At 37.1% G+C, this 72,089-nt stretch overlaps 2 protein-coding genes across 3 annotated transcripts in view; both read left to right on the forward strand.

The window, feature by feature from the left end:
* Nucleotides 1-940, forward strand: part of LOC139137906 (uncharacterized) — a 25,797-nt gene extending 24,857 nt beyond the window's left edge. Inside the window, exon 16 of the mRNA XM_070706161.1 lies at nucleotides 555-940. The gene's annotated coding sequence lies outside the window, so the exon portion shown is untranslated. The remainder of the gene's footprint in view (nucleotides 1-554) is intronic.
* A 2,455-nt stretch (nucleotides 941-3,395) lies between these two features.
* On the forward strand, nucleotides 3,396-43,822 carry LOC139138727 (receptor-type tyrosine-protein phosphatase S-like). 2 transcript variants are annotated; one of them, XM_070707238.1, is made up of 29 exons: nucleotides 3,396-3,544; nucleotides 6,060-6,366; nucleotides 7,156-7,407; nucleotides 8,106-8,238; nucleotides 20,848-21,018; nucleotides 21,814-21,910; nucleotides 23,276-23,431; nucleotides 24,370-24,644; nucleotides 26,020-26,352; nucleotides 27,797-27,867; nucleotides 28,274-28,514; nucleotides 28,904-29,130; nucleotides 29,326-29,395; nucleotides 29,835-29,941; nucleotides 30,577-30,772; nucleotides 31,615-31,744; nucleotides 32,039-32,291; nucleotides 34,702-34,747; nucleotides 35,186-35,300; nucleotides 35,680-35,783; nucleotides 36,729-36,910; nucleotides 37,598-37,741; nucleotides 38,178-38,277; nucleotides 38,471-38,550; nucleotides 38,865-38,999; nucleotides 39,311-39,430; nucleotides 40,364-40,518; nucleotides 40,629-40,764; nucleotides 41,842-43,822. In XM_070707238.1, exons 11-29 carry the CDS (start codon nucleotides 28,418-28,420, stop codon nucleotides 41,920-41,922), a joined length of 2,478 nt encoding a protein of 825 aa, XP_070563339.1. In that variant the 5' UTR covers nucleotides 3,396-3,544; nucleotides 6,060-6,366; nucleotides 7,156-7,407; nucleotides 8,106-8,238; nucleotides 20,848-21,018; nucleotides 21,814-21,910; nucleotides 23,276-23,431; nucleotides 24,370-24,644; nucleotides 26,020-26,352; nucleotides 27,797-27,867; nucleotides 28,274-28,417; the 3' UTR covers nucleotides 41,923-43,822. The 2 variants fall into 2 exon arrangements, with proteins under 2 accessions (XP_070563339.1, XP_070563341.1); XM_070707240.1 differs by lacking the exon at nucleotides 21,814-21,910 and adding an exon at nucleotides 21,590-21,718 and having other exon boundaries at nucleotides 20,848-20,994.
* The last annotated feature ends 28,267 nt before the right edge of the window (nucleotides 43,823-72,089 follow it).

The raw sequence follows: 72,089 nt of genomic DNA on the forward strand, positions 1-72,089 counted from the left end.
AGCTACTCTAACATAAGCAAGCGATATAATCTTTGTATATCAAAAAGTTGCACATTGTCAGTGCTGACAAATGTACACTATTAAACAAACGCTCTGAGTTGGTTTCAACATGTCGCCACCAAAACAAATATCATTTATCGAATTTTAACATCACCTATAAATAGAATGGTACATATATAAGAGTGTCGAGCTAGGAATCCTTTCACTTCTGTTTGAAGATTGCAGGATGCATGAAATTTAAGTAACAGGTTTCATTACTTTGTACTTAAAGTAATTTGTGTCATTATATACAAAACATGCCCGTTGAAGGGTAACTCTCAAGTCAAAGGCGTGGTTTACAAGGCCAAAGTATCAGCGGAGGACAACAGAGAGAACGTCTCACTGATGACACTTTCAAGACGCGCTTCACTAACCGTAAGCAATCGTTCCGCAACGAGAAATATAAAAATAGTACAAAACCGTCATATATAAATATTATTATAATAACTATAACTGTTATTGTTAATACTATTATTACTACTATAACTACTACTATTACGACTTCTCTCTGGCAGAAAGCAAGAAAATTATCTATGGGATGCGGCTCCGTGTTCAGACGCTGGAAACTTTGTTTGCAGATATGATGGTTGATTGGTTCACAATATAGTTATACTGTATACAGTATAGTTATACTGTAAATTTACGTCATAACATGTGTAAACTTATATTGTAGGGTGTAATTAAAGGTTATACACGTTTGCGTACACTGATGTATTGATTTTTATTTATATATTGAAATATATAAAGGTAGTTCTTAGGTTATGTCGTCAACTTACCATAGATAATCAGAGTGCATTGTCGACCAATAACTTAGGATAACATATATGATCCCTGCCGCTGTTATATATTAGGTGTATCTCGACCAGCATTTTCCAACTCTAATAAAATGCGTGTTTTATAGAAATAATGTGTTTCAATTTCTTTGTTGACTGAATACCCTTCATTAAAGAGTCTTTGATTCTCGTTTCCCCCGAACGACGTCATTTATATTGTGGTTAGTATAGATTTGTCTATTCTGGGCCAATCTTGTTACTTAAAAAGACGACACAAACCTAATATAGTGATTAGAACGTAATCGACATGCCACAATTATGCGCTTCAATATTGTAATCAGTAGCTACTTTTCCGTTATGAAGTGCGTTATAGGGAAATGTGTTCATTATTTTTAATCCGATAATCAAATAGGCAAACTCTGCTTATTATTTATTGCTATAGCACAAGTCAACACTATGACCCGAGGAGCATCTCGTTGTACTCTAAAGTACCAGCACAACCCAGACTTCATCTTTCTAATAAATGGAGCACACACTTCATCAGTATCATCGAAAACCAGCAAAGCCTACCTCATAGACGATATTTGTTAAAAGAGGCAAGTTTGTTGACGAGACAAATTTCATCCAATTTTTAATAAAAGTGTATTTGACTCCCTTAAAAAGTATCAGGTCGTCCTGGTAATGATTTCAACAAAAGTAAACTTGCTCGTAGAATTGTAAATCATGAAATAAACTGCCGTATCGTACATAGCAGGACTTTACACATCCGGTTAGCCTCGACTTCCAGACCTCGGTCGCTTCGCCGTTGCATTATAATCATAGAAAGGGCGCCGCAAGCGTTGGGGAGCTAATTTAGCATCGAATCGCTCCACGACATGTCTGTCCCCGCCGCCATCGGCGCACTTTACTTTGATGGTGAGAGCGAAGTGAACGAGGTCTGGAAAGCGAGACTAACATCTGGTCTGAGAAACATTCTCCTGCGGTGTTATTTCAAACTACCACAGCAATTTACCATTTTTTTGGTGTCTTTTTTCTTAACCACTTTTCATGTACCGTCATGTGGACTCAACGACCACCAATGTGTGTTCGTTGTATTTATGGAAGAAAATCTTGAAAAATGTGTTACCTCAATAACAAGTAGTTTGTGAAATAACAATCTTTACGCTAACATCGCAACACATATCGCAGTGGAGAGGAACTCAATGCACAAGTAAATTACATACTATGTATTATATTACCATGCCCTGCCTGTCGCATTTTTGATTGGTCGAGCTGAACCACGTGACTGACCACAATACACAGTAATGGTCTGTTTATATGCCCGTGAATATGAATAATAAGATTAACAACTCAAAGTATCGTAACTTTACAGCTCAAACGTAAATCATAATCAATCACAAAATAAAATGAAGCACTTGTGGGCCAAGTTGAGATACTTTTTTCTGAAAATATTTCCAGATTTGCCAATATTTTACAGCGCGCGTGACAGTGCGTCGCGTATTGCTCAATTCTGGGGCCCAGTTGTCGTTCACTCCGAAAAATTTTCGCAATTTTGACGGTTTTCTCCGATTCGTTGATATATAATGGAAATAACAGAATCCGCTCCGACCATTAACGTTTATTTGTGGGCGCGGGCTCGAGGAAAGCCAAATTAAGGGGCTCGGCAAGCCCGCCCGTCAATTCCGATCAGCACCACACGACAACAACAACACAAGCTTTCAAGTTGTCGAACATACTTTCGCTTACAATTGGTGAATGTCCGAAAATTACCGAAGGGTGCATGGTCGGCACTCTTCGGAAAGGAGAGATAAGAGCTTCATGAGGCGAGGCAAACATGGATTGCTTACGTAACCGCTTCATGCTGTTGCCACTCTGTGCCTAACCTGATCCAAATTCTGGGGGCCTCCTCACTGCAGAACAACTCGACCTCGTAATGCTGGGTCACTCTATTCATTCTGCTCCAAGGGAAGTCTTCACAATAAATGCATTTAGGTCAGAGATTCTTAGGTTGACCTCGGTGCCCCGTTGCAATAAACTGGAAGACTGAATTCTTTTGATATGTCGTAAACAGTCTAAATGGCCGAGTAAGTATAGCAGTAACCTAGGGGTGTTTTATGCGCTAGGCACAGACCTCTGCCTTACTTTTGTGAAAACTAAATGTAGTTTTACTGACCGTGAATCAGGTGTGTTGAGTCAGCTCTGGCAGGAAATAAGTCTCCAATTAAAGGGGTCAAGCCTCACGTAGGCCAAGTTGATCTTTTATGAGAGTTAAATATTTTCGGTTACCATACAATCATATCACAAACCTTTCACCCCTGAACATTTTCGCACGCTAAGAAGTCCGATTTTCTCAAGTACAGCTGGATTCAGAGGTAAGGCCTAACTATCCTGCAACAAGAAACCATTAAACAGGAAACAGCAGTTACTCATTTAATGTCGCCACAGAAGGTGATAACCCTCCTCAAAAACAAAACAAAACAAAAACACATAATCAAATAAAAACGGGCTCAGGAGGACGAGGACGCTATGTAAATTTGCTTTCCAACCATGTCTATAGATATCATGTGTCACGTGACGTCCACTAGCAGGAAATAATATTAAAAGGTGAGAGACATTCTTCAAAGGCGCATAAGAATCTGTTCCAAGTAAAAGAACTGAAAGCTTGATGAAAGGATCAAATATGTTCATATTAGTGGAGTTTATCATCCTATCCTTGCTGATATCTTTAACAGGTATGTTGAGTATAATGCCTATTTGTTCTCTAGGTAAGTTCATTTTGAACTAAAGGTGAATATCGTCGGGGCTAGACACTGTCTGTCTTCTTCGACAACTAACAACTTCCAATGCGTTGTGAATATGGTTATTCATGCATGTGAAGGTTTGTCTCATTCAAATGTGGCAACTAACAAAGACGATTCCTGCCAATGCATCCTTCAAAGTAACAACTTTTATAGTAGAGACCTCCTGCATTAATGTTTGCAAGATCTAGGGTCCATCGTTGAGGAAGCGCTTAGGCCTATATTACTATACGCAACAGCTGAATGAAATAAAATAAAATATGACCGATTAAAAAATATATACTACTCAGTCGGTCTTCACAGTACTTGCCTTATCAATGAAATATCTAGCACTGTGATGTTGATATCTGTTACCTCTAGAATAGACGGACCAAAATCCACTAGCATTTTTACTGTGATTCAATTGTAACCGAAGAAATGGGTACACATCGGAATGTACACCCGGACATAATGTAAAATAAAGATTAATGCACATTGGATTGTGCTTAAAGTAGTAGGCGTCTTGAAATACAAACATTAAACCTTTGCCCAAGTGTTCCTGATAGAAATTTAAAACAAATCTCTTTCGAAGTGAAGAATGAAAATTAGGAGTCACCTGCTAATTTGGTATGGGAGAAACAAACTTACCTTAAATGTGAGCTATTTGAAATTCAAAATGGCCGCCATCCCTGTGTTAAGTCTATGGGAAAAATGTAAATTTCGATTTTAAACTTATTGGTATCACGAAATACTTACGATAACCATGAAATAACTGGTCTTCTTCACTGGAACAAACAGAACATTTCAGCTCATATGAACACGTACAGTGTCAATTTTTTTCACCAAAATTAAGGATGACCTTAGTGAACTTTCAAATAAACTTACCTTTACATGTATCAGCATCCACAAGGTCTAAAGGTTTTACTTTCTTGAAAATTGTCCAATCTGGAACCCTTTTTTGCACAAAATGACCTTTGAGCTACTTTCTCGTATCTCAGCGATTACAAGGGCTAACACAATAGTTTCTTTTGAGTATTAACAAATATTATATATATATATATATATATATATATATTATATATATATATATATATATATATATATATATATATATATGTATATATATATAACAAATGTATTACAGAAAAAGACTTTGGGATGTTTAAGATGACCATTGAAATATTGTCTCAAATCTCGGTACGTACAAGGACCGGAGGATTGCTTTTTGCTGGATATTGACATACATGGAATCACATTTCTCTTCTTTATGTTGAGTGACCTTTAACCGTTAGTCTACTCTCATGTGTCCCTAGAAATTACAAGGATTTGTATATTAACCAGTCTGCAACTAATATTTTGCCGAATACTTTCCATGGGTAATTGGCTTCAACTAGTACTAGTATGATATTAATAAATCTGACGCACATACTCGACATAATCACTTTTAGGACAAGCACACGTCATAATTCTGTGCATACCTAATTTAAGGCTTAAATAGGGCCAGGCAACTTGATCTGATTCCATATGTAGTTGTATTGACCAAGTACTCTAGCAAATTCTTTCCCACTGTATCAATCGAAATCCCTTGGGATGTGTATCATGTTTTTTGCAAACTTAATCAATAGAAATGCAAAAGCTTTGTCAGATTTTGAAATGTTGTCTAAATTTGTTTGAATTTCCGAATGTGTTAGACAAGGGGTGCGCAGAATGCTGAATATTGTTTTCTGTACGTCAATGAGAGCCAATAAATCAAAAACAGAATCTGCAAAATTACCACGTCATCGGCGTAAAACAGACTAACAAAACAGATCAACAAGCCAACAATCCTTTTACAAACAAAACAAAACTAGACAAATACAAAATTTAAATTTTGTGAGAGTAGTCGATAAACATGTTTTCAATTTGTATTCAATCTATCATCCAGCGGGCATGAAAGCCATTTACATGATTTAAAAGAGAAAATACTGATCATCCCCACCAAAGTTAGCAACCAGGAAAGTGAAAACACCTGAGTTGCCATTTTTCTGATAGTAAGTTCACTACTGAGGTCTGCTATTTCGCAATCACTCTTTGAAACTTTCTAAAATGCGTAGTACAACAACCTTTAGACTGTGAAATCTTTCAATTTGCTGTTCCTATTCGAGAATGAGAAATGCTCACAGTAATGGTAATCGCTTTAAATGTTTTTATTTTTCATATTAACTGGTACACAGTACTGCCTTGATTTATGATAGTAAAAATATCGATAAATGGTGCTTATAGTAATTGTCTGTATTAATGATTGCAAAATGTCGATAACTGGCACATACACGTAGTTGTTGCCTTTATTTATGATGTTAAGAATACCGATAACAGGTACACTGTAGTTGCCCTTATTTATGATGGCAAAATATTTCATAGCTTCTTGTTGCTTCATTATATTCTAAGTTTCTATATTGGTATAATTATTGATTTCGTTCTTCTTTACAAGTGGGCAGGCTGGATGTCACCTTTTTCGCTGAGAGAGCAAGTCCAAGTATCACAGGAAACTTTTACATCGGTGGTTACTCAGCTGGTGATACCATATCATCTGTGGGTCGAAGTTTCACCTTTGGCAGAATCTTAGATACGGGTACAGGATCAGACCTCCCTGTTAGGGAGTATGAAAATTTTAAGGGCTATGCAAGAAGAGTTTCACTTATCCATTGGCGTTAGTAGACCGGGCGTATATTACTGTGATGCCAATGCTAACACTGGAGAGACTGAGAGACTGCAGACAGTATTGGTGGCTGAAGAAGGTAAATTTTTCAAAGTATTTATTTGTTATAGCTACATTTCATCTTTGTCGCTCATGAACTCATATAGAGACTCTCAGAAAGTTGGAGTATCTAAACACTTATTAACCAGTTCGTTCATTCAGTCAGTAAGTATACTCTTAAAACCACATCAATATTCAACTTTCCTCTCATAGACAAATCCTGAGAAATTGCCGCAAGATTATGCTCCAGTTTCCGAACCAAAGATAGCAATTTAAAGCTTAACAATTTAGGTCAATGAAAACAAAATGTGTGGTTCCGGTAACCCGATCTACCCTATTTTAATCCCCCACCCTAAACTTTTTATGGGTCCGTCAACAAGAAAGTAACACAAATTGTACTTTGCGCGATAATTTTGAGAAAATCCTTTGAAAAAGTTGGAGCGATATGACGTCATAATTCAAGGAAAGTCTAGCCTGCGCCAGCCTGTTCTCGTCAGCGACACAGTGAGCTATTCTGCACGCGGTACCAACACAATGTGTTCTTAATATCATTTTCATATGGAACAGAATCAGTTGCGTGATCACTTGCCATTTACTTGCCTGCTTTACTGATATTTTTGGTGAAATTAAAAAAATACAAAAAGAGATTTCCCTGCCTATCTATCCTATTTTTAAAAAGCAATGTTATCGGAAGCACACAATTTTTTGAGGGCCGGGGCCTATCTTTACCCGTGTTCTGTATCCGTATTCAAAAGGCAAGGTTTCGCATTTCGCTGATGTTCCAATCAGGGTTTAGATTAGGGTTATATTATTTTCGCAAACTAAATAGCTGAAGTAAAGCCAGAAAGTCCAACAAAGACAGTAAGCTGGGGAGACGATATAACACTGACCATGACGACGTCAATATCAGAAGCCTCATTGAAATGGAGACATAATGGGATACAAAAATCAGAATGGAATGGCAGGAGTAGTATTACAATATCATTTGCAAAGACCACTGACTCAGGAATTTATGAATGTTACAGCAGTGAAACACAACGAAGCCAAGGAAAGCATGGATTCACGAGACTTATTGTTAGAGGTAAATATACCATACATATGTGTTAGTGTTTTAAGACGATGCTGACGTTATAATGGATTTACTAAATAATATAAATTATATTATTAAGAATGTCCAATCGTATCGCACAGCTGAAGAAATTTCATCGATGCTACATCAAAGTGACTCATGTACGAATAGATAAGTCATCGTATGGGCAAATAATGTTGTTATATGTTCATAGAAATAGATTTTAAAATATATATTTGTGTTTCACTTATAACAAGTGCATATTCAGCATCACATTGAACATTATTAGGTAGAATGCGCCTCGATGACAGAAATTCAGACTCTCAAACTTTTCATACGTGTTGGTCTACCACTCGAGGGGCTCATTTTCAAGCTTATCTGTTAAATAGGCTTTTCACCAACTAATTTTTGTGCAAGAAAAAAATATCAACAGAGATAACATAGAGACTGCAGTCATTTTGAATTCGAAGTGTCGGTAAATATTGCCAAGGGTAATTTGTTTCTCTTGCACAAACTTTTGCATTTTGCTTAATTTTTTATGCTTGATTTCGACATGGAATGGCTTACAATTTCAAGCATTACGTTTTAGCAGAACTTTAAGTCTTTCAATTTTTGAGGTGCTTCTACCTCAAGTCAAATTTAGACCAGTCTACAGAAATATAAATGGATGGTATTTAATTAGTGCATCACATGGATTTTGATTTACTCAGGCTGTCCCAATGGGAAGTGGGGATTAAACGAATGTGTTTCTTCCTGTCCGACATGTTACAACGGAGGCATCTGTAACTCAGATACTGGTGAATGTATCTGCCAATCGGATTCAGAGGAAATAACTGTGAACCTGTAAGTGTAAAAATACGTCAAGACTTAGATTACCGTACAACATTTAATTGCCTAATAAAATATTTGAACAATAATATAACCCCTTCGCCGAGTACATTTTGAAGTATAAATTTCGCTTGAGGAAGGCGGTACATTATTGCTATTATTTTATAGTTTTGGCGATGCCAATGAATTTGCAGATGTTGTAAACATCTGTACGCGCTTGTGCGTTCGCGTTGTTGATTTTGTCGAAGTTAATCCGGTGATAATCTTGTGACAGCATCTACAAATTAGTAATTTACCCTTGCTTGCTTTGGTGCATTAGGCAATCAAACGCATCAGATAATAGACGCAACACAGTGACAAAACTTCGCGTAAGATTGTCAAAGGACAAATACGTGACACAGGGAAGGAGAAAAAGAAAAAAGAAATTGTCACAAAACCAGTGCTAACATAAGACCAAGACACTAAAGGTTGGCAGTATTCTTTATTGGCAATACATATCATTGCCAAACGTATGCAAATAAATAAACAATTGCAAGAAGAACCCTGTGCTGAGCCCAAGAACCCCTACCCAAGGGATGGACATTTTGTGCTGCCCATATGCATATACGGGCAGATGGCGCATTTCTTGCTGGCACACGGTGCTGATCCTGGGTTTTCCCGGAGGCTGTTTTCATCGCATGTGTGTTTGTCAGTCTTGATGCTATGTCTAGTCCTTTTCTCCTGGCTACAATTGGCGGCTGTGGAAAAGCTTTTTACATCGTTCTGATCTATGGAGGATGTGTAATTTCTGGCGAGGATTTGGGTACGTCCGGTAACGTGCTGTTGTACGTCATAAGAAATACACACACGATTTTTAGTTTTCTGCTTCTTTGTTGGTTTTGCATAACAATTAAGTCTTGTGTGTCCTTTTTGTCAATCTTGCTGATTTGTTTCTGGACACTGGTTTCATCATATCCTCGGTGCATTAGTATTTGGATGATTTGTCTCGGTCACTTTCATAGTTGACTAGTTTTGAGCGTATTGTCTTTGGTATTAGCGCTTGTGCATGTGGTATGCTCTCTAACACGCTTGGATGATGGTCTGAATCTGCGTGCAGATATTGGAATCTGTCTGTTGGCTCGGCTCACAGTGGAACATTGATTGAAACTAGGAGTAAAATAATCAAAAATCACACAGAAAATGAACTACATGTAAACATCAACAAAAAAATAAAAATTCTATGCATTCGAAACGAGTTGTGTACATCAAATAAGTATGGTAGAGTAAACTGCAAGTTAAAAATCAGCTTCCCATGAGTACTTCATGTTTCACTTGCTGTAGCACAACTTCAATATTTTCGGGTAAATAGCTTGGAAGATTCCAATAAAGATATACTATGTTTTTTTCCTAACATTCGAATGGATACTGGATTTGTAGAACCAGCGAAATAATCGAGAAGTTATCCATATTTCATTCCATAAGCACGTGATCAGAATGTTGGTGTAATTCAATTATGCTATATCCAATATGGCTTCTTTGCAAACGACAAACGAAGATCCGTTCCTAAAGACATGACCGAATTGGTTTATTTTGAGTTTCATTCCGTCGAAATTCTTTGATTTGAAAAATTGACACGTATTGTATATAATAAAAACGTTATGATGGCATTCTGCTATAGTTTATTCGCCAACAGAAGCCGGATACCACACGGCATGCGCCTACTCTACGGCTATGCTGCCATGTAATCGTGGGATATGGTGCCAACAATCATTACATAATTTGAAATTTTAAAATTTACGTACTTTTGTCCTAAATTTCCTGTCCACAAAAAGGCCTGTAGTTGCGTCAATCAATGACGCTGATCAAACCATATTCATAAATGATTACTCAATATACAAAATTGAGGTTTTCCTAGCTTTCAGATCTATTTTAATATCGAACTGCGTTCGGTTAAAACTTTGTTTTTCATTTTGTAACTTAAAACTTTGTTTTTCATTTTGTAACTAAGTTTAACTTTTAATGGCGATTTTGACAGAAGAGGAAACCGTTCACTGATGAACCAGTAAGTCGTAGTTATGCAATGCCTATCTAGCCTATTATGTTAGCCTGAAAACTCATAGGGACAAATCACTTTTCATGAGAATCCTCGAGCTATCTTGGGACTGGACATAAATTACAGGGGGGATGGGCTGGTGTTTTTCGAAACACCGCTGCGTCAAAAATAATGACCCTTCAAAAGTTCATGCACAAAAATTAGTGACCTCCCCCTTATCCGTGCATGAAAATAAGTGACCCTCCCCTGTTACTCAATACCCCCAAACAACCCGCAATGCGTTCAAGACCTCCTTCTGACTTGCTATACTATTGAAGTCCCCTCTCAAAAGGAAAGCAAAATGTGGCCGATATAACGCTTTGTCCAAAAAAAATTTCAAATCATATGTGTGTGATAATTCATGTAAATGTAGTTTGCTTGAATTGGCAGATAAAAAGCGGATGCACGTACAAAAAATGTAATTTTTAGATTTCATCGATAATGTCCATTCACTATGCATGGCAGCCTATGATGAAACTATAAATATTTATTTTAAAATACAAAACTAGGTAATCTGTGCATTTATGTACACCTAATTATTAGCATTAATGTTCATGACTAGACTACAGTGGTTTCAAGTCTATGGTTGTGCAAGAAATTTGTTTTTGGAATTTCACTGAAATGTCCATTCACTATGCATTGCAGCCTATGATGAAACTATAATATTTTTTTCCCAATACAAAACTAGATAAATCTGTGCATTTATGTACACCTAATTATTAGTATTAATGTTCATGACTAGACTACAGTGGTTTCAAGTCTATGGTTGTGCAAGAAATTTGTTTTTGGAATTTCACTGAAATGTCCATTCACTATGCATTGCAGCCTATGATGAAACTATGAATATTTTTTCCCAATACAAAACTAGATAAATCTGTGCATTTATGTACACCTAATTATTAGTATTAATGTTCATGACTAGACTACAGTGGTTTCAAGTCTATGGTTGTGCAAGAAATTTGTTTTTGGAATTTCACTGAAATGTCCATTCACTATGCATTGCAGCCTATGATGAAACTATGAATATTTTTCTCAAAATACAAAACAAGATAAATATGTGCATTTATGTACACCTAATTATTAGTATTAATGTTCATGACTAGACTACAGTGGTTTCAAGTCAATGGTTGTGCAAGAAATTTATTTTTGGAATTTCACTGAAATGTCCATTCGCTATGCATGGCAGGCCTATGATGAAACTATGAATATTTTTTTCCAAATACAAAACTAGGTAAATCTGTGCATTTATGTACACCTAATTATTAGTATTAATGTTCATGACTAGACTACTGTGGTTTCAAGTCTATGGTTGTGCGAGAAGTTCGTTTTGGAATTTCACTGAAATGTCCATTCGCTATGCATGGCAGGCCTATGATGAAACTATGAATATTTTTTTCCAAATACAAAACTAGGTAAATCTGTGCATTTATGTACACCTAATTATTAGTATTAATGTTCATGACTAGACTACAGTGGTTTCAAGTCTATGGTTGTGCGAGAAGTTCGTTTTTGGAATTTCACTGAAATGTCCATTCACTATGCATTGCAGCCTATGATGAAACTATGAATATTTTTTCCCAATACAAACTAGGTAAATCTGTGCATTTATGTACACCTAATTATTAGTATTAATGTTCATGACTAGACTACAGTGGTTTCAAGTCAATGGTTGTGCAAGAAATTTGTTTTTGGAATTTCACTGAAATGTCCATTCACTGTGCATGGCAGCCTATGATGAAACTATGAATATTTTTATTCCAATACAAAACTAGTTAAATCTGTGCATTTCTAATTATTAGTATTAATGTTCATGATTAGACTAGAGTGGTTTCAAGTCCATGGTTGTGCAAGAAATTTTATTTTGGAATTTCACCGAAATGTTGATTTACTATACATTGTAGGCTAAGAGGAAACTAAAAATAACTCATAGGTATCTGATCCTAAAGTGTTATTTAAAAGTTGTTCGACCTGAAGCTTCCAGGTGTTATTGATGACATTTTGCACTATTCTGAATAGTTTGTATTCTGTGAATGTCCTCAAAAAATGAAAAATATACATACAGCTTCATGAAAATTTGACACTGACCTATACCCAATGTATTGTCAATGGGAGAATGATATCAAATAAGTGATCTCCCAAATTGTTTTTTAAAGCATCATTATAGGGAACAGTTTATATGTACAATAGAGGAGTTGCATGAGTAGAAATCATGACAACTTAAATCAATGTGGCTGCTTGGATCATCAATATATTGCTTATTATACCCTTAAACTTGCGCCCGAAGGGCGCGCCGAAAATGGAAATGACAGAAAATGAAAGTGCCAGGAGGTATTTTTTCTTTTTTCAGTATTCCATATTCTTTAATACGTGCACATGCAATTTCAGCTTTGATGCATAAAAAGGTGAACCTCCCCCATAGGCTTGCACAAAATTTTATGACCCTTCAAAAATGCTTGCGCAAAAAATGGCGACCCACCCCCCAAAAAACACCGGCCCAATCCCAACCCCCCCCCCCCTGTAATTTGTGTCCAGTCCCTTACGACGATGCGTTACATCCCTGAAAAACCAGTGGACACTGTGGCCAGCATCCGATCTAGCTCTGCAGGCTGTGTTGGCCAGCAGTCACAAACAACCCTACCATGCAGCGCTAGCATCCGATTTAGCTCCTGTGAAAGCATTGCGAGAGCCGTAGATCGTACGCACTTTCGCTTGACAAACTTTACGTACGTACTACATAGTAATCAGGGCTCGAAATTAAGGTAGTCCCATATCCAGGGACAACGGAAGCTTGCTTATTTGCAACGCATCTCTGTACTTACTCTCACTGAAGTACTCAATAAGCTCGTCAGCCAGATGGGAAGTGGTAAAACCACAGAAGAGTTTTGGCACTCACTAGACCTTATTGGATTCGCCCCTTTTCACTTAATTTACACCGTAGATGTCACTCTTACTGCACACACAAATGGCATTTATATTAACTATGAAACGCAGCTTGACAGTTTACGAAACGAACACAGGTGTAGGATAAAATAGGCATAGGGAACGGAAACTACTCTCTGGACAATGACCTGCAGTGGATTGGGAAAATCCCGTAGTTCCGTAACAGATTATGTGTTGCTGTGAAGAAAACCGAAATGTTACACAAGAATTCGATTTTCTTAACAGCAAAACATAATCTTTCAAAAGAAACTTGACACGGGTATTCTCGAAAATGTTTTTTATTGGATAGGGCATCCATATTTGAGACGTGCATAGATCTGCGTATTTATGTAGAAAGCAGGTGTCGCCGTCTTGAAAAAAACGCCCTCGTGTGGTCACTTGACACTATTTTAGTGGTCAGGTTTCGCAGGGATAGTCTGGTTCCCTGACCCATTTCCCCGGTAGAGGGCGTGGGGAAATATAGGGTCAGGTACCGGCTAATGTAAACATGGACGCTATTGGGGTAAATAAAACAAGCTGTGATTGGATGAAAGTAACACATGTAACTTTTTCTCATCTTTCTTGGGTTTCGCACTTTCAGGCTCACTTGACACCAACTTCTTGTTTGTACCACAAAGCCGTGGAGGTAGAAAAGAAAGACTTTCTACCTCCGTGATTTAGCCACTGTGATTTAGCACACCTCTTAATACTTTTAGAACGTTGACATGATGCCTGGCATTTTTCATAAAATTCGGACACCATTCTATCCATCGAAATCAATCGTCGTTCACAGTTCCAACAAGTTTGCTTTCAGTTAGCTGTGATATCGCAGCAGAACTTGTGGCGTGTATCGAACGTGCTCGGGTCATTGGGGTCACGTCACAGTCGGCGATGACCTCAATGACCCTAGCGCGTTCGAGTACTGCTGCGATATCACAGCCAGCCTTCAATCACCTCTATTTCCCCGTACTTCTGGATTAATCCTTTCAGTTTATGTTCCCGTCTGGTATGCCAATGTTTTTGAATCGGATACCAGTGTTCGAACATAATTCTGATCCAGTCGAATTTTGACCGGTGTTTAATTCATGGTAGCAGTCATATTCGTTGTAGCATGTTCTGTCAGGTGACTAAACTCCGCCATCTTGAACAAAATTCTGTTCAAGATGGCTACCCGGTACCTGACCCTATATTTCCCCACGCCCTCTACCAGGGAAATGGGTCAGGGAACCAGACTATGTTTCGCAGGAATAGTCTGGTGCCCTGACCCATTTCTACCGCTGGCTGCGCTGCTAACGAAAATAGGTCAGGTATGGGCTATTGTAAGCATGGCTGTCATTGGTCAATAGTATGAGTGCAGTGATTGCATTGAATTTATTTCCAACTTCGAATTTAAATTTCGTTTGCTCATTGATTAGTTTTACCTCCATGGTTTCCCGAACCAAACATCCTATGTCGACATTGAATAAAAACGAAAAATCACTCATTTTTGAGTCACTGCTGAAAAAGCGAAAGGAGGGATAATTTATTACGTCTTAGAAAAAGACCATAGACGATAAACGTCATTTCACCACCAAATGCCATCATCAAAATCGCATACTCATCAAAAGTGAAGCCGTGCAAACAATTTCACGGTTCGATGTTTCGTCATCTAATTCCCAAGCTTGACACTATACAGATATGCTGAGCACATGATCTTGTCAGGTGAGTGTGCTCATTGATATGCAATCAAATTCTGTCTAAAATGGCGGCCAAGGCCTTAGCTCATACTTGACCCCTTTTCGCTAGCAGCGCAGCCAGCTGTAGACATTTGTCAGGGACCAGACTATCGCAGGGAACGTGATGGAATCCAGTTTTCAACTTCCTTCGGGAGTTTTTGCCGTCCACCGCAAGTTTTACTGGCCTACGAAGTGGTTTCCCACCTCTATTTCTATCCTACCCCTGCTCTTCATCAAGTTCAAGGGCCTCTGTATCGGAGGCTAACGGTTGCGCTGCTTACGGTTGGGAGCCCAGACAGACACAAAAAGTAATTCGGAGTCACTCAAGTTCCGAGCTTAGCCATTTTTGATCATATATCCGTGCGGAGATGCATAACACTTGTCGTTGGTCGGAAGATATCACGTGACAAGCGAAAGGTTATGGGGCAGAGCTTGAAAAACAAAGACGAAAGTCAACGCGAAAGCGGTTTTGAAATGAAAACGAAAGTTAATTTGAAAATGAAAATGAATTTATCGCGTAACAGAAACAAAACTATTTACATTTCAATCGAGGAAAACAACTCGCTAGAAATGGACTCATTTAAAGCGCAGTGGTCGTCGCGCTGCGCGTGCGTGATTTTTTTGTTGATAAACATAAATTTTTGTAAACATAAGTCTTCTCAACTTCAACAGGAGTGAGATGGGAGCAGTCCCCCTCTTTGTTAATGCCTTTGTAAGACTCAACATCATGCAATAGTAAAATATTAAGATCGGAAACGAACTTCAGTGGTGTATTTCTGTTTATGAACTCGTGTAGAGCTACGAACATTGGGACACTACACTCAGCACATTATGTCCCTGAGTTTACTGCACGCAGACACAGTGAACAAAAAGATTTGATCGCGCGCGATCACGCTTGTACACAATGCTATGTACAGTACAGTGAAAATAAATAACTAAAATGATCAACAATTGCCTATATATGTAGACCAGCAACAGCACAATGCCTAACACAAAAATTACACTCAAGACCATGATCGGCAAGCCAGAGCAGGACACGGGAGATGTTGTCGGGAGACGGTCACCGCGTTGACGTACACGGATATAGAGAATCCGGTCCCACAACTTACCGGCCCGCTACGACTTGCCCACAACCAACTGTTGATCACCATGTCTTACTTCTCCTAGTATTACGTGGTAAGAAATAGTAAAATGACAGGAAAAAATAGAAAAAAACGAGCGGGTTTTCGCTGCATTTGGCAGGAAAATTGCACGGCTACACCGTGTATAGACGTATCGAGAGATCATGTGCCCCGGTCCTGTGCACGGTCATGGCAGTGATCCAACCGCTAGCTGGTGTAGGCCTACCGGTGCTGGGCAAACTTCGTTGTTGTACCTCCTGATTGCCGGGTAGGTCTGAATCCTCTTTCAAGTGAGATAACCCCCACATAACAAGAAGACCTATGAAAGGTCCTTCGCTTGACTTGATACCTGTAATCGGAATTCTCGTTTGCACCCCCAAACGGGGTAAACTTTGTAGTTGAGTAGGATTCTCCACAGCCGAGTGTAGCGCGTCATATACCCGGTTTGACACGGACGTTCATACAGACCACGGAACGGAACAGATGCAGAGATGCTTCTTGCTGCAGCGGGCATTGCTCTGCGAGCTGTAGATTTCTGTAGTTTGGGTTGTTGTCTTTGTACTCCTGTCGGGCCTCTTGAAATGAAAGCTCTCGTCCTTGCTAGCGATGTCGAAAACTAGAGCCCGGTCGTTGATAGTCTGTTGGCGTATACATGCGTACGTCTAGCTCTATGGCTCGAGCGATAACAGTAGCCGAGCCCCATTCAACTGATTCAAGAAAATCATGAGCAAATGTGATCTCAATCCAGCGTGCAATCATTGTTCAATGTTCAGCAGATATTAACTTAGATTAATTGACCTTTTATTGCTTGTTACATTGGGATAGTTGGTATGCTTGTGACAGATCAGCCGCCATTTTAACAAGCCGCAATATCGCAAACGTTACAATCAACGCGTAACATGTGCGGCGTTCTTGGATTTGTTTACAACAGAGGGGGACCCCCTCAGGAGGATGCGCAGCGCGACGACCACTGCGCTTTAAATATGAAAGTTGGTACTTCCCTTATGACCTACGCAGTTAAATAAAAAGAACAAGCGACCCCGGGATCGGGAAAAGGATAGGGATAAGAGACTGACCAATTTTATCTGGGTGGATAGAATTCTTTGCCAGTCGTGGCTCACTGAAATCTATCTTCTGAATGGCTTCATTGACTGTCCGGGAAAGACAAATAGTTGAGTAAGGGGTGGCAAGTATTTAAGAGGACATATTTAAGCTCCCGTTAGGCGTAGCAGAAACACAACGCGATGTGAAATGGCTGGTCAAAATGTCACTATCAAATTCTCTCTATTAACTTGCACTGGGCGAACGATATCGTGTATTACAGCTCACGGTCTTCCTTCGAGGAATAATTAGCTAGAGGTCATCGGGATACAGAGTAGTGGCTTTAAACTCTTCAAAGATAACACAGTTTATTTCCAATACAAAGTTGTCACGTATCGCCAGGCAGTGTGCGAAATTCAGGCTAATCCGATGGCCCGAGACCAGCAGTTTAATGTCGGACCAATAACTCTTGAAAGATATCCTGCTGTTCTTAAGACGCGTGCCATGCCAGTAACTTTTCCCAGAAGTTTACCAGAATGTTTGCTATGCTAAATACATGAAAAGAGTATTCAAAGATACGAAAATTATTCTTTTAAGAGATTTGCAAAACGTGAAATTCACAGAATAAAACGTGAACAGACTAATTGGTACTGCATCAAAGCGATAAATACCCTACCTAACGTTTTCTCGCGAGAGAAGCGCTATTCAATATGCTGCCCTTTTGTTAAGCCTGTGTTAAGTTAATGATCTCGTTGTGGTCATAAAAGAGTAATTGTTTAGCGTATCGACTGTGTTGCGTGTGTCGATGTATTAAAACTGGATTTAAAGGACACTGCAACATTGCACTTTTATATGATATCGGATATTTTCAGCTTCTGGACAACACAGTATCGAAATTAGAATTGTTTGCTCAGATCATAGACCCTGGACAAAAACTATGGTCAGATATGTGAGGTGGTGAAATCTCCGATATGCGATATTTACCCACCATTTTAGACAAGTCTAATATCGTACAATTTAAGTTAGAGTCAGACAACGGAAGTCGGGCTTGGCTAGACCGCGGGGCCAATTTGTAAGGAAGTATCTTCCAGATAAATATCGATTATTTGCCCGCAATTTATCGTCCAGTATCGAAGTTCGAGCCGAAATGATGAAGTAGGGCTTGGCAAGATCTGTGGCGTGGCAAATCTCCGACATTATACATCGGACATTTGTCCCGAAATCGCCGATAAACATCGGTGATTTTACATAGAATAGACGTGCCCGAGACACGAGGCGAGTCATTCTAGTGATGACATTGGGCTCCCAATCGCCGATAAATATCGAGTTAATATCTGTGATTTCACAGATCAGGCGTGTCGAGACGCAAGGCAAGTCATTCCAGAATTGCCTATAGTATCGTTTACTATCCAAAATCGCCAATATGTATCAGCCTGAGGTAAAATATTGACAATTTCTCAAACCCGGTATTTAAACATTGTACAAAGTACCGCACTCACTGTATTTTGACCTTGATGGCCATTTGCCTTGGTCACTGTAAAGATTACGTTTACATTTTAAATTGTGATTCGTCTTTTAACGTGGGTTTCGACACTTCAGTATAATTTCTCTTCATCAGTTGCCCTTATTTTTGTTTTCCCTTCCTTGAATTTGACGATGAGTCCCTCAAAGTGGAGAAGCCAGAATTGTTTTGGCAGAGTCAAGTGTTGTATTCACTCCGTTCTTGTGTGATCCGGTGTTTGTGCTGTCAAAACTTACCCATACCTGATCGGAGTTCTGGATGCTTAGCATGACCGTGTTGGGACATATTTCAAGCCCACGCTTGTGCTTTTGTCTCTCAATATTAGAAATAATTGTGAAAAGGCTATTTTAGGAAATAAAAACGATGTTTTGTGTTAGTGCTTAACCTTTCAATACTTTCATATGTTGATAAATACTGAGATCAGTTGACCAGATTTTTGGTTTTGATAGTCATCTTCATTTGAAGAATTAAAAAAGAATTAGATAATTAAAAGACACAAAACAATTTCATGTTACGATTTTGAAGTGGTCCCTTTTTTTTTTTCAATCGCATGTTTCTTGGCCCCTATACTGAGCGCGGGTAAAAAATCTCCCACTATATTTGGATTTGACCTGATGATCGGACCAACTGATTTCCTTGAAGGCCAGTGATATTTCTAAAGTTGCTGGCCGCTTGTCCAGTAGACATTTTGCGTGAGTTTCGCACACTGTTGTCCCTTCTGAGTACTTGTGCTTGTAAAGACGCCTCCCATATATAATCTGTACAGTTGTTATTTACATGTAATATTCATCTCATCATTAGAGTTCCTTCCTAGTAATGACGTATTATGGCCAAATTTCATCAACACCAGAACCAACACCATAAACATCAGAACAATTATTTACTTGTTTGATTCCTCGGCCAGTAAACAACTTGGCAAGATTTCTTCGTCGCCGAACAATCCGAATTTCGCTGACAAAGATAGCAACTGGGAAGAAAACGAACCATGGACTTCTGCAGATCACACTGCTTACAAAAGACAAGCGGCGTGGCGATGCGTGTGCTTTTATAAAACCACTAAATGAATAATTCATGAACACACCTGGTCACGCGTAAATTGTACAAAACTATGTTCACCCGGTTCACAGTACTGTAGATTTCCCAGAATTCATTATGCTTTGTATCCTCGAATATACCTGAGTGAAGTCTACCATATCTCCCATGTGTAGACAAAGTCACAGACTATTTATCAAAATTTGAAACATACTTTTATGCACACCATTCTTCTCAATTGTCATTTTAAATGATTTGGAAAATTATGCATGATTGAGAGAGGAGATAGCATTTTGTGAAATTTGCCACAGATTGTGTCCTCAGCCATACAGAATAATGTGATGGAAAGTAGGGAGACTAGTTGCACCTGTTTTATGAAACAAAAGGATATTGATTTTTTGCAAAGGAAGTGACAAAAGAAATTTGCATGCTAAGTTTTATCAGAGAATGACCCCTTCAGTTCGTCATAACTTGCTGCCAAAAGGCATGGCATTTGTAGTACTAAAGAATATGATTTTTCTTGTTGTTTAGCGGTTATTTTGAAACTTTCACTGATATATCTAAACGTACTTTTACTAGATATTATTTAAAATTATTCTGATGCTGCACATTAGTGCTTACATGCAGAAATGAAAAAGTTTTTAGAAAAGTAACCTTCAAGGATACAAATCATAGAGAATTGTGGGTAATTTATTGTACTGTGCGGTTACGCAAAAGAAAACAGCACATTCGCTTTGTCAGCTTACAATAGAAGCTATCGTAACATAATCAAATGAAATTCGGAGCGAAACCTAAAAGCAAAGACTTTTACTCCAGAACTCAGAGGAAAATGAAAATGAAAACTGAAACGAAAATGAATTCCATTTTGCGAAAAAAATATCAAAATCAATATTAACAATAAAATGTAAAAACCATAAAATCCACATATATCGAAATGAAAATGAATTTAATTTTAAAAATGAAAATAATTCTTACTTTGAAAAAATCAAAATTTTAGTGAAATCTTATGTCAAAATCGCCATTAAAATAAAAAGTGAATTTCATGATAACGTACCATAAAGTAACTATGCAATTTAATTTAAAATAAAAATGACAACGAGAGGAATTGTCAATTTTGTAATTTTGAGTAATCATTCAAAATACTTTCATGGACCTCCTCCGTTACTGTATAGCAGTGGAAAGACATATAACTTCGTTTTTTAGGCTGTGGTAAAAATATGTGGGGGATGACTTGTGGCAGAATGTGTTCAAGTGTCAATACTGATGCATGTCGTACATCATTGTACTGCATAGCTGATCCCTATGGATGTTCCTGCAGTGCATCATATGGAGGACTGGACTGTGCATCAAGTAAGTGACATTGTTACACCAATTGTGCACGTACTGATTTTGAATTTGTAAGATACGTTTCTTGATCCCAATATCGGTTCTAATTTACTTCATACATTTTAGTTCTGTTATTGGTAACAAAGTTTTTCGTCACCCCACTAAATCTTCTTCGGCAAGAATTAATAACTTAATACGGGTGAAGAATGATGCTCGATGCTCCACGGAATCTCACTTCCACCACAATGACGACCGAACAATATTGCAGAAGTCATGCAGACGCAGTGATCATATGCAAGCATCATGTTGTCTTTTAAACGAGTGTGGAAGCCGTAAAAAACACAGAATAGAATATCTTTATCACCCAAAATAAAATGTTATGAGAAAAACTCTTCCAGGTTTGGATCGAATAAGTTTAACCATGTATCTGCTATCAGAAGCTAAACACGATCGTATGGTTTGAATCAATCAAAGTAACATCATAATCCACTATGAATCAAAGTAACATCATAGTCCACTATATGTATTTCAAGGAAAATTTAGCTCTATTTACTAAAATCTATAATTCACTTTGTAAAGTATCGTAGAAATTACTACTTATACATTGATCTGTCGACAGATTGTCCTGATGGAAAGTACGGCGCTGGATGCACACAGACATGTCATTGTGCCAATGGTTGTAATAAGGCTACAGGTGAATGTGCCAGTGGTGGTTGTGAGCAGGGATGGAGTGGACCCGAATGTCGTAGTAAGTACCAGTGTGTGTGTTGTGTGTGTGTGTGTGTGTGTGTGTGTGTTTTAGGCCAATCAGCACACTTATTTTATTGCTCTTGATACATGCAGACGTCGACATGTCACTGTATCAATGATTGTGATAGAGCTACAGGTGAATGTAACAGTGGTGGATGTGAGTGGGGACGGGGGGGATCAAAATGTCACAGTGAGTGCTGGTGTACTCTTAAAACCCCTAACTTACAAAAGAAATACTGTTCAATCATCGAAGAGATGTACTTTGATTCTCGTTAAATAAGCTATCTTGTCTTTGAAAATATCACTATTTCAAATCTTGGTTTGGATTTCGTTGTTTAATTTCGGGTGATTACGCGTAAAGTTGTGGCGGCCATATTTAATTTGCAACTATTAGTTATCAAATCTAATTTGTGCGTTCATCGTTATTTTGAAAAGTTCTGTTGTCACACTTCGGAAACATTTTTATTTCAAACCGTCTTATCGAAGATGATTTTTACAAATTTAGCAACTGAAGATTTAGTAAAATGTAAAATACATTATCAGACATTGCATACAGTCGCAGGGCAATAATTTTACGGAATAGACGGACGTTTTCCAGGATGAAAGTAGTGCACACAGATAGTGAAAGACAGACAACCTCTGTCGTCCCGCCAATCGGAGTGATAAACATGCCAATTACATTATCGCTTCTTATCGGGTTTGACAGGGGGACCTGTCAGTTTGAATTTACTGAAAGCCAAAATGTTCCGTTTAGCAACTTCAGACCAGTGTTGTCAAGCACGACTCGGAGAGTTGTGCCAATGTTCAGGATAACTGACAATGAAATCATGAGGTGAATGAACAAGAGGTCCATTGGCATATGCGCTTGATTTATTGATTGGCGTTGGTTTACATTTGATGCTATATCGATGAGCCGAAGGCCAAAATTCTGCATTTTATGGATGCAAACCAAAGGGTGAAATGTAGGGTAACTTCATTCGTGTTTATGTAGATCCATAACGCTTTACGTTTAACAACACTTCTTTGACTGTTGTATATTACTTTACTTTGATACCATTGCAAAAGTCAATTCATATTCACATTTAGAATACATGCATACATAGATACATAGATAGATACATAAATAGATACATACATACATACATACATACATACATACATACATACATGGGAGTCATCACCATTATCGTCATAAGCACCAGCAGTAGAGTAGGCAACACAATGTGATTGTTTTTACTATAATGTGTTATAAATTTTTCATCGAACAAAACTGTGCTTCTAAGCAGCAAGTATTTACATATCATATCATGTATACGTCATGGCGATTAATTCTACAATTTGTCATCATTTAATTGTATTACAGTCTCTTAAGTATATTCCATGGTTCCCTTTGACCTCAACATATATTTGTATGTAAACTTCAGGTGTGTTATCAGAATAACAGGTCAGAAAGAGCATGAATGCTTTATAAGACCGTATATCAAGAACAGCCACATTGTTTTCGTCCTGCAGATTCAGACTCACATATATTACAAAATGGAAATTCTCGTTTCAGTTCCTGATTCATGTAATGATGGTTTTTTGGAGAACTGTGTGAGTACAAGTGTCACTGTAAAGACAATGCAGCTTGTGATAAAACAACTGGGGTGTGTTCGAACGAAACAGTGTGCTCCAGGTTGGGTTAATGTAAATATTACTGACTGCCAACAAGGTAGGTGTCTTTCACAGGGAAACGTTCGTCCTGATTTAATTCTGTAATACCTAACACTTCTAGCTTTAAATGTACATTGACATCTCGAAATTTAACCGCAACTTTCTATAAAGACACATAAAGGTAGGGGACAAGCTAAAGGTTCCAAGACAAGAAATTGACCTTTTTAAGCTAACTATTCTCTAGTGGTTAATAAGCTCAGAACCCCCGTAAATTATATATTTTCGGAAAGCCTAGATAAAGGGAAACATTTTAGTTACCACAGTGTCACAATTGTTAACATAACTATCACATGACAGGTAATTTTCATAACCTTTCAAAATCGGTTTTTGTGTTTTGTTTCAATGCTTTGAGATATGTGGCCGAAATTTGTGTGAGTGCAAGCTGTCCTAAGGATCTCAGAATTTTTTTAAACGTTCTGAAAACAATTTTTATGCCAGAAAAACTACCAGAGCGGTGAATTAACGCAGGTTGATTTCTTTAAAATTGTGCTACAATAAACTAAGCAAGTTATAAAAAATCTGAGACTCCCTTGGAAGAGCGTTGCGACAGTTTTATTCCAGCAAGATTGAGTCAGATAATATGAAGTATTGAGATAAATATAATGAAAACAGATTTTTGAAAGATTATGCAAATTACCTGTCACGTGATTGTTATGTAAACAATGGTGACACTGTGGTTACCAAAATGTTTCTCTATATCTAAGCTTTTAGAAAATGTAACCCTCAGAGAATTGTTAGATTAAAAAGGTCAATTACTTGTCTGGGAACCTTAATTTCCTCTCGTTAATGATATGAACCTCCATTCTTTGTGATTGCAAAAAATATGCTTATTCTTAATATATGGGTATTCCAGATCAGTACACTTTAATCGATCATCTTAGTGAAAGTGTGTTTAATTCTTGGAATATTACTAAAAGGGCCACTTTTCTGTTACAGATGGAAGCCCTACGATACGGTCCATGTATAGTATCAAAGTAAACCCTGGTGAACAAAGCTCTATTTTGTGTACAATTAGTGCGACCCGGCCTCACCGCCTGACGATGTGACACTAGTTGATCAGTTTGGATCTCATTTCACAAGAACAAGTCATTACGTCACTGGGATTTACCTTTCAACAAGTAACTTTAGTGATATAACTGTTTACCAGGGCCTGATTTTTACTTGTAGAGTTGGCGACCATTCAAAGGAACTAACGATATCCAATTTATATGGTAAGGAATATTATGTAGTTTAACTCAATAGAAGTGAAAAAGAAGACAATAGGAGCACTATACACACATTGACTTGTCATGAGGGTTAACATCATCATGTAAACATTTGTCGCTCGACGATCTGAGAGTCGCCCAAATCAGTCACTCTCACGAGGTGGAAGCCGAGGGAAACTCTCAGGCTGAGGGAAAACAGGCGTATGTTGTAACCCGAATATTTGTCTTCAGTCAAATACACTTCGTTAAATTTCTTACAAAAAAATTCGAAAGTCCTCTATTATCACCGTCTCTGTCCCAAAGGCACAAGCATCTTCTTGATGTGCATGTGTACATGTGTTGACTGCACTTTCACAGGTACCCAACAGCTGTGTGCTGAACTATTAAGCAGTGGACAATTTTGAAACTGTTCACAAGTAACCGATGGTCGTTGCCAAAATGATGCATATCACGTGACCGTAAATGAACGAGTCACTCTTCTAAGAGTTGGGACGAGATGTTCTACAACAGAAAATGCCAAAGTGGCAGAAAGCCATAACACGTTTAGACAGTGTGCTCTATTCCGTAATACATTAAACGTTTGAAAGTGTGAATTTTACATGTCTTTACATCAAACTATAGCCAAGCAAGGAGACAGTAGCTTGCGCCCGAACCCACAACTGTACCTATGCCTATTTGTGCTAACATAGTAGTGCCCTCGTTTCTGATCTAAAAATTCGTTCATTTTGATGCTTAACACACACATAGCCGCGCAGATAAAGTAAAAATGTCATAAACAACGTACACTAAACATTCGAAATCATTCTTTAACCAGTCTTAATCTTAGCTCGATAACAAAAAACTTGAAAATAAGATGATGTCAATATATCATATGCTACCGGTATTTAGCATTAAGATAAGTCCATCTGTATAATCAAAAGAAATGTCAGCCACACCAACGCACTATTTCACAGCTGAAATAGAGATACCGTATTCGTCCAGTTGCAACACTGAGTTGTCCCTTAATCAATTACTTGGTCATTACTGCAAAACTGCTCGGTCCCTTTGCATGTGAAGACGGGCCTACCTTTAACTTGAGCATGTTTCCAGAGTAGAAACTAAAGCACGTTTTGAACGTTAAAAAGTATCACCTTACACTATTTATTTATTTATCTATTTATTTATGTAGCTATATAGTTACGTATATTGGTCTAAGTACAGAATTTTTGTACTGGCTTGTTTCTCACATTGCTTTGAGCGAACTTATCTTTAATTCAAACGGAAATTAAAAGTTATCTCTGAACGTTCACGAAATCGTGCGACCAGGGATTCTGCGTAATTGATGAAGTTTCTGAGTCATTCAGAGTTTGATTTCTATTCAAATGATATGATTTCTATTCAGCGCTACCGCGTTTCTCAGAATCGAATGCACAGTCGTCACTGTGGGGACATTTCATGCAACCGTCACCTGGCAGAAATGGGAGGAAGGAATTGACTTCGGCGATGGACCTGTGGAGGCTTACAGTGTTTACTACATTAAAACGAGAGCTTCTGGTGATTGGAATCTGCATAGAAAATTTCCAGTGACTGATCCTGGTCAGACGGTTTATAGCACAGACATCTCTGGCCTAGACTGGTCGGCTACTTACAATTTCACAGTGACTGTTAAGAGACCTGGCAACAAAGGTGAAGGCAGCAAAGAAACCATAACCCAAAGCAACGACACAATGTGCAGGTAATTGAATAGGTTTTACATTAAAACTGTTAGCAGTCGTTGGACCAAGTGTTTGACTAAGTTTTTATTGTGCGGTCTGTTCATTGTCATAAGCCATGAAAGGATTATAATATGCTTTTCATAAACATTTATTTATTTAGAGGTATGTTATATATGTATAAGAAACTAAAGTGCTCGATGCCAAAGCAGCATTACAACCACCGGCATAAATTTCTTCAAGTCCAAAGTAATAATATATGTGCCTTGTGTCGTCACTAAAATTGGCTCCGACCATCGTAACACTGCACATATTTAGATCATTCTATACGGTGCTCGGTAGTTTAGAAATTCAACAAATAGTATGTTTTGGTGGCGAGATTTTGAGACCAATTCAGAATCTTTACGAGCGTGGCTTTGTCAGCATAGATAATCTGCAGTTTTTCTGATAAAAAGGTGTGAACTGATGAAAATGATCCCGTTTTTTCAGTATATGATGTAGTCGTCTGCAATGGACACATTTCTCTGACGTTATTGCCATGAATTTGCAACCTAATTGAAATTCTTATAATTAACATGATGAAGAATATTCATCATGTATAACTTCAATTGTAAAAAATTCCATGTACTACATTAGTGATTAGGAAAGTGTCAAATTTCTTTCATCAAATTTTGTCATGTCCTTCCAGACTCGTGTCCCTTATTAGGAAAGTTCGTTAATATGCACATTAGCTAATAGGTGATGTAAAATGCTAAACGACTTTCATTACTGTTATATCAAAGTGCATATCAATGTGTATAGCAAGTTTCATAAACTTTGATCAAATTTATCAAGATAATCACTATTAGGAAAGTTAACAAATATTAAAATTTGTTGTTAGATAGCTTGACGTAAAAATGAAATTGATTTTATTTACGCTTGTATCCATGAACTTCAATGCACACAGCAAATTTCATCAATTTTGGTCAGCTCAATCCAGATATATGTATCCTCAATTAGAAACATTCGTTAAATCTGTAAGTAGTTGTTAGCTCGATTAGTCCTGTCAATCTAAGCCAAAAAGAAGCTCAACCTATAGGAGTAATTGCAATAGATATCATTTCTTCATCATGTGTTTTTGGAAGGTCTTATAAACGGTTATGTCTCTTGCCGAAATGCTTTGCCGACTCTCACGAGGAAGCCTCTAATGGCAAAGAGCTCATCAACTTTTGAAAAACAAGGTAATGGGTAAAGGTAGAAATGGGAGGGGATGATGTTACAATGCAGCCACGGCTGTAAAACAATGAAGGGTACAGTTGAACTCTCTTCAACATGACCAACTGATATTCCAAAGATGTGTTATTCACAGGGCATGCCAGTCGTAAAGTAAATCATAATATACCGGCACACATATATAAATTTGTAAATATTATTTTAGGACAGAGGCCAATCAATACGTATTGACGTGTTTTTACTCTGTTAATATAGAACCTACACAAGGGCCGACGATTAAAAGTGTCACTTCAACAGATCCAACGAAGATCGTCGTCGAATTTGAGGTAGGATAGGACGTATATTCACCTTTCATTTACTTTTTAAAATAACATTTGAGGGAATTTTGAATCATATTCAGTCAAAAGATAACGGTTACCTCAACATCACTACAATATTTACTTGAATTCTTATTGTATTTAAAACATAGCACACTGGTCTTAGCATACATGTGTATTCAAATCCTTAGTGAATGCCTCATCATGAAGGTATTAACGAGATTTTAAAATGATATCAACCTGTATGGTCTTTGTATTTCAAATAATGCGTGGAAAACCGGCGATGTTTCTGCTAGGTTGACAACTCGTGCAGACAAATGGCTTATACAAACCATGATAATGTCTGACACAATTTAATTTCAACGTTTTTAACTTTAAATGCAAAGTGAAATACAATCTCAGGTATCACTCTCAGGTACCTGATCCTTATGCAATAAGATGCGACTCTGGATTCATCAGGAGTTTTCACGTCAAGTTTAGAAAAGCAAATCAACCGGATGGGTATACGGAGAGAGAAGTAGAAGACGGTTCTGCCCGTTCACTGACAGTGGACAGATTAATGGCATACACAGAGTATGAAATAATGTTGGCATTTTGGAACAGAAATTATCTAAGTCCCTGGAGTTTACCTTTCTCAATTACGACTGCAGAAAGTGGTAAGCTAATCAGATTTTCTTGTGAGTGTAGCGGCACTTCCAGCAGCAAAATTAATCTACCGACACACTTTTTCACGTTTACGCAGAATCACAGGGGAATCACATCCCCCAGGAGAACGTATCAGCAGTTTGTTGTCATAAAGCGTATGTGACCTTTATGAGGGATCGATGACAGTCTTTTTAAATCATGCACTCTTTCAAAGTATCGATAATTAGCAGCATCTTGGACGAATAGAGATCACTTTACTTTCTTCTATTCTGATGTTAATTAGAATAATTTTTAAAAATATTGCTTACATTCGTCTTCGGTAACGATGTGTTTGCACAGCATCTGCAATTTAAAATGTCTTCCGCAAACAAATCATTTATACATGATTTCTTTGTTCAAGTGCCAACGAAACCTAGAAATGTAACCTTGTGGCCTGCAGTGTACGCCATGGAAGTATCATGGTCGATACCTGATCCAGCCAATGGTGTGGTTCTGAAATACACAATAGCATACTGGAGAACAGGCGAAGCATCGAGTCGTCAAGAGGAGGAATTCACCGAAAACCTACGTGATGTGAATACACATGTCATAAGCAACCTTACATTTAGAGTTTTGTACAGTGTCCAGGTGAGAATGTTATTTTAATAAGGAAACCAGTGTATGTACTCTCTCATGTTTTGGTGTTTTATATTGAAAAAAAAAACATTCTGTGCGCACTCTGTTAAATCTTCGGTAAATGATCAATTCAGATTGATCTTTCTTTTTTTAATTCTTTTCATTGCCATCAACACTGTAATCAATCTATATTTCATATTTTTAAAGGTACAAGCATTCACCTCAAAAGGACCGGGAAGTTATAGTGATGTTGCTTCAGCTGAAACAATAGAAACAGGTGAGAAATTAACAGGAATTCGTATGTATGCCATCATCCAATACCTTCTAGCGAAATTCTTGTGTACGCAATAAGTCTCTATCTTCTGTTAAGCTTTCAACCTTTCTCGTTTGACTCGTTGTCGTCGCTTCTCTTAATCCATGTATCTTTGTGGCTATATGTCTACCTGTCTCTGTCTGATAAACTTGCTGACCTCCACAGATCTCAGCAGATACTCATACTCTCTCTCTCTCTCTCTCTCTCTCTCTCTCTCTCTCTCTCTCTCTCTCTCTCTCTCTCGTGCGGCGGTGGGCAACAAGAATAGCTATTTTCTTTATAAGGAATTGTGTATTGCTTATGAATGACCTGCGTTGATATTGCTTCTAGTTTACACAAAAAAAGCAGCAGTTGGTTATGTAGGTTCCCGTTCAGTGTATACCTCTCTCTTTATCATATGCAGTTCCGCGCATACCAAGCGACCTAGCCGTGAGAGATGTTACCGACACCAGTATGGAATTAAGCTGGTCACCTCCTTACCCATTCAGTGGTGCCATCATAAAATATGGGGTAATGTCAAGTCTATTTGCTAAATTAAACTTGCGGCTAAATTTAACTTGTATTTTCCTTTTTTAACTGGCGGAACATTGAAAATCATTATTTATATCTGATTCAACGAATATATGGAATAAGTGCAATTGACAGACAACATGTCTCTACATCTTACGTAAACTCAATGCCTTTCAATGAATATACAGCTGTTCTATGCTTGGGTATAGTCCTTATATACGTTGTAAACCACACGAATACATGTACATACAAGTAAAACGCAGCTTCTTGCCACAAAAGGTAGTGTGACAGGTATTCTCTACCCTTGCTCATTCTAGATGCCTGATACCACCGCCTAAGAAGTGGTTCAAGATCACCCATTTGCTGTTGTCATTTTCAGTCTGTAATTAAGACCTTGTAAATTATTTAATTCTCATCTTAAAGGATACTGATTACCTGACCTGTTTGGTGACATCGTTCGTTCTGGCAGGGGTTCATATGCATGGAAATATCATTTGGGGACACTACGTTGGCCGTGTACAACACAAAATGCCCAATTGAATGTTTTATTTCCAGTGGTAATAACATATAGTTATCTATGATTTGTAACGATTAGATTATATGATATGATGTTTGGAGGCTTTTTTAAATTTTAGGTATGGTACGAAGCAACTAGATCGGTGTTCAAGGACACACTGATGAAGTCTGTTACTCTGTTCCTGGAAGGCACAGATAATTCGCTGTCAATGGAAGATTTGAGTCCTGCAACATTGTATAAAATCGGAGTGAATGCAAGTACTGCTAAAGGGTTTGGAGATCGAGCGACTGCCTTGATATGGACCGAGTTTAACAGTAGGTGTTTTCAAACACAGTAAGGTGTTTACAAGTTATTTTTCCATGACTAGGACCGTTCAAATTATTGCACAATAATTAGCGGCAAACGAATCTGTACTCACATTTTGAGATTAGCAAGAACATCAATTTGAGATAATACTGTGTGGACCACTGTCTGCTATATCATTCCTTCCTTAGATATTCAAATGTTACTCCAACGACTAACTTCCTGCAACCATCCGACTCGAGATTTATTTTAAAGGATACTGCATTTTGTTATGAAATACGTCTTCCTCCTGCCGCTTAACCTATTGTTAATAAGGGTACTTTCCTTTCAGCCAATCCATTTGTTACATTATTTTGTTTAAAACTGCAACATCGTGGAGCATTCATCTTGCCATCGCCGAAACTAATATCTTCTCTGTCGCTAAAAATAAGTTATTTAAGAGGATAAGAAAAACGTTATTCCAGACATGTACCTAAGATTACTGACAACAAGACGTATGATTGTCTCCTAATCACGATTGTTTGTTTGATTGTGTTTCAAATGTACATTTGGAATTTAAATATTTTGGTAAAAACAGTTCAAATTTATAAAAAACAGCGAAGGAAGGAGTAACAGATTGCTTTGAGACACCTATGCTTAGTTATCCAGCCACTCTCTTTTAAGGGAGGAGATTTAGCCGAATGTTTCTTGCGATGATATCTTTGCTTGGTGACTTGGTGCCATATGTTGTGAGATCGAATCAGATCGAGAATTTATTCCAATATGTAAACTGGTCGAGTGTATGTCTTACCGCCCCGTGGTTCTCATATAACGTGATAATTATTATTGTATGATGATGACTTGTATTTTTCAGTTGATATCTCAGAAGTTCTACCAAGAAAAGAAGCGAACACAAAATTTGTTGTGAAAAATGATAACAGTGTAGAAGTAACGTTACTCCATCCACACAAAGATTCGGAGATTTCCGAAGACACCACATTGATGTAAGTGTTAATATCGTAAGCCGTGCTCATAAAGGTCCATTAGTTAGTGTCTCTTGCCATGTAAAAACTAGTGTCGGGTGCTCTCACACTTTCGTTGCTAAAATTTAATGGTCTGAAACAGCAAATGAATTTTCCAATCAAATAAGTATTCATTTCTTGTTTAGATCATTCCCCAATAAATCACTGAGTACATTATTACGATTGATGTATTTAGAGTGGGTAGTGCAATGGGTGTTTTGAAACTTCCCAAAACTTTTTAAAGCGTTCAAATTAATAAAAACCCTCATATTCCAGTGAGTACATAATAGTCCTCGACCATGATAAAGTCACTGATACAAGAAGAAAAAGATCTATTGATACCCTACAACTTGGGGAGTACAGTGATAAAGGTCCAACATACTACATCACAGCATCGATCCCTCTTCAAGATTTACCAGAGACGTTTATCATCGGTGATGGTGCTGTTTATGGTGGTTACACCAATGTTCCATTGACCACAGGAGGACAATATGACGTCTACTATGGACTTAAGAGTAATATCAGCACGGTAAGATACTCGTTGTTATTACAGAGGTTTTGACAATACCATGTAACCTCCATAAATGTACTAATCTCCATAAATGTAACATCAATCATAATTGAAATAAAATGCATCCATATGTGTGATGAAAACACAACCATTATTGTAAAAAATGGTAACCATAAATGTAATAAAAATCATCCATAAACTTGTCAACCATAAATAAATATATTTGTCATCGCAATTAAAGAATTAGCCCTCAACTATTTATCTATGTAATAAAAGAAAGCAACTCCACGCATTGTCCATATCTTAATTCTTTGCGTTTAGTGTTTTTGTGTATTTTGAAAGTGTATTTTACGTTTCACTGATTTGGGTATAGAACTGATTGGCAACAGCGAGACAGCTGAAATCTGCGTGTCAGTGCAGTTTCTACTCCACAGTAGAGAGACTTTAAAACACTACGATCCTTTAACGCTGTTTTTCGAACATTTGCCATACTTCTTTAATCTGTCGCCTCAAATTCATCTTCAGTGAATAAATTGTGTGGAAAAATTGATAAATAACCTGTATTCCTATGTTGTCCCACTTGAAGTAGGTTCCTTCACTAGGGTGCTAATGTTGTTATACTGTGTTCAAGAGAGTGTTAGAATTGTGTTTTCTAGATTGAAATCTGATATATATGTTCTCGTCATGTTTTGTGTCTTAAGTTTCTGTTATAAGGTTGTATATTTCTCTGCTGTTTGTTCTGAGTCGTCTGTCGTAAACTTTGTGTAGTGTCACTGGTTGACGAGCTATGACGGTTCCTTATTATGTCTTCATTATAGTGTCTTGAAATTCTGTTCAACTTCCTTTATCAAACGGTTTGATCGGTATATCACCGTTTCTGATAGTGTTATCGTTCGCCCAGTTAAAGCGATGTGTTCGTTGCTTCGCTTCGATAAAGTTTGTATGTGCGATGTGTGATAGTGAGCATGCGTGCGTGAGTGCTTCACGAACTCTACAACGTGTGGAGCGGTCTCAGTCAGAAAAATGTAACAACTTAGCCGGCTATTGAACATTCTTTTTCGGGAGTGGAGATTTAGCCGAGCGGTTCTCTCTGTGGCCTCTCCGCTAGGCGACTGATGCCGTATGTTGTGGGTTCGAACCCGATTGAAAACTAGCCGTATTTTCTACCCTGGGTTGGTAGCTCTGCTGGTGGACAGAATTGTCCCCGAGGTTATCGTTCGCCCAGTTAAAGCGATGTATTCGTTGCTTCGCTTCGATAAAGTTTGTATGTGCGATGTGTGATAGTGAGCATGCGTGCGTGAGTGCTTCACGAACTCTACAATGTGTGGAGCGGTCTCAGTTAGAAAAATGTAACAACTTAGCCGGCTATTGAACCACTCTTTTTTGGGAGTGGAGATTTAGCCGAGCGGTTCTCTCTGTGGCCTCTCCGCTAGGCGACTGATGCCGTATGTTGTGGGTTCGAACCCGATTGAAAACTAGCCGTATTATCAATGTATTAATGTATTCGATTCTGTGTTTCGGAAAGGAAACCTAGTTTTCTGGAAAGTGTGCAATTACATACTAGTAGTATTAAAGTTTATTATTTACACAGGGCATTGATAGACAAATGATCATATATACAAGTTCAAGTTTCTTACATTTATGGTTGAGTTTTAGTACATTTATGGTTAATTTGTGTATTACATTTGTTGTTCCGGGTTATTTTGATGACTTTGAGTATTATTGGTTGGCTGTTTATTACGTATCCTTTGTGATTGATTTTATTACAATTATGGTTAATATTACATATATGGAGATAATTACATTTATGGAGGTTACGTACCTTGTCGTACTGATGACGTGTTCCGCATTTGGAGGGGTTTTGCAGCAACAATTAAAAAACCAAGACTGATCATGTAATTGGTGGTGCATGGACATGAGTGAGATATCGTGAGTCGCTACCCATGCATCATATCAAAATTAACCTTACATTGCTGAACAGTCTGGCAACTACACTGATATTTGGAAGATGGAATGCCGCCCCGAGCGCCTCTGATTAATTAATCTGTCCAGTCGTCTTTGTGGAAATTACATGGTGTAAACCCAGGGCTCTGAGGTCTATAAATATATTACAGTTTCTCTGATCGCAACGAACAATATGCAGCTACACAGATGGCCATCTGACGATACACCACAGTTAAAAAAACGCCATCGACGCGTTACAGCCTTGGAAAAGAGTTCTTGGGCACAGGCGAGAAGATCACAGGAAACCATGTGTCGCTGTGCAGAATTTTAGTTGTGAGTAGACTAAGTCAGAGCATGTAGTCACAATCAGTGCGGCCACCGAAAGGTTTTCTCAGTAATAGAGATGATTGTTAGCCAAACATTGTTAAAACTTTCAATTGTGTTTTCCTTATTCCTAACCCATTTTTTCTTGGACTTTTAATAGGAACTAATGTATCATTTGGATGACATCCCAGCGCTATCTTTTACGGGTAAGTATTACAGATGTCCGCTGTCGAATTCAGGAATTCGTCAAACATCACCTTCTAAAGATTACTTTTGGTAAAATGTAATTATTGTTCGATAAATATCAATTTCACATCGTCTTTGTGATCAGCAACCTAATAGAATCGCAAAATACACGAAATGTTCATTTTTCAAATCTAATTTCTTAAAGCCCATTGCGGACTTAATCAAAAAATCTAGAAACATATTTATCGCGCCGGGGTTTAAGCAAGCTAGTTTAAAATTCAACAAATTTCGATAAAAACGCGGTAAAATTTTAACCACAATATGAGATTATTATCAAACATACGTATGAGTCGATGTACATTACGATGAGCACAAATTTTGCAAAGTTTCCCAGTTTTAGAAATATAAACACTGGCATCCTTCAAAGGGTCTAATGTATACATTCGCCTTCTTCTAAGCACGTCTGCCAACGCCCAAAACAAGAAGTTCACCAACTGGTGCCATAGTAGGAGGCATACTGACTGTGGTGTTTATTGTATGTGCTGTTATTGTTGCAGTGTTCATTGTGAGACGGTAAGCATGTACGTTGTTTTTGTTTTAACTCTGGAAGGGTGCTTTACGTACTACATAGTAGCTGCTTTTAGCATCCTGCAATTCAGGTAATATAGTTGCCATTAGTGTATTTACGGGGCGCCTAGGGTTGTCATTCTATTTCCTGTTGAGTTTATTATTGTTGTGAGCTTAATACCTTAGAGGGCTCCTTCAATCGTATATGTGATAATGTATGTGTATTTCGTATATTTTCGCCGCTGCCTCCTGCCTTCTTTGTTTCTGCTTAAAGTTTGTGTGTACAAATTATTAATATGTCTCATTTGAATTTTTTCCATCATACTACTGTGACCTTATGCGCTTAAACTTTCACCCCGTGAGATCATATATCTATTTTTTCCAGGAGACGTTTGAGGCAGGACCACGAAAGTCCACAACAAGATGAAGTTGAACTCAATAAAAAGAGTAAACGAACGAAGGAAAACCAAGTCTATTCCAACGAACAAGGTAAATTTATATACCTAAATAACAGACACCTTAGTCATGTTATGTCATATGAAGGCACATGTGCTGTCTTCAGAATGATAATTTTTCCCGGGACTTATATATCGTCGTATAGAACGTAATGACGGCACAAATGTATGTTGCAAAAGCCATTTGCCAGTAATATATGTTTTATGTGAAGTCATTGTATTTGAAATTTCACATTTTGATTCACATCGGAAGTATTTTTAAAAACCTGCTTGTTACATGTATATGTGAGAAAGAATATTCAGAAACAGGTGTGATGTGAAAGTCCAATAATAGTTTGGCATTAAATTAGTTAAAAAAGTTCAATAATGCGAAATAATGAGAAATACTTGTGCAAATTTCTTGGGTCTTTAGGAGTATATGCATCTCTAGTTTTATATTGCAGACTAAGTTATTTATAAAGCTCCTCCTGAATAACTGGTTGTGATAGAATTGGCGGGGGGGGGGGGGCTTGCACAATTTCAGGCTGTTTATTTCTTATTCAAATGCTGTATTCTCGATACTTTAGACTGAGAGATACAAATTACAGTTAGAGAAAGATAACCAATGTAACCTTTTTGACTGTCAAACAGGGTATGAGATGCTTGAATTCCAGACCTAAGTTTAAAAATTTGTTCAAAGCTGTCATAGTATATTTAAAGCAAGCTGTTTCTGATAAAATACCGAAGAAGTGTACTGTCATTGCTTTAACGTGTTTGTTATATTGAACATGTCACACAACGAGCCAAACGCCGCAACGACAAATATGCAGAAAAAATATTCAACAAAAAATTAACAGACGAAATGGGAAACAGAAGCGGTAAAAAGGTATTGGGACATAATTTTAACGTGGCAAGATGACTTTTATGAGTCTTAGATTCTTCTTAATTCCAAACCTTATCAAATCTTTGAAAGGAAACGTGCCCAATGCTCTTGTTACAGTAACAATGGAAAAGATGGCGGATGTAAATCCCAAAGCCCAGGATGAAAATTCAGGCGACACTAACGAATACCAAATTATAAATATCCAGTCTCAGAAAGTTATAAAGGAGGAGACAGGACCTGGAAAGCAAGCAGAAAAGACGAGTGAAGAAGGTTTCTACACTGATACATTGGACGAACCTGTGAGTGGGACGATTTAATTCATACCCAATCGTAGGGCCCGCCAAGTGCTTTTCATTGATGCTAGCTTGTAATATGATCGAACTCCAGCTAACGTGTATCATTTTCAAGCACTGCAGAGAGGATTTACTTATTTATTTATTTATTATTTATTAATTCATTCATTCATTACGAACCCCGATTGGATCGATTCACTATAAACACGATTGGAACTTATTTGGGAGAATTGGATCGTTTGATTGTTCAACATTGTCAAATGTGTTAGGTGCCCTATAGCTGAAAGTTGCAATATTACAAATCACCCATAAAAAGTGTTTTGCAAAAACATCAAAGCAGATGAGCTTACAGTTGCAGATTAAAGCAACATTACAATACGTTTACTATCCAATCCCAGGTTAGTTCCAGTCGTGTTTTTAAAACTTTTCAGAAGTCAAACATATAAACTTACAACTACTCTACAAAAATAGTCGAAGAACTTATAAAGTGAATATCAGAAACAATGAGATATTGACAATTGATTTCATGAAGTGCAAAACAGCATGAAACGACAAGAAATTTACAGAACTGACTGAAAAATAATTAAATGAAAGATTTATCACGTGCACCAGCGATACGACATTTCACTGTGATACTCTATTAAGGGTAGTGTGCATGCATGCGTATTGATTTCGCTAACCTGTTCTTCACAGAAAGACGAATATACCTCCTTAAGTATTTCCAGTGTGTCAATGGAGTTAATGGCTGTTCCTGTCGCCGATTTCAAGAAACTGTTTACAGATGCAGTGAAAAAAGACAAACAGACATTGAAGAGTCGCCTGGAACGAGAATGGCAGGTACGTCATTAAAACAACATTCTACACTTGACCGTAACGGCCAAAGTTTTGCTCCATATTTTGATGTCTTTCTTCTGGCAAGGGGGTACGATTTCAAAGTATTATTAATAAAACAAAAAATATTTATTGTATGTTCTCTCTAAAATGTGCGATGGGTCGAGACTTTGCATTATATACAGATAAATTACATTTAATGGAACCGAATATGTTTGAGAGTATCAAATATAAGATGTTCATAATATACACTCTTACTTTATCTTTATTCTCTTTATGGAGTTCAGACCGAGCACAAACTTAAACCCCCGTGTCATGCACATCCCTCTCTCTCTCTCTCTCTCTCTCTCTATATATATATATATATATATATATATATATATATATATATCGTAATGCCATAAAAAGTAACATATCTTGTCTCCTGGATGTGCTTCAACAGAAGTTAAATGAAGTTAGCTACAAGCCAAAATCGGGAGAATGTCGAAGAGGCCGTCTTCCTCAGAACCTTAACAAAAACAGATTTCCTGATATTTTGCCAAGTAAGTTTCAATACAAAATGTTTTGCAAGTTCGTTTCTATTAACCAGGAAAACTTTGGGAAAGAACGTGTGTGGGGATAGAGAGGATAATTTTTTGTGGGTCTATTCTTCCAGATGTCTATTCCTGTTAGAAATTTAGCTTGAGGTATTTAATTGAATGTATTATTTAATGTATGAATGGTGTTATATTTTAGTTGATAGATATCGTCCACAACTGTCAACTCCAGTAGAAGATCCAAATGCCACAGACTACATAAATGCCAGCTTCTTGGATGTAAGTATCAACCGAATTATTGAATGTACTGCGTACAAAATAGTGAAAGGTGATTTAAATAAAATAGTAGCTCGGAACCGTTTGATCAGAAATCAGAAAATTATGTTTGAATCAATATCTGTATTTTCCTGATGATGCCAAGTGATGTGTCTGGAATTCAGCCAGGGGTTACTGCTGATAGGGATAAAAGGAAATTGACTATTTGAGTAGCTCGACATAAAATTTCCTCAACATGTTCCCAATTCTCCATCGCTCTTTCCAATATAATAATTCCAGAACGATTTTTTTTTAATGTAACGGCATTTCTTTCCCAGGGATATGTTGTGAAGAACGCATATCTGGCAACACAGATGCCGTTACCACACACCGTTGTTGATTTCTGGAGGATGGTTTATGATCACAAAGTACGCACAATCATTATGCTAAATGATGAAGATTGTGACAAATCGGTGAGTACATATCGTTAGCTATTTTAGCAACTCATTTTGCAGCGTAAAACATGCTTAATTTTAACAGCCACATTGCCGACGGAATCAAATTCTTCTTATTGTTGTGATTTTAATTGTGCTAAGTAGTTGAAAACTGCACACAAAGTGTCAATGAGAAAAGTCATAAGGGAAAAATACGCCTTGGTTACTTTATTCACCCAATAAAATATACTAAATACCTTAAAGAACACGACAGAGCTAGGTCATGTTGATATTTTCCCATACCGTGAGATATCGTGACATCGCAATAAGATTATGTCATCTTTTCTAAGATCCGTAGTAAATACTGGCCAGATGATGAACACAGTAAATACATTGGTCCGTTCGAAGTGAAACTGAATAAAGTAAAACAGAATGGCCTGACTACTGAGAGAGCAATGACTGTTTCAATGGTAAGTATTCAGCCCGTTGTGTTACCGAAAAAATAGCTTAATTGTCGGGTGTTTTAAATATTTTCTGTATCGTACCACCGATTCCATCTATCTATCTATCTATCTATCTATCTATCTATCTAATATATATATATATATATATATAGATATATATATATATATATATATATAATATATATATATACGCACGTATTTCGTCCGTTTTGTTACGGAAAACTAGCTGAATTGTCGGGTTAGTATGATGTTGCTAAAGTGAATTTCAAAATACCTTGGCATTTCTAGGTGCTAGGGTGATAAGACAAACGTATCTGGCAATAGAAAATGACACCACCTGCATTCATAACAAACGTTCTTCTTCGATAAATTTTGCAACAATTTAACGATCACTGTGACACAGTCAACATCGTCAGTGCTGCTGCGCTCCCATTGAAAAACTCACCGTAAACTGGCTGCTTGAACATTCCTCATATAGCCTTTATCACATTTCCCGGCGATGAAACTGCACAGAACGCGTACGCTAACAACGATAGGTTTTTTCTCGGTACAGAGTGTACGGGTCGGTACAACGATTGGTACTTCCTACCGTATACACTGAACGTGTTCTGTAAGTAAGAACAGTGGACGTCGTATTGGGTTAAAATTGTCGCAAAATCTGTCAAAAGGAGAACGTTTGCAATGGATGCAGTTGGCGGTATTTTCTATCGCCAGAAACGTTTTTTCAAATCACCAAAGCACGTTGCAATTCCAAACTATTTTGAAATTCACTATAAGCTGCATGTATTGTCAGGAACTTTTATATGGATTCGAATTAAGTCTCTTTTGACATGTTAAAAGGTTACGCGTTGGCCTAGGGTCAATCGGCCATTTCATCAAGCCCGTAATCTAAACGTTTGCTATTGTGGTAATGCTAAAACGCTACTGATACCATTTCAGGGCAAGGAATCCGTTTCTGTCTTACAATTCCAAATTCGTGAATGGTCCGCTATTTCTGAAGGTGGGAAACTAACTCGGACAATAGCAGATTTGATCGAAATGGTTGAGAAACGGCAAAAGAAAACTGGAGCCGGGCCCATTGTTGTACACTGCATGTAAGTCGTCATTTTGAAACTTTTCGGTAAATTGCAAAGAATATCAAAAATCTATAGATTTCCACCTTAAACCTGAACATTCAATTTGTTTTAATTTTTATTACACACAGCAATGGTAACGGACGCAGTGGAGTTTACTGTTCTGCTTCATTTGCATGTGAACGAATCAAAGTAGATCAGACGGTTGATGTTTTTGAGGCTGTGAAGTCACTGCGAAATAAGAGAACAAACGTGGTTGAAAATCTGGTAAGATGTTAATATAGACTTACTGAAAGAACAATTAATGTCGTAGTATGGAAACGCATTAAAATCACACAAATTTGTATCTGCATTGTTCATTATACATTTGAAGGTGACATATTTTCAATGAATCGATACGTTGAAAATACAAATATGCAAATTTAGCTGAAATGTCGAACTGATCAAAAATTATACTAACTCCTGCACATATTGCAATGGATTTGGGTAAGTTAACACGTGTAGATTGAGTATATAAAGAGCTTTGTTCTTTATATTCGCTTTTTACTTGCAGCATTTTTGTCAATATTTCAGTAATAATCGTTCTCTCATTATCTGTTACTGTATTTGCACGATGGCTATGTTCTTGGGCAGATCTGTTCGACGACAGCTTGGTTAATTATACACATACGGAGTGGCCACGAGGTAGCAACATAAGTTTGTTGTCCGAGGGACTGAGAGTCGGCGGAAACAGTCTGTGTCACGAGGCCATGGGCCGAGGATAACAGGCTTAGTCTATAGCTGTTTTGGCGACTCTCAGGGAAAACAAACGTATGCTTTTATCAGAAATGGCCAGTCAATATGTGTTTTGAAACACACTTTAAGTTATCCAAATTTTTCTACAGAAAACTTGATAAGTTCCTTGGCTGAGCTGATCATTACTTCTCTCAGTTGCAGACGACACTGCAATTTCAAGATTAAGCGCATTAAAACATAATTTTCTTGCATCACTAAATATCGGCATAATACTCAATTACTGCAACATATGTGAATGGTTTCAGATGATTTCATTTATACCCTCGCAGTTACATTTGTACCCATCAGTATCTGCGACATCGACATCGATATCGTAAAATGCGGTATCATTTTCAACATTGCGAGAAGTACAAAGGTTTTGATTTGTTATCTGATGAAAATTTGCTCACCGTAGGACTGAAAAAGGATAGGATTCCAGTCCAATCCTACTATAACCCTACTGTACAATGTAATAAATGAACTATAAATCTTTTATCTATGTCTGTCTTTGGGAGACTCAATACTAATGGGACATCCATCATTCTCGCTTTTATGTTTTTTGCTTTACAGGAACAATATATGCTCTGCTATGAAATCGTTCGTCAATATTGTGACGTCCATCTTCTGTTCTACGAAAATACAAAGCCTTAATGAACATAAGTCGACACAGGGATTCGTCGGGCGAGGGGCCAGTTATTCTATGTCGGTGTATCAGTGGAACATGCATGTGTGAATCCTTTCAGATGATTCCGTTTATATCCTACAGTTACATCTGTACCCACAACTTTCAAACACTACACAGCGAGAAAAATATACAATGCATATTCCGACTAAGTCTTTAGTTTACAATTAAATTTGTAATTTAGTATCTATTTGCCAAAGGGTAACATGTTCATTGGAAAAGTAATTGTGCAAGTTCGTTGGGTTTATATTCAGATTAAGAATTGAAAATTGATATTTTGAATTATGATATCAGAGTATTAGAATATTGTTTGAATAGTGCCACGGACACTTCGGTGTCATCACAGTTATTCCTTAGACGTTTTGAATCCTGATTATCTTTCAGAATATACCTATGCTTGGTGACCTTCACTAGAAACATAGTAACCTCTATACAAGAGCACATAACGTTATTTTATTGTGATTATTATCATTTTTGAACTTAGGAGTAAAGTGTTTGATAACCTGTCATCACCACCGCGACGTTCAATATCCTTACATTATATATTTGAAAATAAATATCAGGTAAAGTGTTATTTGGGCCTAGGGATCACATATATCTTAGTCTAGGTTCTGCATCAAGTATAAGTTCTTTAGACTTAATCTATCTTGTAGATCAAATTTAATTCGATATACATATACGTTTATCGATGCATTTTGAAATATGTATAGAGACATATGCGATAAGATATCTGTTTATAGATATACTTCATGAACATTTCATTCAATAACATCTCACGTTGAAACGATTCTTTTCCACACTATTATTGGACGAATTTTTTACTTTTGATTTACTATTCGATGCATGCAACTAATTTGACTTACTTAACGGATCTATTCACTTTTACAAAGTGCATGAATGATGATTGTGTTAATAATTCAGATGGACTCGTCATTATTCATCGATTAATTTGCTCAGTCGTGAACTATACATGATTTTTTGCAGTTACTGTAGTAAATTTATCATTGTCGTTGCATCATCTTTTAGGGGTTAAATATATGTCTGATTGATTTGTTAAATGCTTTGTTTTATTTACTAATTATGGTACTGAGAACAGTGGTATTGATAAATCGCCGCATGATTTTAAGTTACGAGTATTAATATGCCATTTTAGTATTTCAAATATGATGCCGAAAGCCCTAGAAACAATCTAACGAAGTACTCGTATGTTCGCTATGGTAGTCTCACTACATTATATTGCAGTGTATTGTCTATTAAAAATATTCAAGGAAACTTTATAATGATGCAAGTAATTGTCTTTGTTATACATTCCTGACAAGGCAGGTCTCTAGTTAACTACTTATTTTTGTGTGTCAAGGTGTTAATTTTAGCGTTGGATGTCGAGAAAGGCAGAGAGAAAATGGTATTCTTATCTTAGTAACGTTTTGACTTTCTCGATCGCAAATCTCGACCGAAGTAAAAACAAATGAGGCAGTGACTCTCACCTGCGTTGGCGCACTCATACTTGCATGGCGGCGACTATGCGGTAGAGAATGCATTTGTTATGATGACATAGGGTTTTGAATGACTAATATTTCAGTTTCAGACAGTTTCTTTGTAATTTTGTTCATTATCACGACACATTCACAGTTATGTAGATTTGTTTTATTTGCCACTTTGTCGGATTAAATTTATCTTTTTCAAAAAACATTATTACGTAAAGCATTTTATACTTATTGTAATGCGGTATATGAGTGAGGCGCTTGCAGCCGCCTTTGGCAACACGCTGCACAAGCTGATATCATAAAACGTCCGAGTCAACTGAGTAGCTCGTGCAGAATAAGTATTGAAATGTAATTTCAAATGAGACTGACAATAAACTGTTTGATTAAAATATTTTTGTGGGTGAACTTCTTCGTCACAGGCGTTGATGGCCTCACTGTCTCCGCGTGCGGTATACCCGGCAGAGACAGCAGAGAAGTGAAAGCACTTTGTGAAAACTGTCGAGAAACAAGATGTCAAACGTCGATATGAATTAAACACTATTTGACAGAAAGAGAAAGTAATTATCTTCAAAGCTGAATATTGAACAACATTGTAAAACAAAGGTCATTTGTTTTTTGTTTAATTTTTATTTAGATGGATTTTATAACTATACGCGTATGCCATGCCTTGCCCACACAAAATTTAGTTTTGGTTGGTCATTGAGGAGAAAAGATTACGTGTGCCATGTGGTTCGAGTTAGAATAGGGAATGCCGTGTTTGATCTGCCGTTGCAAGTGTCATTGTAAACAACGGTCAGTGCATTTTGACGCCAAAATCTGGTTCATCCGTGGAATACAATATGATCATTATCATTGCGTCGGATTCTCTGTGATGTCTTAGGTTGGCAGCGCTATATCATTGCGCACGTCTGCACCATGCACCACACTGAAAACAGGAACTATACTGTGTTTTCTCAGTTCGGACTGTTCATAATTGACGTCATTGTTCTCATTAATATGCAAAAATAAATATTTGTCCGCATTTTAAGATTAAGCTTTTGAAAATACACCTGCAAAAACGACGAAAATACATTCTCCTTTTGGTCCTTCAGACCGACTCTTCATTTAACACGATTGGAACTAATTGGAATAATTGGATCTTCATATTTTTTTCAAATTTTACAAAAATGTTAGATGCCCTATAGTTGAATGTTGCAATATTACAAATTACTCATAAAAACAATGTATAATTCAAAAAGAAAAGCAGCTGAGCTCGCATTTGCAGATTAAAGAGACATTACTTCACGATCAAAATATCCCAAATTAGGTATAATCGTGTTTTTTCAACAAAAATGTTAGAAATGCGTGATGATGTGTCGACTTACATTCAAAATTAGGGCCTGGGGAAATTTTTGTAACGCTCTTTTCTATTTTAAGCTGACCTGAATTTTTCTAGGGCTCAGCATGACAAATATTTTGGAAAAACTGTTACTCTGAAGATCAATGAGAAACGGTTGGGTGGAGGAGTTGTCTTGTGTGGTGCGGCAGGACTACAATATCCACATATTGACTTGCCATGAGAGCAACAGTGTATGTCTGTACGCCCCAAGGACTGTGGGTCACCCCAAAAACACTTTCCAGTATGTTTTGGGGTGACTCAGGGCCCAAGGGGTTAAGGCGTATGCTGTTGCCCTCATCGCCTGTCAATATGTTTTTATACATACCTCATCTGCAGTCATACAGAACAGAATTTGTCCTGACACAGTGACATCGTCGCAATACTTCTGCAAAACGTTCAATGCAACTTTGTTTTCGTCCGTTTCGAGTCCCTCTTGGAAACAAGAGTATTCAGTTGTTCTTCAGAAAATAGGATAAACTGAGAAATTTCTCAACTATCTTTCTCTCGGCCGCAGACGATATCTTTGTTTGCATTCCCCTTTGCGCTTGCGCAGATTTCGTTTTTGAAATATCCGAGCATCAGTTGTCGGAACTGATGCCTGGCAGGCAACAGTTCCGACAACTGATGGCTGATAACGTCGTGGATCATTACAAAAATAACGCATCCCACGTGTTTATATCGTTTGGTGAATCAAAACACAGACTGCGGGTGAGGTGTGGTATAATTAAAACTGGTGAAAGACAAGAGAAGAACATAAGGGTAAAAGTGTCCATGACAGCACAGGTGGAAAAGTGGTTATCAATCATCAAACGTCTATAAATGCACAGATATTGCTAATTTTGTATTAGAAAATGTTGTTTATAATTTTCTCATAGATTACCATGTCTAGCGAATCAACGTGTTCGATGATATCCAAAAATCATTTTTTTTTATCAATTATGCTCTGTTTACTTCCCACTTCAAGCAAAGGAGTCACATTTTTCAGTACAGGTGTGCCCTGAATTCCCCGTCCCCTTGTAATTACTAAAGGCTCCCCAATTTCTAGTTCCAAATTGCTGTTAACATAGCGCGACTAGAGTTAATTTGTCGTCATTAAAGTCTTTATACGTTTCGAGGAATACATTTCTTGTACGTGGCCTTTTAGGGAATGGTCAGTTTCTTCGGCCTGGGGGGGGGGGGGCGGTGGATTATTTTTTGCCAACATCAAAAAGTGGCTGACCCCCCTATTCATATTTTAAAAACAGGGTGACCCCCCTATTCCAAATTTTGAAAACAGGGTGACCCCCCGCGACAACTGTAATATGTAATAATATAATAATGTAATATATATATATATATATTTATCACATGAACTGGCCCGTATCTCCACCTGTGTGACGTACACTAGCACAAATAAGAAATCCATATTACCCCTGTTGTACGTCATCAACCGGAACTTTTTTCCTGCAATGGTACCGTTCGTCGACGCGTCGCAACACAGACCGATTTGTCGTGATCGATGCCGTGCTTCGGCCGTGCTCATGGAATTTTGACAAAAAGGTGACCCGGCGCGATAAATCCAGATATGGAAACATAGAAGGCATGTCCAACGAAATTCCAAGTCGCTAAAGCTTTAGCTATTCCCAAGAATCGAATGAGGATACCATCGATCATTTGGCTCAGTAACGTCACTGCTCCAGTCGTAAGGCTCAGTGTGGACGTCGTCGTACCTGGCGATCGCCAAGCGACGTCGTACCTGGCGATCCCGGTTGGCGATAAACCCTAAAGATACACCTCAACGAAAGTTCAACTTAATAAATGAGTACCGTATAATCTTCGGGAAAGCGACATAGAAGGCACAAGCATAAAGTCATTCGAACAACGATAAATTTCCTTCATCACACAAATTATTCCGTCGTTTCTCGATCGAGATCAAACCTGCAGCGGAAGGCTGTAGTGAAGACATATACAGCTGTCGACCTGTAGCCCTAACTCTGCAGTGCAGCGCTGTAGAATCTGATTTATTTCGAAAGTTGACTCAGACAACACTCACTGTACAACAGAACAGAGTTCCCATCAAGTAACAAAATTGAGATGCACCTACGGGAGATACGTCAAAGTCCATAAAACGAAAACATTGACGACTGAGATGGCCACCGGCGCGGCGGAGACCGGTGACGTACGGCAGTGCCCACAACAACAAGCGTACACTCTGTGTGTCATCGATCTGAATCTTTCGGGCTCGCTAAGGTATTTTAAAAAGCACAGCATCTCTAAGAATGATAACTACTGTTTCGATAGTGCCATTGTATTAACTTCATAAATATAATTGTAAATATTCTAAATAACCCAAAATACTATGGCTATCCGTCGGTAGCACGGTACGGTGAAAGCTATGATGGCAGACTTGCCTTGGCATCGCTCCAGCGCGAGACAATGATTGACACGTGCACGTGACCGAATCCGGATGTCTGATTGGTGGAGATACCTTTCGCTGTAGCGAAATTTCAGCTTAATCGGATTTATGAATGAAAGTATACCTGTAAACATTTGCACATCTCCTGGGTGACGGGCCGCTTTACTCGTTAAATGAAAGTAATCCGCGTAAATAAACACAAAATCGCGATAAAAATCATGCAATTTGTTAAAATAATTTGATCCATCCACATCAAAGAAAAATAAGAAGAGACTGTTCATGTGATAAATATATAATCCCATGGAATTTTTCTCTGTTTGACGTCATCGTATACTCGTGTTTTTCGCGGAGCCGCACAACTTCTCGCCTTCGGCTCGAAGTTGTACGGCTCCGCGAAAAACACTCGTATACGATGACGTCAAACAGAGAAAAATACCATGGGATTATATATATAAATATATATATATTATATATATATATATATATATATATATATATATATATATATATATATATATATATATATATATATATGTGTGTGTGTGTGTGTGAGTGTGTGTAAATATATATATATATATATATATATATATATATATATATATATATATATATGTTATATTTTACATACATTTATATTTTAAGTCATTCTGTGTTTTAATGAAATTGTTGGCATGTCAGTTGTAAGATAGGAATTTCAAAGTGTCAATCTTAAAGTTTGAATACAGTACATTTTGAATGAGCTGTGAATGTATTTCACACTTTCTATGCTTAACCAGATGTCCTGGTCTGGATGTCAATCATTAATATCAAACAGGAAAAAGCAGTAAATCAAAAATTTTGATGGGTGTTAAGACTTGCCAGCCATTCAATCTCCTGAGGAACCATAGAGAGGCATTTTAGCCAAATCTGATGTGTGCAGAGTCTGAGATGACCTTTTCTTGTAACATTGATATTTGTTCATGTTGCTTTCTCATACTGAGTTCTCATAGAGAGAACAGAAAGGTATCAGGACTTTGTCATCCTTTTCATATGAAATGCAGATTTCATAATAGTACACTTTCACTTAGCAAACATCAAGATATCTCTGGCATATATCTCTGATTTATTAAAGTATGGCGCCCGAAGGGCGCGGAGAAAAATATGAAACATCCTGATATCTCTGATATATATGTCTTGTATATTATAGTAATGCACAGGAAGGGTGTGCTGAAAAATAGCACGCTGAAAAATATTGAACATACATACATCTCTGATATATGTATGCCTGATATGTTAAAGTTGGGGGTGCTGAATAATATGTCTGATAATTAAAGTTATGCGCCCAAAAGGTGCGCCGCAAAATGCAAGTGGATGAAATTTGTGGCTGACACGATGCATTTTAGGCAATGATGAGCCTGTGTCGAAATTCAAAAACACACTGACCCCCCCCCCATAGGGCATTTCAAAAACATGGTGACCCCCCATCACCAAAGTCAAAAACAGGGTGACCCCCCATGAATCCACCGCCCCCCCCCCCAGGCCGAAGAAACTGACCAGTTCCTTACTTAATTAAAAAAAATGTTCACGAGCACATGTATGGTCTGCAGCGTAGCTGTCGAGGGGCTGTGAGAGGATATAATGTATCATGTAGATATTCTCTGTGTGCGCAGGAAATGCGTTATTCATAACAGGTTCTGGACTGTAATCACTCATCTGTGGTCGCCCGTTTAACTTTTGTGTACTTTTAAAAATCAACAACCATTATTCCATCTTAACTTTATTGCACTTCGACTTGAACATTTGTCTTATGAGAACCAAGTATATCATTGTTTACTTTCATGCATTGTAGTAGCCTGAGTTCGTAAACAATGTACGGCTATTCTGAGATAAGACAAAGCCATTCAAGCCATAAGGCACACATTTAAAATTGTGTTAAGTGAAAAGGGGGAAGTATAACACGGGTACTTCTCTACCTGTTCAAGGACATATCTTTTCCTCGCTCATAATATATAAGACCGCGTGGTTTCTAAGCCTTCTGCTTGAGGCAGTATTCCGGAATGTGAACTTACTTCAAAAGAGTCTGTTACTTCAATGTCATTCTACCCGAGCCAGGGAAAACGTTTTCTTTCCTCTTTTTGCTTTCGGATGTATAATGGATCACCTTAAGATTTGCCGGCGGTCCTCTATAGTTATTATTTTTTCTCACGCTCAATTACATCTTGATGGTCAGGGTCTCGCTTACTGGGATATAATCATACATAAAGTCATTTCAACCTTCTTTGAGGTGTCCAAACTTAACCTCATTAATTTAACACTTCTGTTTGTGAAAATATTCTAAGGGAATTGCATGCTGATCACTATTAATTGCATCAATATCAAATATCTATAAATGCATAGATACAGTTTTGTATTGAAAATGTATTACATAGTTTTCTCATAGACTACCATGTATAGTGAATCAACATTATCAACAGCTGATTATCAATTAAATCCAAATATCAAAATTTTGTACACACATGGTTGCACAAAAATATTGCAATCCACCTGTAATTTATGTCCAATGGTAATCTATGAGGAAACTATGAATAATCTTTTTCAATACAAAACTATCTGAATCTGTAAGTAATAGAAATTGTTCATTGCCCTCAGTGAGCTTGATTTACAATAAGACATGCCCTCAGAGTTGCCAAGTCAAGATGTTCATGTGACAAATAATTATACTTTTGTTCAGATTTACAGTTAAATGACTTCAGAGAATGAAATCATGCAGCAAATCATTTTTATCTCCCAGAATATATCTGAACACTGAAACTGCATTTTGACGGGACGGATACTTATGAAAATTAAATGACCCTCCTCTGCTGAGCTGTTTGAAAACTGCATGCATGACCTCCCCCCCCCCCCCCCCCCCACTATTTTCAATTCAATTTAAGGTGACCCTCCTGGATTTTGCCGGCCCAGCCCAGGCCGTAATAAGTGAACGCTCCCTTACAAGGTTGGATATTATTTCGCCAGCCGCCATACGGATTCGGAAAAGCTTTGAATTGACACTTATGGAAAATTAAGGCTAGATAACGTTGATGAATACGCAGCAATTAACTCAATTGCTAGCTCTATCTTGTTTTTCAATTGCAGAAAGGAAGTAAACTAAAAATATACATCGCAGGAATAAATACCTTATCAATCTTTTCTTGTCTCCTGTTTTTGCCCAAGGCTGGAATGGCTTCCATTTCAAAATGTTGAGTACAAATACACGTAGTTTGTGCCCAGTCTCAAAGCAAACGAACAGCGGTGACAACTATTTGAAAAGTAACCGCAGACATCGGATGTGGCGCGGTCCTTCATTAACTGGGTCCATCTTTCTTCAATGATATATACCTCTAGCCTAACGACTTGAAGCAATACCACATTTTATCATTACCGTGAACTTTAACAAAGAGAAAGCCTCGCTTTGATCATGTTACTTCCATTGAAATAATTAAGCTTGCAATTTTCTATAAGTGACGTGACTTGTTTCAAACGCTGTCTGTAAACATTCTCTAAGTGAACAGTTAATGTTAACACAAATACTGAAACGGTCTTCAGATGAACCATGCTGATAAGGTTTCACTTCTTGCAGAAGTACAGCTGATTGCCAAATAATATTACTGAAACTCTACTTGTGTGTCAGTAATTCAATATAGATTAGTCTCACGACCAAGTAGATATCAATGATGTGGAACTTCATTACAAAATAAACAGCTGCTTACTTCCGCACCATTTTAACGAAGCGGAACAATGGTCATACGAAACCGCCCACGTAAAAGCAGGGTATTGCTTTCTGTTATGAGTTAACTGAGTAATACATGTAACAGGATTTGATCACAAAGACAAGCTCGGTTTCAGCAGAGAGAGAGAGAGACAGAGACAAAGAGAGAGAGACAGAGAGAGAGAGACAGAGAGACAGAGAGACAGAGACAGAGACAGAGAGACAGAGACAGAGAGAGATCAATGTATATTAACAAATCCCCACAACAGAAAAAAAATAAGAATAGAAGTATATGTTTGTCTGCAGAACAAAACTTTGTAATGAAAACTCTATCTTGCTGTGCCATACCGGAAATTGTGTCTGTGATGAAACAAGGTTTACTTTTCATGCATAGTAAAGTACGTCAGGTAGCATTTGGCAGGTAACTATCTATTCAACCAACACTCATTCCTGGCAAAAAACTACTGACAACCACAGTGAAAACAAGATGAAGATGTAAAATATAACAACATTCGATACTTTCTGCACCATTTTACATTTTGTGCAACATTAAAATGCGTTTATTGTCTTCATAATTGATGCAAACAAGACTTGTAAAAACCTTATTCTGAACTGAAAAATAGAGATAGCGACGAGGACCGAAAATATCAATTATCAATGAAAACATATAATTCCTTTGTATCTCGAACACCCTGATAAAACGAGAATATTCATGATCATAACATTATGACACTATACTTTACCGTTGATTTTACATTTTTTGCTGTAAATCTTTATTGATTACGGTTATTTTCAAGAGCTAGAGTATTGATGTACCTCTGACTCTGATGTGACAAATAATCAAGGGTAAACCCAAATCATCTGAGAATACTTGTTATATTTTCATATTCCAAAATACTACGGTCATTCTCCACGAATCTCTGAGCATTTTCCGCCTAAAGGTTCCAAGACAAGAAATGTGACCTTTTTAATCTAGCAATTCTCTAACGGTTAATAAACTCAGAACCCCCGTAAAGTATACATTTTCTGAAAGCCTACATATAGGCCTATGGGAAAATTTTGGTAACCACAGTGTCACCATTATTTACATAACTATCACGTGACAAGATAATTTGCATAACCTTTCAAAAGTCGGTTTTCCCTATGTTTTGTCTCAAAACTTCAAAATATCTGACTCAAACTTGCTGGAATGCAAGCTGTCACAATGCTCTTTCAAAGTATGTCTCAGATTTTTTATATCTTGCTTAGTTTTTTTGGAGCACAATTTTAAAGAAATCAACTATGGTAAAATTCACTGCTCTGGAAGTTTTTCTGGCATAAAAACTGTTTAAGAAGGTTTAAAAAAATTCTGAGACAGTCTTTTGAAGACCTGTAGGATAGCTTGCACTCACATGAATTTCGGCCACATATCTCAAAGCATTGAAACAAAACACAGGGAAAACGATTTTTGAAAGGTTATGCAAATTACCTGTCACGTGATAGTTATGTAAACAATGGTGACACTGTGGTTACCAAAATGTTCCCTATATCTAGGCTTTCAGAAAATATACAATTTACAGGGTTCTGAGCTTATTAAAACACTAGAGAATTGTTAGTTTAAAATGGTCAATTTCTTGTCTTGGAACCTTAAAGTTGTCTCACCATTAAAGCTTGTCTTGTCATCGCATTTACAGGCTTGGCAGAGTGAAAATGATGGGTTCCTGGCAGGCTTTATCTGAAGTCAGGCAAACCCTAGGCGTTGGTAAGAAGTTTATTCTGTCCTCGAAAACAGCTGTAGTGTTGATGTCTGGCTGTTGTTCAAGAAACGAATGCACAAAATGAATATTGGGAAATCGAAAACATGAATGAAAAGTGTCTCTTTTTTGCCATCGATTAATATCAATGTTGGAAGGTGATGGTAAAATATGAATTAAAATGTCTTTCTTGAATTGTAACTATGATGATGATGATGATGATGATGATGATGATAATGATAATGATGATGATGATGATGATGATGCCATAATCACTTACGAGACTGTCGACAGGCGCTTGTGCCCTTGTGGCTATTGACGGTCGGTGCAGTTCGAACGTTTCGCTTGCCTCTTTGTTCTTATTTTCCAGGTTGATTCGTGTTCTCTTCTCTACGGTGGGGCCTTCAATTGGCTTGTAACTTGACTTGTTAGCATTAAATGATGCTTCTACATGTAAAACACCCGGCTTTAGCGTCATCTCCCGTTGAACTAGTACTATATGAACTAGCAATACATGACGCAATCTCATCGATACGACACTGCACACTGTTTGCTGCACACGTAGACACTTGTGCTAACTTTAGTACATGTGGAGTTCTGTTCTCCATCACCATGAGGGAAACTATAGTCAACGCACAATACGTACCAAAGATTGAGTGCCAGACCAAGAATTTACTATACATTTTCCATGGAGGTGTAGATTAAATCTCTCGTTCACTTTAAGACGGTGACTTTATTTTTTATTCACCGCGAACAAAATTATGCCTTTATTTCAACGCAGCGGGTCTTACCCTTGTAGTTATTTTATTATTGCACTAGAAACAACACGGGTTTATGGCGAGCTGATTTGAATCACGTCAAGGTAACTATGTTAAAGCCCCAGTGCTGCTAACTTTTGATGATAATTTCACCATTTTTATTTTGAATGTGAACCATAATGCCTTGTTCTTCTCCCAAAGAATGTTGATATACACAGTATCCAGCTTGTCAACTCAGCCCCTATGATTGTAAAGTGCATTGTTATTGTTGAAAACTGACTTCTGGCCCGGACTAGAATTCAAGTGTAAACAATATATTCATGCATTTTACACATATAGACGCTAAGTTGACAAGCTAAATAGTGGGTGTTTCAACATTCTTTTGGGAGTAGAATAAGAAATTGTAATTGATTTATAATATAAAAATAATGAAAAAAACATCGAAAGTTAGCAGCAAAGGGGCTTTAATGTAGTCTACCTTATGGAATGCTTGGAAAGACAGCATCCATGCGAACGTAAATAGTGATATAGGTCAAATGAGTTTCCTTCGCCTTGATCCTACGTAAACAATTGAGCCATTTATACAGATATCAAAAAAAGAACATCTCATTTATTGCCGCTCATCGATGATATGGTTTAAAGCAGCAAAAAGGATATTAATTAGCCTTTATCTTGCACTGCTATCAAAGTTGACTAAATCTCTTCCACAGGTATTTTCCATTTATATCACGGGCAAATTGAGCAATTTTATCTGTTTTTAGGCTATTGGCAAAATGATAACACCTTATGTATTACCCGCTATACGGGTAATCGTTTTGTCAAACTATTTGGACACTTGGCCGGTACATGTTTAAAAGTCCACCTAAAATGTCACCAAATGACTCATTTTCAATAACTATACATTTTCAAAAGTTTTTTAACGAGACGGTGGACTACTGTAAGCATTTGGCCGCCCCCATGTAACCAATGCAGAGTTGCATTGCACCACTGTTTGACACAAAGATATCCCTTTTTTCTGTGTCGCAGAAAAGTTACTGCTGAACTTTCGTATTCATGGCCATCACATCTCAAAATTCACCCTAAATGCCACCAAATGACATTTTAAAAGCTAAATTTTCAAAACTCTCTACATCAGGACGGAGGCATTCTCTTCTGACCTCACCCAACAATACTGCACGGGTGCCTAGCATGGATGGCACACATCTGAAAAGTCACCTAAACATTATACGCCATTGCTAAATTTTCAAGTTTTTACACAGCAAAAGGTTAACACCTCCTGATCCCTCTACATCACAACTGCATGGTTGCATTGCACAACTTCGATTCATGTCACAAGCTATCCTTCTCTGTGTTGCGGAAAAGTTGATATTGTAATTTCACAGTCTAGCTTAAGCTTGTTTTTGCTTCACAGAACTATACAATTTTAGTTTATAATAGTATCAAATCATCATTGTTAAAAAATAATAATAATAAATTACTACTAGATTTAAAATGGAGACGGACAGGGTCATAATTTTCCTGCATCAATTTAGGGAAGGTCACCATTTTCCATGCACCCAGTTTTTGAATCGCTCCAGCCCCAACCACACCCCCTCTAAATGTGTCCAGGCTCTAAAAATAGCGACTGTCGAATATACCAAAGGGTAATGCATGCATCATTCGCCTAGATGTTATGATCAACAAAGGCCTTATTTGTGTCGCTTGTATGTGGCTACAATGCCCTCGCTGTCTCTGTTTAATATTTCATGGAAAACAATCCATTCCTGTTATATTGCCCTGCCTAATTCATTAGTTTTTCCTACCGATTACCGACACAGGGGATTATCACCATGACCAAATAACTCGTTGGCGACTCATATTTTAAAAGACGGAACCATATGAGCTCCTAACGGTTTATTTGGTCAGGGAGATAAGGCCCCCACTCCCCCCACCGGGGTTGGTGATTGGTAGAATTGATCACAGAGTAACATCATAAACAGAGTGGCAACACCTATTGTTTAAGGCGTGAAGCGGTTACGTAAGCAATCCGTGTTTGCCTCGCCTCACGAAGCTCTTGGCTCTCTTTTCCGAAGAGTGCCGACCATGACCCTTCGGTAATTTTCGGATTTTCACCAATTGTTAAGCGAAAGTATGTTTGACAAAGTTTGTGTTGTTGTTGTCGTGTGGTGCTGATCGGAATTGATGTGCTGGCAAAAACGGGAGTGTTTTTTAGCTTCAGGAAAGTGGGTTTTACCGTTTTAAAAATTCCTCTCATATTTTATGAATATATAATGAGTGTGTTTGAACCAAATTTGAAAGTCTTTTATCGATACTGTCTGGTTTTACTCAATGGTTTACGGTCAGTCATACCGTCTCTTACACGTGCGTCAAGAAAGGACATGTTATGAAACTGCTGGCGTGTTATGTTTTGATTGGCGTGAAGCAGTGTTTCTGGCCTGAGAGCTCACAAAGTAACTATGGTTGCTACGCGACTGGCAGTACGATGCCATCTCGTCGTATGTTTCGCATAATCTCGTGTAATTATCAACCACAAACAAAGCCTCCAAAAAGTTTAACACCTTTGAAGCTCATTTTAATATGAAAAGCCAATAGTCTACCGAGACGACCATGGAACAAAAGGCATGCAAGTGTTGCCACTCTGTCTATCTTACTCTGTGAATTGATAGAACAAAGAGTATATGCACTTTTTCCTTTGAAATATCATGCATAGATGGCGAGGGTACAGTAATATGCATAATCGCAAAACAGGCAACTCATGTATAATGAGGAAAAGTTTAAATCATGACATTTATTGATCACGCACTACTTCGAAACGTATAACGCCGGCTGTACCCTGTGAATATACCTGTACCATGTGTACCCATTGGTTGCTCCTAGCGGGAGCGCCCTCAATTTGAACGGGTTCGTACTGGTCGCCGAGATGCACTCACGTCACACGCCAGGGCAGCCGAAGAGGTTTGGACCCGCGGTCGCGCCCGGACCAACATGTCTGCGACATGGCAAGACTTTATTTGTCAAGCCTTGGTTTGTTTCTAGCAATATCCATACTCACATTTGTGTTCGTCGAAGGTAAGGTTAACTAAGATTTAATTTATGCCTGAATCTCATTACATATTTTAATAACTTCGGAAATCTGCCAACAAATACTAAGTAGCCGATATGTCTCAAAAGAAAAGTTGTTAAAACGCAGCACATGAATTAAGGGGGAGGGAGGGTCACATGGCGTTTGGACTTTGACAACGACCGTATTCAAGTGGTATGTCGACATTGCAGAAGATTTCGACACTCTCTTTATACCGGTCTGTTCGTTAGTCAGTTATTCGGTAACTGAATTGAGCTAACTGCGTACTGATATATAAGCTTACTGCGTTCGGTTATCCCACTAGCTTTTTACCATTTACCTCCGTTGCCACATGTCAAGACAACATTTTTAATTTGTTGGCGATTTCTTTAGTTAATATCTTACCTTGCTTAAAGAAATGACGCAAAGGGACGTATGTAACAGAATATCACAGTGCAAAGCATTATCAGTTTGTGATTGTATTCATAGTTTCTACGTCCGCGTCCGTGCGTGCTGTGTCGACGTCATGAAAAACCAATCTCATTTCTAAGAATTGCAGACATGTATTCACAATTACTAGGAATCCTCATTGAACCAATACGCGGAACTGACCCTCAGGATTCCCTTTGTTGGTTGACTTGCATGTAAGCCAATGTGCCACTCCTGGTCAATACAAAAACGGATCTTTTTGTTTTTTCCGGACAACTGCGTTACACACTGCCAAATACAGGCAGCGCTGTGCAAGGTTGAGTGTGGTTCGATACACGGCGGCCGCTGTTTTACTGCATTCCACCTGTGTCGACACACGCGACTGTATGGCACATGTGGCTCGGACAAGATGCATGTGATGCAACTACATCGTCCCCCGGCCAGGGCCCGTGCGCTAGTTTCTTTTCGTGATGGTTTGGGCTGCATTGCGCAAACACAGCTAATACCCAGGGCTTCAATTTTTGCAGCTAGAAAGAAGCCACCCCAAGAACACTGGGGCCGGACTACAAGTGTAGTCGGCTTGCATACTTGCCAGGGGGCGGGCAGTGTGTCCTGATGCAGGTTAAGCTTGTGGGTCCATAGCTGTGGTATTTTCGGACGTGATTTCGGCCTTTTACTGGCTGGTTTTGACTTTTATGTTGTGGTGGCGGGGTTAACAACATAAAAGTCAAAACCAGCCCGTAAAACTTACGGCCGAAACCCCTTCCAAAAAACACCACAGCTATGAACCCACACCTTCGAAAATTTATGCAGGACTGTGTAGGCCTACATGAACCAGGGAAACACCACAAGTGTTACATGTAACGTTTATCCAAGACGGAAGGATCGTCCCGGGGATCATCCGTGTGAATAAAGATATCGGACTCGCTCTCCACGTAATCTTGTATTTTCATTGGCCTTTACCCCGCATTTTGCAGCGTACAAATGGCACACACACGGAGGCCAGTGCGTACAGTGTCGTAAATTACAACGCGGCACTGACAGCGGATAATTTGTTCAAATAGACTTCCGAGCAGTCTATACAATAATGACGCCATGTTTTTTAGTGTTCAGCAGTCTCGTGCACTCCAGTGCTCAAGCCTGCGCCTGTGGTCTGTTCTGTTCTTCTAGTAAAGGCTAAAATGGAGAATAAACCAGCATTGATAGTGGTGTATGGTGGCCTGGAGTTGCCACCGATAAAAATACGTAAGAATTATTAGTGTTTTGTTTTATGTTAAATATTATTTTAAGAGTGATTTTTTAACAAAGAAATTCAGGTTTAATAAAGAAATATCGAATAAATTTGAAAAATCATTTGTTTTGTGTTTTGAAAAGGAAAAATTTAACTATAGAGAACTATAGAGATTGGAAACAAAAACCGTTTGCTTTATGATTTTATTTGATTAAAAAAGGCAGTAACATTTCATTTGAAACTATTTTTCACAATGTAAGAAACAAAAAATGAAATAGTTTAAATGAAAATCAAATAAAGTAAAATTAAAATGAAAAAAAATCGAAGTGAAATAAAAAAATTAAAAGTTAAATGAAAAAATTAAAACGAGAAACGAAAATAAAAAAAGTAAAATGAAAATAAAAGTAAATTAAACGTAAAATGAAAATGAAATGAAATGCATTTCAACTATGGCAGACAGCTGCCATAGTAGACCAGCATCCTTTTCGGTTCCCTTAGAGTTACACGCAATCGAATGGCAACCCTTAGCTGTCGTGTCACAGGAAAAACAATTTTAAGAATATTTTGTGGTATTATGCAATATCATGAAATATGTAAATAAGGTCCAGTGCTAATGATCAAAATTCAAAATTCTCTGGACTTGAATTGTGTCATCAGCAATAACAATGCATATAATATGATAACACATTACATGCCATTTTGATAAACCATTCTAGCACTTGATACTTCAAAATGCTTTAAGAATTAGACCATGAAACTGACAGTACAAAACTGCAAAAGAAATCATAAATTAACAGTTACTGTAGCTTTCACCAAAAAATTATTGAGAAAATCAAAATGTCAAAATTTGCTCAAAAACAACATTGGGGGGGGAGTGCGTCATAAAATTTGTATCATCTTATCATCTTCCAAGAAGTCATCCGGATCCATTTATTTGGAGGCACCAAAGATTTTATGAATCCCCATCCCAACAATAAACTCAACCAAGATCAACCAACAAACAAACAGAACCTCAAATCTTTTAATTAGTTAACCATGCCAAATTCAGGAGTAATATGCTTAGTGTATTTAGCAGATGTTGCACTGACCTTCAAAACAGCTTGACAAATTCTTTCATTAGACATCAATTTTTTCAATATAATATCAAATTAATATTAAAAATTTCAAAATGACTTTTAAAAATTCCAGAATAATGGACTGTATCTTAATTACTTGTGATGTAAATTCATTGTAATCACTAGTTTGCTAGTTGTCCAAATGTTCAGGTGAGGAAAACTCCAGATAGGTATAGATTTCAGTATAGTTCTAGACTTCAGCTGCAACTGTAAATAAAAATCATGTCTTGCACCTTCGACCAAATGTCCAAAGCAATGAAAGAAATTCAGTGAACTACTTTGGCAGATGTTATCTTTAAATTGTACATACTTGAATCAAACTTACAGCCATGGTATATGTTAAGAAAACAAAATGTAATGTTTACATGCTCATTTAAAGGTTTTACAGGAATTAGGCTCCAAACAAAATAAAAATTATGATTACTTGAATTATCTTCTACCCTGAAATGGCCTTAAATTGATTTCTTCAATCAACATAAATTCTACAATACATGGGTAGGGAACAAACACAAATCATGAATTATCTGCAGTCTAAAGCGTCCACTATATTAACTTCCATACAGATGATTTTGGCACTTTACCAGAAGCTTTAAGAACCATATGCTTCTGTTGAATTGGAATTAAATGTGGAAGTTTTTGCACATTTAATAAAAGAAAATTTGCCCCGACAGATTCATAGGAGATTTACATGTTAATAACCTGGTTCCGAAATTAAGATATTATTTGAACAAGTAATGTGTAGGGCATCATCATGACCTGATTGAGATTTGTTCATATTTCCTAGCTTCAACATATTTGGTTTTTAGGTTGCTAGGCATTTTCTCAATTGACACAAGTCTTTTACATGATGTGGCTTGTGCCGCAAAGTGAGTGAAATTTATGAAATCTGCATTATCCTCTGTGTGTTTTTTGGTCAGCTGTATGAGCAAGCAAGATTCTCAGCCATAAAAATAAAAAAATCCAGCCTGAATTGTTTTCCCAACAAAACCTATCAGATAATTTATTCAGCCAATTAGATTCAGTAAAGTTTCATGCTATGGTGAAATAATATTGACACTATGCTACAATTTGTTTATTTCATCTCCCTTGTACCGGTAGATAGGATTAACACAGTGATTATCTGAACCTTCGATGGTTTGCACGAATTCTTACAGAAAATAGAAAGTTCGCTATAGTGTTCAGTGATAAAACAGAACAGAGATGGGAAGTGAGCACATCATAATGTATCAAGAGATTATAAACCTGTCCTTATATAGTATTATATAACAGCTTTGTCAATTCCAGTGAATTTTGTGATGTCATACTCTCAGATTATTACTGATAATGTATCCAATTATCCAGAATTGTGGCCCAAGATGTTTTTTACATCTATGAATTCACTGAAATCGACAAAACTATATAATAGTAGCAATAATGTACCTTCTCCCAGCCCATAATGGACTCGAGCAAATTTTGCACTTCATAATGTACTCGGCTCTGCCATTATGTTGTGCAAAGTTGTCTATCATGGGCTGGGATTTGGTACATCACGTACAAATCTTGGTATTTGAAAAAATTGCCCGTACTTCAAGTTTAAAATGGCCACCATTCCTCTTTCACTTCTGTAGGAAAAAATTAAAGTTTTAATTTTCATAAATATGATATGATAATGAAACTTCATTAACTCGATAAGGTTCAAAATTAGCCAACCCAAGCAGTATACCAGCAAAGTACTTTGAATCTCTGTCTTCAGGCATGCTCTTGTATCAGCTTTTGTGTGCACCAGGTTTACTGCACCTTAATAATTTTCAATGAGTATTTGGTTTGTGAAATCTTGTTTGGCCATCAACCACCACTTAATTTGTGCATAATGTTGTTATATGTTTACTGTGTATCTTTACAAAACTAATTGTGCCAATACTTTACCAATTACTGTTATGAAGAGCCCTAGATCCATTTGATTAACCTTAACCATTAACATACCAGGTAATTGTAGATGTACCTGTCACAGACCAACACTAACACTTAAAGGTTCATAATGACCCACCCACACACAGGTAATTTAAAAACCATTTATTTAGCCATACACATCGACACAACAATTCTCTCAAAGTGTATTTTGAACCTGGTTTGAAGTCTGGTTTGATTTGATAGTTGTCAATGTGATTCTGTTTCAAGTATAGAAAATTTAATTTCAATTCTTTCATTTGAAGATGCGGGAGAGTTAAGTGCCTGTTTTCACACTGCATAAATATAGACCTCTGCTAGCCAAGCTACATATACTTAAGCAATAAAGCACATCTGGCGACAGTATACCACGAGAATTTGACCAGTTCACGACATATATGCATGAGCGATAGCGAGTGCATATATGAAGTGAACTGGTCAAAATCGAGTGGTAAACCGTCGCTGGATGTGATTTATTGCCATTAATAGTATTATATCATGACAATATATTGAAATTCTGGCGTGGAACGTCAAGACCGGATTATTACTCAAGCTGAGAGCTCCACCGTATGCCAGCTGTGGTATACCACAAATATACTGCAGTTCTTTTCATATCTCGACCAATCAGATTGCTGTGTTTGCACTGTCAATATACTGGTATGATATAATGCATAATTGATCATTCTCTTGTGGTTTTCATCTGAATTTTATTGTCTGTCAACATTTTTTATAATTGGATCTTTTTCTAACACACCTCTGGTCTAATTACTTTGATATTTGCCATATGTTTGTGTTTTATTATGAGACACTTCAAAGAATTGTACATATATGTATATTTGTGAAAGTTTTTACTCATTTTCTCTTCAGAAATCATCAGCTCTGTAATGTCATGCAAGACAGGTTGAAACATGAAATTTAATACTAAGGTTACTATTATAATGATCATAATCAGCTTGTATATTTGTTTATCCGTACAGTCTCTTTAATTAGTCAATTACCTTCTCATTTGTACAAAAACATACTGGAAATCACAAATTCAGTTAATCTTGATACTACCGGTAAGTCTTTTGTTCAATGTTTCAGCCAATTTTTGACGTGGTTTAAACCTGCCTAACTAGTACTAATCCAGTAGCTTTAAATGTTTGCTATTCAGATGTGCCAAAATAATGTTGATAAAATTCCATTGACCTTAACATGTCTTCCTATTTAATATTCCGATGTGATTATCCGTACAGTTTTCATAGTTTTGTAATAATGATATTAATGGCATCTGCACTTCACATGATCAATGGACTGTTTTGATTTAATCACTGCATACCAGTCAGAAACTCTGACAATTCTTAATTTTCTTTACAGGGTCTGTAATGCTAACTTTGATGATTTTTTTCACAATTTTTGTTTTCAATGTCAACCATAATTTCTTGTTTGCTTCCCTAAAGTACACAGTATTCAGCTTGTCAACTCAGCTGTACATGAAATTGCATTATATTATTGTTGACAGTGTATCTGGTCCGGACTAGAATTAAAATGTAAACAATTAAATAGCAATTCATTTTACACACATGATAGAGGCTATGTTGGCAAGCTAAGTGGTGGATATTTCAACATTATTTTTGGAGTAGAATATGAACTTGCAATTGACATACAAAATAAAAATAATGAAAAAAATCATTACAAGTTAGCATAACTTGCCCTTTAAAATCACAGCAGATTTGCATTAGCTGCTAAGTTACTCACTCTCAGCATGTGATCTTTATCATGCCATATCACAAATACATTACAATTCATCATCTAATCCAAAACTAAATTTTCCAAGCAAATCTGGTGATAAGGTATTTTGTACTTTGCAAAGCAAATGAGAATATAATCAAATTATCCCTCCTCATATTTTTCCCCTCAGAAGATTCCTCATCTGGGAAACTGAATAATCTGGCAAGTAAAATTGGAAATAAAAATACCTGTGTCTGAAAATTGGGAAGGAAGTGGTACTCTGTATTAACAGTTCTGACACTCACTAGTCTGGCTGAATATAAAGATCACATTCAGAAGGATATGCTTGCAATACTATAGTTGATCATGAATAATTTATGAAGTATTTGACACTTAAAAGTGGTTGCTAATTAAAATATACTTCAAAATGGAAGATCAGTGTTTACACTCGCATATTCATCACACACATTTTCTTCTAAAGTACACACAAAAGCATTGATAAGGCAGACATTAAAGCTGCTGACTCATTTAATTACTGGTTAGAAAAACATGGAAGTCTTTTGGGTCTTAGGAAAGAAGTATCTTTAATTTGCAAGAAAAACATCAGGGGTATGGTCTTGGCAGAGACAGATCAGTAGATGATCCAGAACACAGGTGCCAGTTTATGATCCCTTTCAGGTAAACAGAAAGGCAATTGACTGCAGATACACACAAGTTGACCACACACACTCATATATTGAACAAGTCACTGCATTTAATAGTAACACGACGTTTTACTTGTAAAAAATCTCTTTTCATACACACTACAGCTACAAATCAATAAGCAATTTCTTTAAAACTTCTTAAAATTATGGTTTTACTAGTCCATACTTTCTTCAGTGTGAAATAGTCTTTCCGAAGACCCAAAAGACTTCAATGTTTTTCTAACCAGTATAAATTACAATGTAAATGAGTCGGCAACTATTATGTCTGGCTTGTCAACACATTTTGTATGTATACTTTAGAAGAAAATGTGTGTGATGAACATGCGAGTCAACACTGATCTTACATGTAAATTCCCTGTACTTTTGTTGTCAATGGTGGATTTAATTACAGACTAAGTGTAACAGATATTTGATATGGGCATCAGTGTAATTGACACTTTTCTGCCTTAACCATCATGAAAATGTCAGATAGCTATGTCAAACTTTTACAACCATGAGGAAGTGTGTATTTGAACTAATAAGGCAAACACAAGATGCAAACCCGGTACATGGTGTAAAACCAAACCGGCTGTCCTCATTCTCAGACAGTGTCTCCCAAAGGAGCAAGCCTACACATTTGTCATGATTGGCTGAACCAGCTAGCTTATTTGCATTTGAAGTGTATTGAAAAGTAACTAGCATAAATCTTGACATATATCACGTGTTTATGTAGATTGATACGTTAAGGTATCATTATAACCACCTGTCGGATACTGTTTGCTTGTGCAAGACTCAGATATCCCTCTTACACAACATTAGAATGCCTATACGGCAATTAATTTCAGTGTGATTTTTGACTACTGAATTACATTTTATACCACAGCTATTTCATCGGCTTACTTGCTCAGACCCTGTGAAAAGCACTGCCTTTGCAAAGATAAAAGTTCTGTGTTTACTGTAGAGGTGCAGGGTTAAAGAAAGAAAATCTCTGTCATGGTCTGGTTCTCTGTTGCCAAGGTGACATACACACAATGGTGTAAGGAAATGAACAGGCCTTTGGTCAGTTCCTAGAAGGAACCTGTCAACCTTTTGTCGCGGGGACAGACCATGGGTCTGCACTTTCTTTTTATGAGTGATTTAGTATTCTACGTGCGTCTCTTAGTGTTATTGTTTGTCATGTCATGTCAAAGCTTGCTTTGATACGGTTTAGTGCAGCAAAAAGAAAATCAACAATACCCATAGACTTGATTATCAGAGTAGATGATATTTCATGCAGTGGTCTACTGTGCACCAGAAACCCTGGCTAAACTTTAAAAAAAATGACTTCAAGGTGAGAAAGAAATGATTTGTCTACTCCTTCTTGCATTCTGCAAAGTCCTAATTCCAGTCTAAAGGATAAGGAGACTAGCTGGCAACCAATCATTTTTTATGGTATGAGTTTTGTACACTTTCTTCCAATAAAATCTTCAATGAAGTACAAAGAAATGCAGAAGTAAAATCCTGAGGATGCATTGATGCAGTTATTTTTTAACCACAAGTTCCATGTTGCCCTTTTCAATCACATAAGAAGTTTTTCAGATCTTTTGTGTTGATTTGATCTGTCAAGATGTTTGTACGACTAAGCCTGAGTGCTTATATACACACTGCAGCAGTGCAACATGTGCCACGGTACTCAACCTACTTACATATGTAAGTAGTGAGTGATCAATACTCAAAGTTGGACTTTGCTGTAGTCTCTAACAGACAAATTTAAGAATCTCACAAATGCAACTGCACCAAATAATCCATGTACAATACCATGTAACGGTATCGCATTGTATGGAGTGAATTATGTTATGAGAGGATATAATTGCTATTTAATTCTCCAGTAACTCACAATGTCAGTAAATTGTATTCACTCACAAATCTGATAAGGTATAGTTGGACACTCTTGAACAGCCTTGGGTTTATCAGTGATTCATGTGTTTTGAAAGAAATCTGAGAACAATTTACTACTGCTGTTAAGTTGTCAAAACGACAGCAGTGGCACAAAAATTTATGCCTCTGGATGGCGGATACAAGAAAGGTCCAAATATTATATATGTGCATTCACATAGTTTGGCAGTCTGTCATAGCTTTCAAAGCTGTATGTTTCCAAATTGTAAGATTTTTTACTTTACCGGTAAATTAAATGTTAAGCCATCTGTTGCCTCTGAGTTGTCAACAATTGCATTTTGTGTGCTCCAGAATAAACATGATTAATGTACAACACTACATTTAGTTTTGAAAAAAGTTCAGAAATTATATTAAGTAAATTTTTAATTACAATTTCTCATGCTAAGCATATCACCATATGTCCCATGTCATTGCATTGTACACATTTGTTGACGAAATCAGAGAATTATGATAATTTTCTCATGAGGGCAGCACAAGATAAAAATGTTCAGGGTGTACGGTATTTGTAAACATATAAAGAAACAACAAAAAGGACACCTGTGATCCCAAACCTTATTTAAAACACTGATATGAAATAGCGAGAAAATAACATCTACAAGAGGATGAACAAAAAAGTTAGTGTTGCACTTAACCAACACATTTTTTTCAACGCAATATTTCTTATCAAATATGACATGAAAACCAATATATATACGGTATTTATAAAGAACACAGAATCTTAAGTTTAGTATGGTAGCAATACTAGTCTACTCGAAGGATAAAGGGGTACATATTTGGGATAAAAAAAGCTCAGTTTTATTATTAATGATAAACTTACAGTGTGTATATATATTACCTATTTTTGTGTGTCTGAACTTAATTGAATAGCATAAAAAATATTGACTATTTCCAAAAATCCATAACTTTGTTGGAGTATCTATTTAAGAAAGTGATTTCAAGGCTAATTGCCGTGAGAAGTTTTACTACAAGGACGGGTGACTAATGTACATCTGACCACAGATGTACAATATTTGATTTCCCTGCTGCAAACTTGCATAAGACTTACTGCAAATTTTGACATACCGTAAAGTACTGGTGATTGGTGAATGCTGAAATATGGTACCATTTGCTATTGGCAATGGAGATAAAATGAATTTGTGTCTGAGTAAACTCATCAAAGAGGCAAACATCTCTGTACGGTACATGTATAATTTTATTATCCGATTACTTATTTCAGTCAGCAAAACGAAATTAAACATTGTAAAATATTATCATTAACCATTAAATATTAAACCTGAAATACAGACATAATAATATGCTCGATGGCGATTAATTTGAAGTTCATACATTCATTATTGAACAAGCATTGATTGCAACTACAGATTTGTATTGCCTACAAAGAGTATGCAGAGGTATTGTTTGAAGTAGAAGGATAGTGTAAGAAAAGCAGAACTTCCAGTGTCAAATCAAATCCAATGTTGAAAGTCTCAGTAAGATTGTTGAAAAGGTGGAAGTCTATTTTGGAAATTAAACTTGTGAAACTGTTCTTCACGATAAAATCTTGTGAATTTTATTTTAGTGTACACTGTGACATCATTGTCATGATATTCAAGCGCCTACTTGACATGTGTGCACATGTGTATAGTTTTTTTTCAATCAATGTCACTGGATATTTTGTCAAAGTTTGGAGATATACCAATAATCACATGCTCTTCCAGGGGGCATGACATAAAGGTGTGATTCCTATACATTACTACCACATTAATGACATGGTGTCATGACTCTCACATAATTTGCTTGGAAACCCTGAGAGAAAGAAATTTGAAAAGTGGTTTGATACTATAGACTCTGCTTCAGTGTGAAATTATAAAAATCCTAATTATGCACGCACTAGTATGTGCTGATTCTGCATTTCCATATTATTAACAATATTGAGTAACTATAGTACAGACCTTGAAACTGACAGATACGGCTTTTTTCACAAGGTAACTCACAACCATGTATTACGGAATTAAAAATAAAAATCAGGAGTCACTGTATGAGAGCAACAAATTACGTTACATTTCCTGATATTTGAAATTCAAAATGGCTGCCATGTCTGCTTTAGCCCATTGAATGGGGAAAAGTTATATGTTTGGAAATTCACAAAATTATGACGGTGATAAGTTTACATTCTCAAAATTAGTCTCCCACAAGCAACATACAATATTTTAAAAGTTTTTGAGTTTGAATATCTGTCCAAGAGGTATGGCGCCATTAACTACCTTTAAAGAAGCATATTGGCAGTATTCGGTATGAACGCCAATGTTGTGACTTCTTGTATGTTTCCTGTTGCTTCATTATTCCGTGAAGTGTTTATATGACAATTCTACAGTCTAAACTTCACAAACATTTTAATTGCAGTGCTGTAAAGTGTTCATGTACATACTCCTTCTGACCCCATCCTCTCAGTACTCCCACGCCACTGACATGGCATCATGACCCTCTTATAGTTTGCTTAGAAACTGAAGGAAAGAAAATTTAAAATTAGTGGTTTGATAGACTCTGGTTTAGTGTAAAATATGGTTCTCTGTACATGTTTACAATGGAAAGGCCTTATCAAATCTACTTTTTTTCAATAGAGTATACGGTACAGTACGTGGTACATGTACTGCAATGTACTGTACCTACATTCTGAGCACCTATGGGGCACACTGTGATATTTTTTGAGAGAACTGAATACTTGAGCAATATAACTGCCACAAGAGGTAGTGTTTGCTATCATTAAAAAGTGTTGTAAGAATAAAGTTCTCCAACTCTTTCTTATATTATTTGTCCATGTATGTATTAGCTTTGTATTCTTTCATTTAACTTGCTCACATAAATTACGACCATTTGCAGAGTTAGACAGCGAAGCTATAGTGCTGTGAACTGCAAAAAAACTGTTTACACTATAGTGTCAACTGTAGCTAGTTGGCAAAGTCAGCAACATTAACAGAGTCAGATGACACAAGATTGGCTTGTACTCTGCATATGGGAAGTCAAAAAAAAATAAAGAATATTTGAGTATGACAAAGATAACAAAATACTCGGGTGGGATGGGGGGGTTGCTTTTCTTGTTTTGATTCATGACCAAGACCCATGAAAAAAACGAGTCAAGCGACTTGTCATCATGGGTTGAAACTACCGGTACAAATTTAAGACACAAAATTGGTGGAAGTTAGGAAATAACTTTGTTTATAGGTTCTTTTATTAAAGGATGGAATGGAATGTTTTTATTCCTGAAAAAACTGGCAGATTCATTTTGACACTTCACTGTTGTGACAGACTTCACTTTTGTTTGTACTGAGAGAAATTTTAAATTTCTTTAGGTCAAAGTTCACATGTGATTTTTTATAAACGGTGTTCAAGAAAATTTTGTTTTCACATTTTGCATCACTTTTTGCACTGTTTTAGAGAATTAACTTTCATGGACACATATGTAACTGTAGTAAGGAAGTAAAGTGGGAGGGGCTGTTCCTTAATTCATAGACTTTTGCAAATTTTACTCTTCAGAAGCATGGTTATTGGGAAGAGTAACTGTTCAGTTTATAAATATATGGAAGAGTCTGCTCACAGCATTGTAACTTCTCAGCAACGTGGTGCTTATTAGAAGAGTAACTGTTCAGTTTATAAATATGGAAGAGTCTGCTCACAACATTGTAACTCCTCAGCGATGTGGAGCTTTTTAGATCCTTTATCTCTCCGTCTGTCCATTCATCATCCGTCAGTATTTGGCTTCTTGTCTGAAACTGCTGATCTAGTTACTTTGAAAGAAATGGGCATGGACATTCCTCAGGATGACCTTTTAAAGGTTTGTTCAAATCGTTGTCAAACTCACATATTTGTATTTTTACGACAATTTTTCCTCTTTTTGGTAAAAAATCTGTTTCAATCTCTGAAACCGCTCATTCAATTGCTCTGAAATTTTATATGCTGGTTTTTAGGGATGATTTCAGCCAAGTTTACTCAAATTGTGGCGAAATTTGCTAATTTGTAATTTTGGGGACAATTTTCATTGCTTTTGAGAAAAAAATAATCTTCTCTGAAACACTCGAACAATTTCTTCTAAAGTTAGTGTGCAGGCTCCTAGGGTATGCTCAGTCAGTTTTGTTCAAATTTTAGCGAACTTTGCATATTTATATTTTTGGGGTAATTTTTCTGTTGTTTGTCAAATATTCTTCTTTTAATTGCTGGTGCAATTGATTTGTTCATTTTGTGCTTAAATTTGCATATTTGTATTAATATTTAAGGGGAATTTTTGTCAATTGGTCAAAATTTTTTTTCTCAAAATCATTTGACTGATAGTTTTGATATTTGTAATGCAAAATCATAGGGTTAATCAAAATGTGATATATTTGTAATTTTGTATCTTTGGGGGCAATTTTTGCCATTTTTGATCAATTTGATCAATTTTTTTCTCAAAAACTACTGGTCTGATAGCTTTATATTTGATATATAGGTTTCTAAAGGTTACCTGAATGTGATATATTTTTAGGGTGATTTTTGCCATTTTTGGTCAAACACTTCGTTTGTCTAAAACAACTCATCTGATAGCTTTGATAATTGGTAGACATGTTCCTAGGAATGATCTTAATGTGATATGTTAAAATTATGATTGAATCTTTAATTGTGTATTTTTGCAACCATTTTTGCCCGTTTTTGGTCAGGCAGTCCTGAAGCGAGCTATCAAAAATTTCCACCATCTTCATCAACACGTCTCCCAAATAGTTATTCTGTACATAAAGGCAGTAGAGCTCTATCAGCTGCTTTACTGATGGCTTGATGTCTTGAATTGTAAAGATGTACCGGTACATCTGTTTAATGTTGTCACTGTGTACTAAATCATATGCACTGAAAGGGCTTACAAGTACATGGTCCATGGAATGTCCTTGCCTTTAGTAGTTATCTATACTGATGGTTATTGAAAGTGAATTTTTATCTCATTCTTTATGCGAATAAACATCTTTCGGCTAAGCTCCTTTGATTTTCTAAAATATATTTTAACTTGTAATATTTTGTTCATCTAGAATACTCGGTACAGTGAATCAAGAACTGCATGCACTTGTAAGTTTTTGGTAGAAGTTCAATATGTCTATATCAAGAATGATCAAGATGTTAAGAATTAAGCACTGGATGGACAACTTTTCATTAAGATATCTATGTCAGGTTTTTAGAGACTTAATTGTATTCTTGAATCATCAAATACTATAAGATGACTTGGGAAACTAGTAATCTAAAATGTACCACAGTATGTTTCCTACATCGAACAATTTTCGAAGACTCCCACATGAACATTTTTAGCTGCGCTATCTGCATTTTGAAGCTTATCAGACAGAAGGAAGCTTATCAGATTGGTTTGTTTGGTATCCATAGTTAGCACGATCAACTTTGCACTTCTTCTCTGAAACCCCTTATCAGAAAAAAGTTACATATTAAGTTTTCAAGTCCTAAGGGATGACCAGTTATGGATAAATTTCACATGTGTGCATTTTTAGGCCCTGTGTATTCAGGGACCCAAGCCAACCGGGCCTGGGCCCCTGTTGTTATTGCTTGAGTTATACTGTTTTTATTGGCCGAAGCCAACCTGAGTGACTGTGTACTTGATGTACTTTTTCATTATCACACCCTACTGTCTGTTATGAATCTTTGCAATTCTCCATCGGCCTATAATTGGCTCACTAGGGGGCCAATGTCATCACTGTGTCAGTCTGTCTGTCTGTCAGTCAGTCTGCCTGTCCCTTGACCAAGTTGTGGAGCTCATAACTCAAAAATTACCACATCGAATGTGACCAACTTACATATGTTGAATGTTTAGATGGTTATAAACAACAGAATCAAATCTTGTAGATATGGATGACAGAATAAGAAAAAAGTATTATGATTTTTCATATTATACCACTCAAGGTCATGTGACCTATTGTTCTTGCCATCCATTTATCCCTGAAAACACGACTGACACCTATTGTTCTTATGCAAAATAAGTACCCACCACACTTTAATGAAAGAAAATCATTATCATATAAAAGTTTGTCGTGCGTCAGCTTTTCTTATTGACGGGCCCTAAATTTGCTGTGCTTGAAGTGGCAGATAAAAAGTGCATGTATGTTCAAGATTGTTACATACACTACATACATACATACATACATAGATACATACATATATACACACATATACATACAGACGCCACCGACTTCAGCTTATAAGATAACCTCAAATTTGTATTCGAAATGTGAGCTAAAAATGTACATGCAACTTGCAAGTAGCCAAACTTTTAGTCTACAAGAAGTCTTGACATACAGATCTTGTAAACAACCAGCTCTTTAATTTACAAGTCTATGAGGATGACATAAATATATATACACACAAACGAAAAATTAAATCTGTATTGTAGAGGGCTCTTTCGGTATAATAAGTCTGATCCTAGGACAAAATATCGCTGCCAATTAGGCCAGGACAGTTCATAGTTTTGATAAATGTGATGGCCAAATTTGCTATGGAAACTTTTGTGATGTAATCCTTCATCTACATGTATTTGCTGAAATGTTAATGTCTGACATTAACAGTCTCTCAT

Source organism: Ptychodera flava, chromosome 8, assembly GCF_041260155.1.
Source record: "Ptychodera flava strain L36383 chromosome 8, AS_Pfla_20210202, whole genome shotgun sequence".
NCBI lineage: Eukaryota > Metazoa > Hemichordata > Enteropneusta > Ptychoderidae > Ptychodera > Ptychodera flava.

Coding starts and splice junctions, on each gene's coding strand:
- LOC139138727 (XM_070707238.1), top strand. CDS start 28,418: ATGGCATACACAGAGTATGAAATAATGTTGGCATTTTGGAACAGAAAT. Junction 38,278..38,470: donor ATTTCCTGATATTTTGCCAA/GTAAGTTTCAAT, acceptor GTTATATTTTAG/TTGATAGATATCGTCCACAA. Junction 38,551..38,864: donor TAAATGCCAGCTTCTTGGAT/GTAAGTATCAAC, acceptor TTTCTTTCCCAG/GGATATGTTGTGAAGAACGC.